Source organism: Hyalella azteca, unplaced genomic scaffold, assembly GCF_000764305.2.
Source record: "Hyalella azteca isolate HAZT.00-mixed unplaced genomic scaffold, Hazt_2.0.2 contig2768, whole genome shotgun sequence".
Classification (NCBI taxonomy): domain Eukaryota; kingdom Metazoa; phylum Arthropoda; class Malacostraca; order Amphipoda; family Hyalellidae; genus Hyalella; species Hyalella azteca.
The window spans coordinates 1,093-73,181 of NW_025933030.1; the positions used below are offsets into that span (position 1 = coordinate 1,093).

A 72,089-nucleotide genomic window follows, 5' to 3' on the forward strand; every position below is an offset into this window, starting at 1 on the left:
TAATGCAGACATGCTTTACAATTATATAATGCAGAACTCCCATTCTTTATATATTTCAGCAGAGAGTTCTAATATTTGCGATGCTTTTTATTAAGAACTGATCTAAAAAGTTAAGAATTGAGGTTTTTTAAGAAAAAAATATACCTACACATTTCAATCATACAATATCAAAGACAAAAAGCCTAAACCAACTGCTTATTAGCAGTTTGAGCATATTCATACAAATGATGTACCTATTCTTTATGGCATACTGGTACAGCATGATTAATCATTGATGGCTTGAAATAAAAATGAAGATTACATATTGATATGGTCAAAAATGATCATAACGTGTTTGGTTATGTTGACAATGCAACATAATAGAATGTTAAAAACATGAGAGCTAAAAGTAAGTGCTCATTAACTGAGGCAGAGATCTGCAGAGCTGAATGTTTTGAAGCAGTAAGCACCTCGTTCCTCTTTAAGCAGGTTTCCACCCAGGGCTGGAAAAGTCCTATTTTTTTCTGAAATATCAGGGCTCTAATATATAATTTCAGTAGGTATGAAATCTTATGGTTCTAATGTCATAAATTTTTGTTTGATTTAAAAAATTGCTGTTTGCATTTTGCAAACATGTTTAATAAAATTTTCAACTTCAGCAATCCGCAGTATATATACTTCAATGCTCAGGCCTCCCACGAAAATAACACAGAACATAATAACAAGTCAACTCAAATGTTTCCTCCTCCATGAAGATCACGTAGCTGTGGTCATGTCAGAGTGGCCATACAGCATTATCACTTGTTCAGTTGCCACTCAAGTGAAGACAAATGCTAGTGATTGTTTTTTGTATTGGACTTTGTAAATAACATATGACATTGTATGCATGTGACTTTGTAAATGACAAGTTTGCCAGTCAAATGGCTTTTCATGGTTGAGATATGGAAATCATGGCTCAAAGAAATGGAATCTTGGCTGGCAAACCCATGAAGTTATGGCTTGAAGAAATGGAAACACGTCTGGCAAACCCATGAAGCCACAGCTCAAAAAATCCAGTCATGGCTCGCCAATTAGATATATTCCATGCCTGCTTCCACCATTGTGGAAAATTGGGTAGAAGCCTCTTATGAATAAAACAAAAACACCCGGGTTTGTAGACCGCAGTCAATTTTAACTCTTCTTATGGCACTTGGCTAATTTATTTCATACAAAATGAGAAGAATGGCTCATTATTGGGCTTATAAAAATTTCATATGTAATCTGGTAAAAAAATTTAATTTTCATCATGGTATTTGATTTTCTTGCTTCTCAACAAAGAAACTTTAAATTCTGTTTAGTGATCCAAATGCTGGATAACTTTGGTAGGTAAAGTTTAAATATTTGGTCCTCATATATGCATTGGGATCATACATTTCTTGAATTACCAAAACATGAGCTTAGCTTGGAGTTGTATCCACTTTTTTTTTAAGATTTGATATTTATTTGCAAATAATTACAGACTTACAGTAAATATCATTTTGTCTCTGCTCAGCAAAATTGAACACCTGGATTTTTTTTTATCATTATACCTAAATCTAAATTGATAAAAGTTTACCTTAATTTGTGACTCACTATTTAAGTACGGTAATAAATATATAATTTTTTCACAGAAACATGGGATGCCCGAGTGTATTGGAGAAATGTCTAGCCTTCGGTGGCTCAGAGCAGATGCTACAGGCCTTGAGGAGCTTCCAAGCAGCATCTCATCACTCAGTAAATTGGTGAGAGAAATATTTCTCACCATCAATTTTTATGATGAGGTAGTTATACTAACTTCATTCAAACAAAATATTTTAGTCCATTCTGTTCATTTTTATTTTTGGAATAATTTTCTTCTATGTTATGTAGGTATGGATTTCAGTTTGGTGGTTTTTTCAATAATAATGTGCAACTTAATTTAATTTAAAAAATTTCATTTCATTTTAGCACCATCAGGGTTGATGACCTTGCAAGGTTTTCCAATTTTGTCAGGTTACTACTTGTGCATTTGGCCCACACAAGAATTTAATGTTTTCTTATTTGCAGGAACATCTTTCATTGAAGCACAACAACCTGATTGGCATTGATGATACAGTTACAGAGCTGCCTTGCCTCCGCACATTGAATGTGCGGCACAACAAAATCCAGCATGACACCATCAATGAGGATCTCTTTCAGGTTTGGAAGTTATAAATTTGCTCTCTCTGATAAAAATTACATAAAACTTTTCTGCAGTAAATTTTTGATTGACTTTAATTTCTCTTAATGTTTTTAATAGTAGATAAGTATGGTAATATAATTTGTTGTCATATTTCTCCAATTTAATGTTGCTGTTTCTTTCAGTTATCCGATTTGACAACGCTGGATCTCTCTGGCAACAGGCTGAGTGAAGTTCCCTGTGGCCTTGAAAATGCTAAAAGTCTCTTGGTTCTGAACATGTCTGACAACCAGTGAGTGGCAACTACGGTCGTGCTTACTTGAACATTATTTTTTTACCTTCAGTTAAGCATATTATGACTTACGAACAATTTTCACAATCAGCTGATGCCGTATTTTAAAAGCTACAAGTTTCAGACTGGTTAATTTTTACATTGTGGATGCTTAAATTGATTTTTACTGCATTTTGTTGTATATATATATTTTTTTAATTTTGCAACCAAAATTTTTATGTGTTTGGAATCTTATTATGCATATATCCTCAGGTTGGAAGAAATTCCTTCTCAAATTTTGGTGAACTGCACGGATTTGCTGTACCTGAACCTAGCTGACAACAAACTTGCTACATTTCCCCCTCAAGTTCGAAGATTAGTTCATCTGAAGACATTAATTCTGAACAACAACTGTCTCACTCACTTCCAGTTTAGGTAATTTTTTCAAAGCTGTTTAATGCATTTTAAATCCACCTCATGTTTTTTACTTCAGGTATGCATATTTTCAGGAGATGAACGTAATCTCATCCATGCGCTTTGAGGTTTTCAGAGTACATTATTTATTCAGTTTCTTAGTTATTTAGTTGCTGCCAAAGGATAGTAAATAAACTTCTCACTCAATAATTATGCAACCTGTGCTTGTGACAAGCACTTTAGGCCTATGACGTCTTTGAATCTCAACCCAAAACTAGCTTAAAGGGCTTTATACATCGAGAGGCTTAAAATAAATTATTTTCATTGTGCCTCTGCCATTCTCTAATTAACAATCCATCATTTTATGCATACCTTGAAATCATTCTTTACCATGCTTGAGAACTAAAAGTAGAACATTTGAAATTAAATAGTGGACGAGAAACAGCAGTTGATGCTCCGACAACTTTTTTAATAACAGATGGGGCATAACTGTGAAATTAATCTAGGTGATTGGATATTTCTCCTATCTGGTTGGTAACTGACTGTAAAGGATGAATTCATTAATTGGGATTCGAAAACTCAAGGTTGAAAGTTTTGAAAAACTTTGTTAATAGAATGTTGTTGAATTGGTCATAATGACACAGGAAAGTATGAAATGTGTGTGTCTTCTTTGCGTGTCTAGGTCTGCCAGCAAAAACTTGAATGCTTGCACTTTTCATGAAGCTTCTTTATTTATTATTGTAAATGTTACTCTACCAAAATGTTATTGTCTATTCATTTGAGAAGTTTTTACTTCCCATTTTTTGATCTAATACAAAACTGACTTGATTCTTTGAAGTATTTTCACAGTAAGGAAAATGGATATATTATGTTGCTGTGCTTGATTGTCTTTAATTTCTAGGCAATTTTCATTCCTCGTCTCCCTGCAAACCATGCACATGTCCAACACTGCACATGCGTTGTGCTTTATTGTTTTTAATATGCAGGCAACTACCATCTTTGGTCTCCCTGGAAACCCTGCACATGTCCAACACGCAGCGCAGTCCTGGTAACCTGCCAGCTACGTTGGAAGCGCTCGTAAATCTTGCTGACGTTGACTTGTCCTTCAATAACCTGAGCAAAGTACCTCAATGTCTCTACACGCTCAGGGGCTTGAGGAGGCTCAACCTCTCTGATAACAACATCACGGAACTCGCTCCTGAGATGGGTTAGTCCCGGAATTAAAATTCTTGCTAAAATTCTTGCTGAGATTCTTGTTGATTAAATTACATGGATATAAAAGACCTTTTTAACGTTAATAAACTGAGTGGACTAACTATAATAGAAAGTTTCGTTTATGTTTGTAAAATCTTTATTGTGCTCTTACGATATGGAAAACAGTGATTGGTATATATTTTTTGACCAAAGAAACTTCACATGTCTGCATAGTTACAATATTTTTTCTCAAACTTTGTATTGTTTGCAGAAACTTGGAGCAAACTGGAGGTGCTGAACATATGTCGCAACAAAGTGTCCGCTCTGCCATCTCAGCTGTGCAGACTTGAGCAGATCAAGCGCCTAATGCTGAATGAAAATCAACTGTCGTTTGAAGGACTACCTTCCGGGATCGGCAAGCTTGGTCGCCTTGAAGTGTTCTCTGCTGCGCACAATAAACTGGAAATGATTCCTGAGGGACTTTGCAGGTAGCTGTATCATGTAATCAATTCTTGCATTTTCTACCGAATGTTTGCATCGTCTATCTATTATATATTTGTTTGAATATTTAGTTTAAACTAAATTGATTTTCGTTTTTATGCACGCAATTTTCATTGCAAGAGTAATGACCCTCTCCCGACATAGGTAATTTTTATGATTAATAGAAACCCATTCCATTCTTCATAAGTTTCAATTTTTTATACCGTTTTCAAACCATTTACTGGTATAAACAGGCTCGGATTAAAAGTCAAAAAAGCTTTTTGAGCTCGGGTTACTATTTTATTTGGGTTGAGCTTACGTTACTTTTTTTTTCTTCATATTTATTTGGTTACTCTTAGGTGTCCGTCTGATCGTAAATGCTAAAAATGTGAGAAATTCTACTAACTTTCTGATTATCTCATTTGTTTCTAGGTGCCCCAACTTGAAGCGCCTGCATTTGAACTCGAACTGCCTTGTGACGCTGCCTGAAGCTATCCATTTCATCACGGAGTCACTGGACGAACTTTTGCTCGACAACAACCCTGACATGGTGTGGCCACCCAAGCCCCGAGGCCTGGCTAAGGGATCCGGCGCCCAGTTCTACAACATTGACTTTTCCCTGCAGGCTCAGCTCAGCAAAGCTGGAGCTCAGAATGCTGCTTCCCTAGCCGCCAATTCACCAAATTCTGGTGAGATACTCCTTTGTGTGCGTGTACTTAGTGTGTTGTTGAAGGTACATTGAATTTGTATTGCATTTTAATGCTTATCATAGATATTATAATTATGATTTACCGGTATTAAATATGCATCCTATGAATGCATTTATTGGTTTTCAGCTTTCTAGTTTAGATGATGTAGAAGGTGAGTCTTGCTGGTTAAAAAATTCATTAAAAATTTTCATAATTTTGAAGGCTTGCCCAAAGACCCGATCGCTCGCAAGAAGCGCCTTCGTCAGTTCAGGAAAGACCAACAGGATGATAAACAGGAAAAAATTCTTAAGGGAATGAAAGACATTGCCAAGGATGAAGAAAAACAAAAGCAAAAGGAGAAAATGACTGAAGAGAGAAGCAGCCAAGTATTGAGGTGAGGTACTCGTAAAGAGATTTACAGTCAGATGTACCTAGATTGTAGGGTAGGGAAACTTGAATATTTTAAATACTTTATTTTGATGTAAAAGATCAGCATTCTGTGTTCAATGTTCTTGTGAGATATAATAGTTACACTTTCTCATTAAGCGAGGAAAAATAAAATTTCGAAATTAGACCATGTTTTTTCACAATTTATCATGTGTAGTTATTTTCTCTGTAATGTTTCTCTGCTGATAGAATGATATTAACTGGGAGACCTAACCGTTCAGAAATATGAATCTACATGATTTTGTGGGCCTTCTTAACTGTAGAGTTTGTAATTGATTGATGTGCTTTGGAAGCTCACGACATACTTGCTTTTTTTAACAGGCAGAAACGCTGGGACGAGGCTTTGGAGAGACCTGCTCTGAACTATCACGAGTTTTTTGACGAAGACGTTGGTCAAATTCCTGGCTTGACAGTGTGGGAAATTGAGAATTTCCTTCCCAACCAAATGGAAGAAGCGACTCATGGCCAGTTCTATGAGGCTGATTGCTACATTGTGCTTAAAACAGAGCTCGATGACACGTCCAGTCTGGTGTGGCAGATCTACTTCTGGATTGGAGAGAAAACTACGGTGAGTTTGATGTCCTTCAATTTTAATGGTTTGTCTTAGAAGTATTTGCATGGCTATAAATGTGTGTTGCATGGATAACATTTGGATATGTGCGCAGAAGATACTCAAACCGGCTCCTTTCAGTGTCTTTTATGTTAAGGGACCTAGTAGGGTATGCTGAATATTTAATTTAAGACTATTTATAGGTGGAATTACTCGGCTGAGTTAAGGGAATGAATGCATGTCCATTTAAAGTACTTTCAAATTAAGTTTCATTAATTTGGTAGGTATTGGTTTGTTGAAATATGATCAATTAAAAAATTGTTTTCTACATTTCAGCTGGACAAAAAAGCGTGTGCCGCGATTCACGCCGTCAACCTGCGTAACTACCTTGGAGCTGAAGGCCGCACACACAGAGAAGAGCAGGGCGACGAGAGCAAGGAGTTCCTCGACATTTTCCAGCATCAAATCACGTATATTGAAGGAGGCAGGACGGCGTCAGGCTTCTTCACTGTCGAAGAAGTGGTTTGTGCTATACCTATATAGATTTCCAAACTTCTGGTCTTGAGGCCGTGATTACTAAATATCGGCGGGAGAGAAGGATCTGAGTTGGAGGATCTAACTAAAGACAGAAAAAAAATTTTTAATTTTAGATTTTCTTGTAAACACGATCAAAATTAAAATATGTTACAGAAAATTTATTGAATACCGGTATCGCTTGACATTCTCATATTTTAATAGTAATTGTTTTCGGGCAACGTGAACAGTTTCTTAGAAACTTCTTTACGTCTCGGGGTATTTTTATGTCAATATTGGCTCCTTACTGAATTAGAGCAAAGAAGCAAAGATTAAACTTGGTCTTGCAGTTTCAAAATAGATTCATCGTTTTACTAAAAAATTTGCTCATGTTTGAACCAGAATATTCTAGTTTATTGTTTGACTTATTTTTCTCATTTAGACAGGACTTCTTTCTAAATTTTTCCAATATTTGTTTGAAAAGAAGTTTAAATTTGCTTTATCTATTTCAGGACTATCCGGTGAGAATGTACTGCATTCATCCTAACAGTCAGTGCGTTCATTTCGAGACTGTGGCACTTGACATTTCATCATTGGATCCTCGTCACGTATTTCTTTTGGACGATGGCAAGGAACTTTACGTGTGGCAGGGCGAGAAAGTGAAGAAAACACTCGTGACTAAAACGCGTCTTGCCGCCGAAAAGATCAACAAAGATGAACGCAAAAACGAGGCTGAGATTCACATGTTAGTGCAAGGCAAGGAAAGCAATAAATGGGGTGACTTCTGGGCTATTCTTGGCATTGACCATGAAGATGAGACCACTCCTGAGGGCTTTGAGATTGTGGAACACATTGAAAACACAGAGCCATTACTGCCTCGTTTGTATCAGGTGGGACTGGGCATGGGCTACCTCGAACTTCCCCAAGTGGAAGTACCTGAAAAGAAGCTCGTCAAGAAGCTCCTCGTCACCAAAAACGTTTTTATTTTAGACTGCTACTGCGATGTCTTCGTTTGGATTGGACGCAAGTCAACGCGTTTGGTTCGGGCGGCGGCATTGAAACTGTCGCAGGAGCTCCTGAAAATGATTCAACGGCCGAGCCATGCGGCCACCACTCTCATCAAAGAAGGAAATGAGTCTATGGTTTTCAAAAGTAAATTTACTGCATGGAATGATGTCATTGACGTAGATTTCACTCGAACAGCTGACTCTGTACGAAAGACAGGTGCCAATCTAAAAGACTGGGCCTCCAAGCAAGAGACCAAGACTGACTTGAGCGCACTCTTTACTCCGCGACAGCAGCCCATATCTCTCGAAGAGGCTGTGCAATGCATGGAAGACTGGAATGACGACTTGGACTCGATGGATGCTTTTGTTTTGGAAGGGAAAAAGTTTGTCAAACTGCCTGAAAATGAGCTTGGACATTTCAGGTCTGGTGAATGCTACGTCTTCCTGTGTAGATATTGGGTCCCTGCTGACCAACCAGAAGAAAACAATACTGATTCTGAGTCTGGCAGTAAAAAGGAACAGCCAGAAGAACCAGAGGACGATTTCCAATGCATTGTGTATTTTTGGCAAGGACGAGATGCCTCTAATATGGGTTGGCTGACATTCACATTTAGCCTGCAAAAGAAATTTGAAATGCTTTTCGGAGATAAACTAGAAGTTGTTCGCATGCAGCAGCAACAGGAAGCTGTGAAATTCATGGCGCATTTTAAACGAAAATTCGTAATTCATACCGGAAATCGTAGACGATCTTCCCCCTTGAAACCTGTTAAAAAACGCCAGCCGACAACTGAAGGCGATGCGGATGAAAACACTGAAGCTGTTGAACCCGTTGAAGATGCTGAGACTAAACCTACAACCCCTCCTCCTCAACCAAAACCAGAACTGTTCCACATGCGTTCCAACGGTTCACCGCTCTTCACCCGCTGTATCCAAATCAAAGTTGATGCTTCCCTGTTGAATTCCTATTTCTGTTACATACTCAAAGTGCCATTTGGAGGAGAAGGAGATAGTGGCATCGTATACGTCTGGCTCGGGGAGAAGAGTGATCCCGAGGAAGCGCGTCTCACTGAAGAAATCGCCGATGAAATGTATGATCCCGAGAAGTATAGCCTACAAGTAAGTCATATGTATTTGTGCATTGAAAATTTTTTCGTTGTTTCATTATTCGATTCATATGTTTGATTTCACTTTTGATTTTCTGTGTACTATTAGAATGCTTAATATAATTAGAAAAATGTATACACACGGCTAATTTTCAAGCAAAGACTTCAATCTCAACTTGGTAACGTAGTAACTGATGGATTATTGATGACTTTCAATTCCTGATACTATCATGCTTCACTCAACAAAGAAGAACAAAACTAAGATTTTATCTTTCATCAGGTTGTACGCGAAGGTGAAGAGCCTGAAAACTTCTTCTGGGTGGGAATTGGAGGAAAAAAGCCTTACGATACCGAGGCCGACTACATGCAACACACCAGACTTTTCCGCTGCTCCAACGACAAGGGATATTTTGCCGTCTCTGAGAAATGTTCTGACTTCTGCCAGGTAACAAAATTAACGGAGTTGCTTGAAAAAATGAAATGTACTGGGGTTAAACAAAATAAGGGAAACACCAGAGAAATCCGCAAAATATATTTTAGTATGATGTAGGTCCACCTTTTGCGGCAATTACAGCCTCAATTCTCAGAGAAATTTATTTATACAAATTATGAATTGTTTCCAAATGGATTTTAACCCATTCTTCAGTTGAAACTCCCTTAAGCTCATTTAAAGACGATGACGGATGGAATCGACTTCCGACTTGCATCTTTAAAATCGACTATAAATGCTCGATAATATTCAGGTCTGGTGATTGTAGTGGGTAAAGCGATGCTCAACTTAATTAGAATGTTCCTCGTGCCATTTTTTAACAATTCCAGCTGTAGGGATCGGGGCATTATCATCTGCAAGATGGCGTTGCCCTCCGGAAACAGTGCTTGAACCATTGGATGAACTTGGTCCTCCAAAATTCCTAAATAGTCACGGCTGTTGATTGTTCTATTAAGAGAAATCATTGGTCCGCCGGATTTCTAAGAAATAGCACCCAAGATCATCACAAATCATGTTTTACGGTTGGGAGGAGGCAATTGGGTTTAAACGTAAACTCGGCCAGATGTTGGAAATAAGGTAAACGATGCTTCGTCAGAGAAAATAACATTTTTCCTTTGCTCTAGGCACCAATTCTGCAGGATTGTACAACACTTTAAACGATTCGAAACATTTGTATTTGAAAACAGAGGTTTTCTAATTGCAGCTATTCCATAGGATCCAGATCTGTGCAGCTCTCGGCGGACAGTCTTTATAGAAACCGGATACTGTAGGTGTCCATTGAGGTCTGCAGTAATTTCAACAGCCGTAGCGACGGCTTCTCTCAGATAATTTCGACTTTCGGCCTGACCTGTGCTTAGCTGAGGACGTTTTTCCTCCTTTCAAACGCAGTCAAGCATTTGGGAAGTTTCTGTCACACCTGACATACGGGCACCAACAATTTGGCTTCTTTGAAAGTTAGCGCGGTTTGCCATTTATTCGTTATAGGTTAGGTTATGGACACAAAAATTTACTAAAAATGTCTCTGCAAGGATAGAATATCAACTAGCAGCAACAATAAACATAAAATATGTCAAGTTATAATTGTTTATAAATTATAACATGTTCAAAAATTATGATATCAAAATGTCGGGTGTTTCCTTTATTTGGACCAACCCCTGTCTATGATTGTTATTTTTTTACTCCGGGAGAAGGGAGCTTGATAGTAGAAACACCAATAGCCAGTCCTACTGCAATGTAGTAACTTAATACTCGAAGACTGAGCGCTAGTAAACCGTATTACTATCATAAATGCTGAAGAATGCGGCGCTAATAAACCACACTACTAGTAATAAACCTAATACTATAATAATTTTCTTCTAATACTTCATTGTAAGATTTTTCATTGTGTCCTACGTGATAATGGTAATTAGTTAATAATAACACGTAGCGCACATTTCAATACCGCATAAAATAGATTGTTTTGAAGCCTGTTGACCTGACAGGTAGACCAGCTATTTTTAAAAACCGCGAACTGTTCCCGGATCTTCTGATGTTGCAGAGAGTTTATTTCTTCCGCAATATAATTTATTCACGATGCATTCCTTTCAGGATGATCTTGCTGACGATGACTCGATGATTTTGGACGACGGGGTGCATGTTTTCTTGTGGCTTGGTTCAAAAGCATCAGACGTCGAGATCAAACTTGCTCTCAAGAGCGCACAGGTAAGTTGCATTTTTCTTTTGAGATTTTATGCCCCCATTGTGTACTAGTGCATTTAGTTTCGAAACTTCTTTTAGCTACAAATTTCATTTATGCTCTATGAGAATCGTAATTCTTTACGTTGTTGTTTGATTTCTCTCTGAAATTTTTTCTATATCATAGATCGAAAAACTTTTGGTCCGTGGACACTAAACACTTATTTAGAACGTCACAGTTCACACCAAATAGTTACTAGAAAGTCTTTAGTTCACTGGAACCAATATCGTACTGTTCAAAATCCATTAGAGTCGCGTTTCATGGGATGTGTTGGCGTGCAGGTGTATGTACAAAACCTGCGCGTGAAGGAGGAGTCGCAACCTCGCAAGCTGCTCTGCACTTTCAAAGGAAAGGAAAGCAAGAAATTCACACGCTGCTTCCATGGCTGGAGCCATTTCCGTACGCATGCTGGCTCATGAGCGTCTACCCGATGACGCTGTGAAACAGCATACCTTCTTATTTTCTTGCTTAGACCATCTTCGTCCATTTTTTTCGGCCAAGATTTCTGTCATAAACGACGCTGAGAACTCTAGTCTCGTGGAGTTGACCTTAGATATTAGTGTTAGTTGTTAACAGGTTATGCTGGATTTGTTTTGAACAAAACATTAAGGTAGAATTATTTTTGTGGTTACAGTACTTGACTGTAAGTCAATTTTTGATCATCAATTTTCATGTTATACATACCCTACAAGCTCTTTCGTTGAAAAAAAAATAAAATTTTGACGACACCACTCATATTATATGGGTTTTCATGATAAATCTTTGAGTTCAAGTTTCTTGAGACTTTTTCTCGTCTAATTTTTTTTATTCATATTCCCGCGTATTAATTCTTGTACAAGTTAGGATAAGTACAGTAAAATGTCGGTGAAATTTGTCATCTAGTTTGGTGACAAACCTCCCTATTTATCTACAATTTTTGTGATTTTAAATCGAGCAATGGTGTTTGAACTTCTCATAATTAACGTTTTGAATGATTGGTTTTGCTTTTGACTTACACTGCTTACTTATTTGCGTTGAGCTTCAGCCTGCTTGTTCCTGAGAATTTTTTTGTTCTCTTGATTGAATCGATCAAAAATAATTTATTCTTCAGCTAGAATGCATGCAAGCACTGTCATCGCCCTGAACATTTCTCTAACTTTTAAGCTGTATCTTCAGACTGCTTGCAATGGTATTGAACAGAGGAATGTCATTTCAGTTTTTTCTTTAAATTCGCGTTAATGTTTTTGTGAAAAATTTCGTTCCAGTAAGTTAGATTTCTTGCCTTTCGTGTAACATTGCATTTAGGATATATTTAAGAACAATTATTAACACGGACGATGCAGTTTTATCAGGTGCCTGTAATCTTTTCCTCCGTATTCAACTATGTGCAATAAAATATAATGTTGTTACATGATTTAAGCTTTCTATTTATTTAGTCAAATCCGTTGAGTCGCCTGATTTCACACATGATGAGTTTCAAATCAATGATACAAAAATTCAGATCCATTCAGCGTTGCAAGTATCGTTGGTGTAATAGCTTGAAATCTTTTTCCTAAGGAATTTGCTGAACATTCTCAGATAACCAACAGTTACGTTCACATTAAATTAACTTCAATGTTTAACTACGGCTTTAAGATATTTGGAATAAGCGTGTACTTATAAGGAATTTGTTGTGCCTAACGTTTTACACCATGATATACATTTAATATTGATTAATCATTGCTTGAATGTCCCCCAACCAGCGATTCTGGATGAATTATATTATTTTATAAATTTTCTCATCTAGGAGAACCTAATTTTATGCCCATTTCTGCTTTCACTCTGCTTGCATACGCGGCACAAAAAAATTCCCACGAAGAATATGAAGAAAAAACTTCCCATTAATTGAACAATTAGCAAAGCATAAAAGCTGAATTCTCGTTGCTTGCATTAATACTGTTAAGCTGCAACAACTTCATGTCTACATTGTCATATGTAAATCATCCTAACAGTCCCCCCAAAAAATCATTACCAGAGTGAAGGAAGGAAACCGTTTGTATGAAAAAAAAAAAGCGTCTAGAAGAGTTAAAAAAGGCCCTCAATGAGATGGGGATACAAGAATAGCTAAAGAAAAAATCATGTGATATCACATCAATGCAGGGAAAACAAATTCGGTAATTGAAGACGAAATTCAATGACAGCAAAATAATTCATGGACCTGGGTTAGCCAATTTCATAGATTCATAGCAGCATCTTGGATCAATTAAAAGTTCGACATCGCCGCAGCACAGTGTTCATTGTCTGTCTTTACGAAGAGCAGAGATATCTAAATGAATTTAAAATTTTTAACAACTAAACTACAAAAAAATCCATTTTTGTTGGGGAAATGTTAGAAACCTCTTCCACAGTCGCCCCAATCCAAACAATAACTATCAATAAACCTTTATGGCGCTTCAAAAAGGTTTATGTTTAAAACTTTCTTTATTATATCCAATGCAGTATGCATTGGAAATAATTTGGCCGGTTTTCATCGATCTTGTGTCTTTGCCACTGAATCCTGATCCTGATTTACTGTATTTACCCGCTGTCAATGAATGTACTCGCAAATGACCTCCGCAAAATAATTCTCTTTTACCATATCAGTGTTAATTAAAAGAGATTAAAGACAAGACGCAATATTTGAACACATGTACACAAAGCAGGTTGTCTGAAAATGAAGAGGCTATAAAAAAAACGATGACATCACACTCCTCTTTATACAGTTTGTTCAAGTCTGAACAGAGCTTCCTTCACTGAACGATCGATTACTAATTATCTACCGATCATGTTATACTTAAAAATTGAATAAAATAAAAATTACAAATTTGATGCTCACTTGCTTCTTTGCTCGCTTGCACACTATAAACATGATCAATCCATAGGAAATTTGTGAGCATGGCAACATGATGCCAAACTGCAGCACATTTGACATTCGCGTCACTATTTTTTCGGGCCAAACATTTTTGGGTCAACTATTGCACATTTGATGACCAGAAACTCGTCATCACAAATAAATTTCATCGTTTATGCCAGCAAAATGTTAAACTGACTTCTCACACTAGGTCAGTGAAAAATGAACAAGCATGGAAAATAGAAACAGAACCAACATTAAGGACATCAGAGAGTTATTTCGTCGAGAAAATTGTTATCGTCAGGTTTGAGGGCCATGAAGAAGGACGTCTCTCCACTAACGTTTCTGCAGCATAACCGTCGTTTCTGAGTGGTGTAGAGAATTTCGGTGTATAAAATATTGCCAAAAATCATAAAAACATTTTTTTGGAGCAATGAGATTCTTGACAACCAATCTACCCCATTATCATTTGACCAGAAACTAATGCCAATTAAGTTGCTTGATGAAACTCTACTTCGTGGCAAGTTGTTGCGGCAGTGTCAGTAGTGCGAGACAGAAGAGACGAGAGTTCGTCTGATCGCAGTCCACACAACGTAAAGGATTTCACACGTATACATTTTTATCCCTTAAATTATCATACCCAGATAATTCGTGGAACTAATTGTTTCGTTAGTCATGGTAGGAAAGATGTAGGAAATATACAACTAAAGATCTGGGCGGGAGGGAAGAAGCCTTGGGGGTGGTAGGCCCTGACTAATGACAGTACTATGACATGCAAGTCGTGTTGAACGGAACAGGACTAATAAAATTCACACCTTGTGCCTACATGGATATTAATTTTTCATGGTCATAAAGCCGTACAGTGGGCAGGAGTACGACAGTCCCCTTTTTTCCGTCAAAAGGAAGTGCGTTCACATGTTATAAAGAAAAATAATAATAATAATGATGAAACACACAAGGAGCGCAAAGCAAGCAAACTAACTACCTTAGACATGTAACGTAAAAATGTACAATTATTAATCCCAAACAAATTCAGAAGCCGCGTCGTCATAAACAATTGAATAATTACAAACACAAGAAACCATAACTTTTCAGATGATCTAACTTACCAGTGACACTTTAATAAATTATGAAGAAATAGGAGCAATAAATAATTTCGAACCAAGTTCTGCATTTTATAATTTAATTTTTAGGGATATCCTAACGCACGCTGCACAAGCTGAAGCAATTTCTCTGAATTCGCCATCACTTTCAGCAACATCAAAAACACAATTAACAACGGGTTGTTCGTGTTGATTTCAGAGCCGATGTGTTGATTTCAAAGTGCGAAATCTACATCCAGATACTCAATTAACTTTTTACAGTCTATGTTGCTTGACACTCAACGACAGTATATCATAAAAAAAGTAAAATGACAAGTCAAAGAAAATTGAAAAAAACAGCAGCTGGTTAGCGTGGCGAGGTAAGGAATAAACATAAATCAGCAGCTATGTACAATATTTCCATGAAATAACTATGATTAAAACTAAGGCTAAACCGACGCGATCTTAGCGGTTATCTAAACAATAACAAACAAATAAACGCAACAAATTCAATGAACATGCAGAATGACTAATGAACCTCAGAATATAATGTAAGGTTCTAAAGAAATTTGTACAGTGATGCCTTCAAGACAAAAAAAAGCTTCGTAAAGTCAAATCATCTTTAAATTTGAAATAAATTACACCAAACAATAACGTTGTGAACAGAAAGTCAAAAAATAAAGGTACGAATATTAGTACAAAAAGAAGCAAACAATGCCCGCAGCATAAGCGAGGCATATAGAAAATATAATATAAAACTACAAACAACGCTTTTGACCGATACTAGAGTACGTTTTGTAATGGATACGCTTTCTTTCTATTGAGATCTAGAAACCAATCTTTGAATAGCACTGACTTTAAATAGAAAGGTGAGCTGAAATCTTGCATTCCATAATTTATACGCTGCTTGGTATCGTACTTCTAGTAAGTAAAAAAATGTATTAAACGTCATGAAGCACTAGAACCGCTCCAACTCTCACACTTGGTAAGATTGAAAGTATAAAGGGATTGTTTCTACCGACAAAAACATCACACGCTCATACAGCATTCACCCAATGCACATGAGGCTGGAAAAGCAGGGCATATTGCACACAATATGTACAGACCACATCAACAACGTTCGGTCCTGCGGGTTCTCTTTACATAGAGACATACATTTTTTTCAGAGTATGCTTGTTACTTTCGGCAATCGTGCGGCGAACAAGCCTAAGCTCGAGTTGATTATGAATAACATAGTGCTCAAGTTCAACTTAGAACATCACATTAACGTGTCGAGACGCTTCAAATTAAACATTGATTGTCATGAAATAGACGGTAACAACTGATTTATTTATAAATTTTAATTACAGAGCAAGATTTGATTGCAGCAAGAATCTACGTTGATATTAAAGCATGCGTTATTGACTTGGCAGATGGAAGCCTCCTGATTTCTCCAGTAACAAAGAAGCGCAGGAATATAATTTTAATATTCGCAGTGTGTTCATGAGCAGCGAAAAATAACAAAGTTTTTGGAATATGAGTTCAAATTTTCCTAGATTCGAGTTTTTAAAAGTGTTCAATGAGTGTAAATTGAACGCTATTTGTATGGAAATGTAAAATTTTGAGAACTTACGAGCAGAAAAACGAAATGAAATAAAGGTTTTCAGCGTTTTTTTGAGGCAAGAAACAAAATTAAAGAGTACTGAAAGAACACTTTAACCCTAAATGCATCAGTTCGTTTAAATTAATATGCCAATAAGTTTGTTTGTACCTTTATTGATTATTTTTCAAAGCTCCTGCCCTTATTAGAAGCGTGCTGCAACCACGGACAAAACTGATGAAAGTTATGAATTCATAATTCCATCTATGATGATAGTGAACTATCCAGGTTCATGCTGATCGGCATCTTAACGTTTCTATTCTTCCACTCCCTGGTAACGATTAAAAAAGACTCAGAGAAGTTCATAAGTTCTAAACTCCGCTCATTGGCGGCGTTTGCTAGATATGCTAAAGCTACAAGCGTTATTACTCAACTAGCAACGGCAACGTTATATCGGAGGAGTACATATACTATAGAAATTAATCTAAGTTGAATTTCTCTTTCCTCCCCTAAAAAGGCTAGTAAACGCACAAATTATATAATTAATGGGTACGGGAAGGTTTCAAGAAGTATGTGGTGGTATTTACATCAAATACAAACACGCTGTCACGATGGGGCAAGAATCAAACGAGTCAAAATTACCCTGAAGAATTTACCCGTTTCCGGGCGATGCATAAATTTTGTAAATATAAGTTGAGCATAGGGATTATTATTGTACTGGGTGAAGACTGAGATGTCAGGAGTAACCAAGGAATAACAATGAAGGTAACGGAAGCTAAAAAACTTAATGCAGAAAAATATCACCATTTAAATTAAAAAGTTTAGTTGTCGGGTGGCACGAAGATGAATATCATCATTCAAATTAAAAATTTTTGCTATGGTCGATAAACAAATATAACTAGTTGCTCAACAATGAGGTTGAGAGAGGTATTTGAAGATGATATTTTATCAGAGGAGAGTATTTTTGCTCACGCCATTCCTTGGCCCTGGACTATAGTTACGAATTTCCTGGACTATAGTTTCGAGTGGAACGCAGCAAAACACCCAATATATAAAGCATATTTTTCATAAGTGTATATGCACAGGAAAAATCCATGATGGTGCATGAATATTGTTTGATTCTTGCCCCAAAAGAGCGATATCCTGAGAAGCAATATTGAGTTAATGAGCAGCAACGGACGTTAAGGAACATCACAGCGAGGCTTCTTAAGCACCGGCTCAACTGTGGAAGTGAGAGTTCCTCGAGCTTCATTATCTTCAGAAATTTGCATCTGTTTCGTCTGCATGAAAGGAGGCTTGAAAGTTGTCTCCTGCTGTTGGTGAGTCACGACTGTTACCGTGCCGTTATTACTGCTGTTACTGTTGATGCCGTTATTGGAGCTGATAGCCGTAGCGTAGACCATGTGTGATGGCGTCCCTTGTTGAGGTTGGCCACACGAGACAATCCCGAGCATGACAGGTTTTTGAGGCTTGCAGCTGTTGCCGTTGCTGTTGACAGCACCACTGCTGTTGTTGACGGTACCGCTGTTGCTACTTCCAATGGTGTTCGCGCTTATCACTCTCCTCATCTCACCATTGACGGAAACGTAGCTCCTGAAATTAAATTATCGGTAAGAGGCATGAACATTAATATTGGTAAAAATTCAAAGTCAGCAATGAAAATCAAAGGAAAATTGCAACAGAAAATTGGTTACAGCAATGCAGTTTCTTGCTCTTTTCATTCAATCGACAATAATTTGTCCACATTGTATCAACAATCAAATGCAAAAAATAGTAACCCGCAAAAAATGAAAAAGGTCACCATCTAGACTGAACACAGGATTTAAATTACTGGGATAAATATATCACAGAAACAATGTACAAAAGAGGTAGAAATATATTTGAATTTCGTTATTCAAATGATCAACATGTTTATCTTCAGATTTAAAATTAGCATGCACAGCACACTTTCTGTCTCACCCATACTTGCTCAACCCAGACGGCAGGAGAACTTGGGTTGGTGTCTGGTCAGAAGTCGTCTGCTGGATAACAACTTGTTGCCCGCCGCTGGTATCCACTTTAGTCATCCCGCTAATAGTCCTGACCATACCTCCAGCACAACCGGCATCAGTGATGCCACCCACGGTCTTCACGATGCCGGTTGACGTGTCCATGAGGCCGCCCAAGGTTTTGACCACGCCGCCCTCGATGATCCCACCTACGGTCTTCACGACACCGCCGTCTACGATGCTGCACCCCTCAATGGTTTTAACGACAGTCCCAACGTTGTTAGCTCCACTGGTCGTGGCGAGTATATATTTGCCTCCTGTAAAATTGAGAAATAATTCAAGAAGATAAAATGTGGGACTAAAACGCTTAAAAAAATTACCTAATGAATTCCCAAGGAGTTAAAATCTTTTGACGTTCAACGATAGAGCGTCTGACGTTCAATGATTGAACGTCTAACTTTGAACAATTGAACGTCTAACGTTCAATCGTTATCACTTATTAAATAAAACAAGAACTCTTAAGGTCACTTAGGTTCTTTGAAGTTGTAAGATTGAGCAACAAAATACGAACGATAGATAGTACGCCAATGATCAATGCCTGGCGAAGAAATAACGAAAAATGTCAACGAGACGAAACCTTGAGAAGTGATGTGGCGCACAGGAGACGCAGCAGCGATGACGTCACAATGCGCATCGCCTAAGTCATCGTCGCGGTAGTGGAGCGTAGCGGTGCCGCCCTCGTGATACAGTGACGAGTTCGAAGAGTCGGAGAAATGAACCCCGGATGACGAAGTGGACGTGTTTTCGGAAGTGAAATGATGCGACTCGGCTTGGTAAGAGTGAGAGTCTCCCTGGTAGTGGTGGGAGTCGTGAGAGTAGTGCTCTGATGGAGAGGGGGAGCCCTCTCGAGAGAGGGAGTCGGGAGTCACCAATCCACTCATCCCAACATGAGAGGGAGAAGTTGGTGCTGAGCGACTGGGGAAAACGATCTCAATTAACACCCAACAACAAATAAACAAGGACAAACAAATTCTGTAATGCAAATTTAATCAACTAGGCACACGGAAGACACATAGAAACACACACATAGGCTTGACAGAGAAAGCCAATTGCAATGAGAACAGCATCGGGAGGAAAATGGCAATTCTATCTAACAAGAAAAAACACAACATGTGCTGACGGAATAAGTGTAAGAGTTATTACAGCAGGGTACTTGGTAATAACTATTATCAATATTATTCAATCGCTAGCAAAAATCAAATCATGTGAAACGCAACGCATTTATTTAAAAACAAGTTAGATTATTGATATGAAACCTTAAGGCCCGCGGCAGATGATGAAAATAACACTATATCCGAGCAGAGGAACCAATCTGGTATGAAGCTAATTACCAGATAATTTAATCAGATTAATTAATAACCATCAAACCTGATTTAATTGGTAGAAAATGAAGCATTCAAAGAATCAAAACAGCCGCAAAAAACTAGGAAGGATAAAATAATTAGTAGATATGTTAGAAAATGGAGCATTAAAGAATCAAAACGGCCGCACAAAAACTAGGAAGGATAAAATAATTAGTAGATATGTTAGAAAATGAAGCATTCAAAGAATCAAAACGGCCGCACAAAAACTAGGAAGGATAAAATAATTGGTAGATATGTCAGAAAATGGATCATTAAAAGAATCAAAACAGCCGTCCCATAACCCGACCTAAAGAATAATCATACCTAGCAGATATGTGAGAAAATGGAGCCTTGAAAATAGGCACGCCACGTTGCCGGCGCCGTTTAAAGGCCTGGTCTACGAGCTTCACTTCGCTGGGCGGATCAATGCGCCAGAAGCTGCCCTTTCCTGGCTCCTCTTGAGAGCGCGGGACTTTCACGAAGTATCGGTTCAGCGATAAGTTGTGACGGATAGAATTCTGTTTGGTAGAAGCAATTAATGCAAGCTGGTGCCTACATAGGACGAAGAAATGTGGATTTGAAAAAAATTCTCCCATCCCTTAAAGCCCAAAATTTAATGTAAAGTATATGCCATGTGGGAGTAACAAAATAATGTCATTAGTCTAGTTTGCAGATTTATATAAAATAATTTTTTTATTAGAGCGCAAACTTTCAATTATATTATTTTAAAACTAATGCCAACTTCAATAGTTCTTATTAATACTTTTGCATGCAAGATTGCATTGAACTTTGCATCTTTCATGCGGACTAAAATATTTTGTTCAAACACAAATAGGAGCCACGTTTACTCATTATAATCCTGATTTCATCTAGGGCACTTGGGGTACGTTAAATATAATAACAAGAACGCAGCTTCCTTATCAGAGACTTGTTTGCAAGGGGAACACTCATACCTGCCAGCCTTTATCAGCAGTACGGTAGTAAGGATAGTTCTTAGTGATGTAGGAATATATGCCGCTGAGTGTGAGCTGCTTGTCCAAAGCTGAAGATATGGCCTGGACAATCAGCTGGGCGTATGAGTACGGAGGCTTCGAGTCATCCTGCACATAAAATTAAATCTCGATAATGCGATCTGTTTACTACGGAATCGAGAAGAAAAATTAGGATCATGGAATAAGGAACTAATATTCATCGTATTAACTTACTATAAGAATGCTTTGACTATTATTTAAATCAGTGACTTGCTTGTGATAGTATTTTTATGCAGTTAATCTACATAAATGTCTCACCCCAAGGGAATGGCTATCCTACACTTTTGAGGCAAGAAAGAGCCTATACAGAGATAATCCTATGAGTTGGTCAAATGGAATAGATGACTCACCTTAGCTCCAGGTGGGCTATTAGGCTGATCAGGAGGATGTGGCGATGTGAAGTAACCGCTTTCCTCTGCACCGACCGACAGAAGGCCTCCGCTGGCACTGCTGGAAGCGTGAATGCCGTTGTGGGATCCACCAAGACCACCGCTCTCTGAGGCGTCCAACACAATACCTGAGCCTGTCACGCCATCATCGGCGTATTGAGCCGTCATTGCTGCTGGTGATGAGTCAAAGATGATACCAGAGGCGTCGATGTAGGTCTCCGGCGCGTTCTGAAACACACGTTTGTAAATTGTACGGCCAAATTAAGAATAATGAACACTAAAACATTCAACAATCATGAATATCCAATATTTTCGAGAATTCAAAAACTGTTAGCTGTCAAAAATATTTATTGTAAGAAGCTATTACTGTATTGTTTACAAAGAGACCTATGATAAAAAATGGGATTTGCATTAGAATTGCGGTGGATTATAAAAAATAAGTTCTGAAAGATTATCTTGACTGGTGACTTAATATCTACCTGAACTTGCCAAAATTTATCAGATTACCGTTGTGTGCATGTTCTAACGGGCCTTTAACATTAAATGCATGCAACATTACCTTTTGGATCAGCTTAACATTTGTATACATTCTACTGACGCTCACGATTATAAACCTTAGCTGGTTTGCCAGCATTTCTTTTGCCTTCACTACGAATTCAATTTGCATATTCGCTACAATACACAAGCTTCATAGACTTTGGTTGCTGCTTGTCTAACTATTTAGGCATCTTTAGCCGATATGAAACTAATGAGCGGCGTCTAAGGGTGCTTAGGTAGGTAACCTCTATCTCTATGATGATAACAGGCCATAAACGATCACTTTTAGACATCAAGACATTTCTATGCTAACTAGCTATAAATGACAACAGTCAGCATTCAAGACACATCTCAATGGATTTATGAGTTTGTTTCATCGAAGAAGCGCCTTTTTATTCCAACGCCATGTCCCAGGTGGGGTACAAATGTAAGCCAGTAACAGATCTCAATGAGTGCTAGCTAGCCATAAACAATAAAGGTCACATGTTGAAAAAAATGTTGGTTAAGGGTTGGTTTCGTTGGGTGAACGTTTTTCAATGGCAGATGCCTGGTGGGGCAAGACTGTAAGCCAGTAACAGATCTCAATGGGTGCTAAGTAGCCATAAACAATAAAAGTCACTTGTTGAAAAAAATGTTGATTAAATGTTGGTTTCGTTGGGTGAACGTTTTTCAATGTCAGATGACTGGTAGGGTAAATCTGTAAGCCTATAACAGACCTTAATGGAGGAGCTGGAAACTTAACCAATAGTGACTTAACTTAACTTAACTTACTGCTAATTAACTTAACCCTATAACAGACCTTAATGGAGGAGCTGGCAACTTAACCAATAGTGACTTAAATTAAATTAACTTAACTTACTGCTAATTAACTTAACCCTATAACAGACCTTAATGGAGGAGCTGGCAACCATCAATGTCGCCGGTCCCCCAGACGCAAGGATAGTCGCGCTGCCGCCGTCCCCCGCCATGCCGGAGTTCAGGGTTACGTATTCCTCGCCCGGTGCTAGGGTCACTGGAAATTTATTCTCAGGTTAGGGAATTAAAAAAAAACGGAAAAAATATAACTCAGTACTCACAGCAGTGAGTGACAGAGAGGGCATTTTCTCAAAAATTAACGAAAACGGGAAGTCACGGACAGACAGACGGACATGACGAACACAATAGGGTTTTTTTCCATAAATGAGAAAATGCGCTAAGAACATTAGCTGTTTAGAAATAAATTCTAAATTTAGAGGGTGAATAGCACTTGGAAATAGATTAAATTTTTACCAATTTTCATGTTATTGTAAAAATGCAGAAATTACAGTAGAAATTGATTGTTAAAAATTAATAGAAGGTTTTGCTCTGCGTTACGCAGATGGAGCAATGCTACCGTATATAATTCTTTCAGTATGTTTGCTGATGCTGAATATGATAAGTTTTCGAATATTAATTCTTTCGAAAATATTTGGGACGTTGCAATAAGGCCGGTTCAAGCAAAACTAATTTGTCAGAAATTTAGTGAGCTGGAAAAAAAAAACTTTACTTTGTAATACAAATAAATTGTTAAAAAAGATAATTTTTATTACAAAATCAATAACTCTGAAACCAACTCCCCATTAAATTGAACACCCAGAGTTAAACCCTACTTTTAATTTCCGTGTTTCTGAGAGCAGCCACAGCCGCGGGTGGTCCGCCATGTCGGACAGTGAACTGCTGCTTAGTGCCGTCCGCACTCGAGGAGCCCTCAATGCCGCTTGCCGATAGCATCACCGCGCCTGTCACGCGACATTTTTTTTCAATTTGGTAAGAAAAAGTTATCACTTCATGCTTCTAAAATTGATCAAATAAATAATTTAAGGAGATCAATGTCATATTTTCTAAGCTATCAAAAAATATGTAAAAAATACTTCTTATGAATATATTAAAATTAAAATTAAAAGGTTTCGCCCGCCTTAGATCTGCTTCGTTCTGTAGCAGCATGAACATTCTGCATTCATGCATATACAACTAGTTGCCATCTTAGATCCGTAAGTTAAGATTCATCCCACTGCAAAGGGCAGCATTCTTTTGTACTTTATCCTGCAGCATTATTGATGACCACAACTGCCCAGTGCGTAAAAACTATATATTTTGAACTCATGTTTTCTTCTTGGCCTATACTTTCAAAAAAAGTTAAGAGATCGTAAGTTCATCAGCCAATCATTGACGGTCTTTCAAGCAAAATCCACCAATCATAGATAAGAAAATAGAGCGTAAGTACTTACGTTCACTTAGCGAGTTTTGAAAGTATAGCCCCTGATCTATAAGAAAATAACTTTCCACCTGCAGAAGAAAGCAACCCACCTGCAGCAGGTGTAGGTGCTGGAGGTTGTAAGCCTAAGCGTCGTCCCAGGGCTGCTCCGCTGACGTGGCTGATGCCGCTGCTGCCATGGTACGAACGCGGCGACGTCGGACAAGAGTTCGCGGCGCTGTAACAAGCGTGACATGAGAGTTGGCGGTGCTGTAACAAGTGTGACATGAGAGTTGGCGGCGCTGTAACAAGCGTGACATGAGAGTAGGCGGCGCTGTAACAAGCGTGACATGAGAGGAGGCAGTGCTGTAACAAGCGTGACATGTGAGGAGGCGGCGCTGTAACAAGCGTGACATGAGAGGAGGCAGTGCTGTAACAAGCGTGACATGAGAGGAGGCGGCGCTGTAACAAGCGTGACATGAGAGGAGGCGGCGCTGTAACCAGCGTGACATGAGAGTTGGCAGCGCTGTAACAAGCGTGACATGAGAGGAGGCAGTGCTGTAACAAGCGTGACATGTGAGGAGGCAGCGCTGTAACAAGCGTGACATGAGAGTAGGCAGCGCTGTAACAAGTGTGACATGTGAGGAGGCGGCGCTGTAACAAGCGTGACATGAGAGGAGGCGGCGCTGTAACAAGCGTGACATGAGCTGGCGGCGCTGTAACCAGCGTGACATGAGAGTAGGCAGCGCTGTAACAAGCATTAGTGATGACTAGTGAATGAAAAAAAAGACGATGCATGCAATTAAAGAAATCCTCTTGGCCTGTACGTATTTAATGCAGATATTTTATACATGCATCAACAAACTCAAGATGGAAGCCTAGAAGATTGCATGGCAACTGTAAAAATAGGCTAAATGCATAAGCTTCAGACATAACAAATTATACACTACTATATGCTAATGCAGTAAGAAATAAATAATATACGAGACCTGAACCGCTGGATAAAGGAACGAGCTGGTTTACTCTGAGTCAAGATGGTTAAAAAAAAGGTTGCCGCAGCCATCTATTTGTTTTTAGCTGCGAGCTCGCAGCATACATGACGTGTCAGAAATTTCGTTGGACTTCGGTAATTTTTGAAATTTTTTGTGTGCGTTTTTTTTTGAGGACTGACAATGTGATATATAAAATCGCTATTTGATCGCGCTTACACAATACATGTTGATATATGGCAAAATGGTGAGGGTGAGAATGAATTTACTTTTTGAAATTAAATTTTCAAATTTCGTATGCGTAAATTATATTTAAAAACATCACTTTTAATTTGAACATAAAACTGAGATCAAAATTTGAGTTTCATTTTGAATACCTGTTGGAACGGGTTTTTTCAAGGTAGGTCAGATTAAAAATTTAAAAACAGGATAGGCATGTTGGGATTCCCAAATTTTAGGTAGGTACTATCCCGGACCCGGACAACCCTGGGTTAAGAAAAGCTGCTAGTAAGAAATGTTGTAGCACTATTAATATCATTGGAAAACTATGGTGTAACTCGAATGTTACACCACAGTGCGAGGTAGCAGTGAGAGAACCGGATGAAGATCGTTTTTCTGGTGAATATGAAAATTGCTGTTTACTTATTTTCTACATCTGAGCGGTGAGAGGGAAGAATTATCGTTATAGTAAATACGTCTATGCCTATAACACACATCGCTAGTCATTTGGTAACCTTGGCGGGACGATAGCGCCAAAACAAACCATGATCACGCGCAGTCTGTGATTGAGTAAACACAGAGATAAGGCCAACAGCAACTACTCGATAAACTTCCATATCATAGTTTGAAACGGTCAAGATAAGACAACCTTCAAGGTATCGCACAAAAATCAACGCTGTTCTCAGAAAACTTTATAAACATTTCAATCGCTGTTATTCTACGTAGAAAAGATACGATCTTGCATAATATTCAATCAGGCAATCAGGAGATCGTACAGAAGATATACAATCGTCGGACGGGATACGAATTCGTTACAACAGGAAACACTATTTAGTTTTAAAAATCATTCTCTATAGTTTGCTTGCGATATATCGCGAGGTCAAAGTAGGTTTCCGTTCTCATGGTGAATATTTCTAAAAGTAACTTGAAACGCATTAATTTACAATAATCAATAAAATAAATTCAACTATTACCTCGAACACTTTCAAGTACGCGCGGTTTTTAACATGCATTGAAGGCAGGCAAACAAGACGGGGTTTCAAGAACAAAATAATTGATTTACAAACAAATTTCACGAAGATAATAAAGTCAAGTCGTGAATGAGCATAACTGCAATTAGACATTTATTTTAAATATGAATACCGAATTAAATAGTTTCGCTGCGAAAACAAATGAATCTCTACGGAAGTGAAAAGGTACACAAACGAATTCCTCACTCGATTGGAGACAAAGTAATTGAAATTGCACCTTGCATCAAGGCAAGAAGCGGCAGCTAACAACAGTGGCATGCCGATGTGAGTGCGAGCTTTGTTTACATTAGTGACGTCACAAGCGTCAGCGGTTCACCCCTTGCCACTACACTTGGTATGCTTGATATCACCACTAGAATAGAATAGAAGTGTCGGCATTGAAGAAATGGGCCCATGGCCTGTTGCCGATTCTTGAATTTTTCTTGACTTGATTCACAAGGGATCCGGCCTTTGGAACCCGATCTTTCCATAGCTGACGATTGATTGAGATAGCTGCTGGACTTATTGCCTGCTCCGTAATTTGCTAGGCCACTGCTCCCTTATTTAGCTAGTTAGTTTCCCGAACTGTGCACGTGTAATTATTCTCTTTTTGGCTTACACTAAGAACGGTCTATAACGAAGTTACAGTTCGTTTTACCAACCTAGGTCACGCAGTTATTTTCTCCTTAGTTTCGGAATCAATCTGCGTCACACAGGTCGTTTTCTCGTCAGTTTCCTGAACTGTCTACATCACACAGTTCATTTTCTCGTTAGTTCTCGAATTTATCTACGTCACACATTCAATTTTTTCGTCAGTTCCCGAATTTATCTACGTCACACAGTTCATTTTCTCGTTAGTTTCCGAATTTATCTACGTCACACAGTTCATTTTCTCATTACCTAGTTCCCGAATTTATCTACGTCACACAGTTCATTTTCTNTTGTTAGTTCCCGAATTTATCTACGTCACACAGTTCAGTTTCTTGTTAGTTCCCGAATTTATCTACGTCACACAGTTCAGTTTCTTGTTAGTTCCAGAATTTATCTACGTCACACAGTTCATTTTCTTGCTAGTTCTCAAATGTATATACGCCACGCAGTTCCTTTTTTCGTTACTTCCCGAATCCAGCTACGTCCCACGTTTCTTCATCTTATTAGTTTACAGAATAGGTTTAGTTAAACAGTACTCTTTCACATAAATTTCATAACTCTTCTAACATCACAGTCCTTCCTTGTTAATTTCACCAGTTGTTCATTTCACCAGTTGTTCCTCAGTTGCGTCATAAATTCCTTTTTTTCATTAATTTCCTTATTTATCCACATAGAACAGTTTTCTTTCCAGTTAGCAAGGAAATTGATTTATGAATAATAGAATGCCTAAATATAACAAAAAGAGCTACGCATGTAGAAGTAACCCCAAAAAACATTAAAAATTAATCCATTATGACCTAGAAATAGAATATTTTCATATATATATATACATCAAGTACCAAAATGATGTGAAAGATGAAGAGAGGCTTGCAGTCTATATCAAGAAGCACAATTGTAGCTGCAGCCTGACCAATGCAGCAAGTTCAAGCATTAGCCTAAATTAGCACAACACAAATAATGTGTAGAGGAATAAACATTCAGAGTTAATAAAATTTTCCTGGAAACTCCTGGGGTAATAAAAATTTTTTTTAACACATATGTAAATATGTTAAAATTTCTACTTTTAGCCTGCAAAATGTTAAAAGTGTTAAGGTGATTGGTGCTTCTTGCAAGTTTAGTGCATTTTTTAGTTCAAGTTTGGGATTTGCTTGATATTTTCCAATTTGAACTTTTCTAGAATATTTGTTTGATAATTTAATAGTACTCAAATTCTATCATGGAACAATCAACTATTTATAACATAATTTATGTCATTAAACAATAAATTTTATAACACAAATAAAAATGCTTAAAAACAAGGTTATTCAACTTCAGGTCGGGGTTGCAAACTCATATGTGATGAAAATACTTTGAACGTGTTAAGTCAGTGCATACATATTGGAACCAAAATGGAAAAATATCTTACCTTATAGTTCCAGTGGGAGAGGGGAATGGAGACGTGAGGTTAGCATCATCTTGTTCTGGTATGGAGATGCGCAGCGGCTGTAGCTTACGCTTCGGAGGGGATGCAAGCCGAGCAGGTGGTGGATCAAACTCATCAACTAGAGACTGAAATTGAATCTTGATGTTGGTGCTGGGGAATCTCATGGTGCATCTGAAACAAAAGTTCATGATGGATCTTAATGTTGGATGCTGGAGAGTCTAATGATGCATCAAATAAAAGTTCGTGATGAATCTTGATGTTTGTTTTGAGAAATTTTATAGTGCATCTGAAACAACAGTTCATGATGAATCTTGATGTTTGTGCTGGGGAATCTCATGGTGCATCTGAAACATGAATTAAATCTAAATAAATATATGGGTAAATTTCGATGATCATGCTCATAAATTTCATTTTGCAACTGACACATATGTTCAGTATGAACCTATATTTTGCCTGCTGAATCTTTGGTGCATCTGATGGATAATGAATCATTTTAGGAATTACTAAAATGGTAGAAAATCAAGGTTATTATAATTAGTTTTTGAATTTCTAGAATCAAATTTTATGATTTTGCGGTAAAAAACATTATAAATCAATAAAAAAAATAATACTTCAATCAACTTTAATTTTATGTATGGTTAATTTTTAGCACATTTTCTCATTTATGAAAAATAGCGCTATTGTGCTCATCATGTCCGTCCGTCCGTGACTTCACATTTTAATCGATAAGAAAATGTGCACTCCGTCAATCACTGCAACATTGTTGAATTTACATTTTTTAGGAGAATGTTAGATTGGGTTTAAGATTCATAATAAGCGACTCATGCCTAGTTTACTGTTGATTCCAGTTCTCCCATTAAATGAAGCAAAAGCATACAGGAGTGAACTCAAAAAAATAAAAACCTGTTAACAAAAATTGATGGTAATGGGATAAGTTTCAAGGCCATTGTTGAATTTACATTAAAAATTGAACAGAACTTGTAATAATTTAGAGGTTCATCTTAGTATTGAATGATGAGGGAAGTTACCAGTATTGTTATGAACCCTTTTGTGGGCAAGCATTGAAATGTGCAAAAATTTAAAATTTGTAATCCATTACAAGGAAGTATAAACCCTTCTAAAATCTGTTTAATCAGATAGATTATTTGAAATTTTGCATATTGAAGGAGTAAATCACAGTTGAAGAATTTAGTAAATACAGTCACTATGAAGTATGAACGCAAACAGAAATGTGTGTAATTTAAATGCAAATGTTAAGGATAACTATCCAACTTCAATTTACTACTATTTCATCAAATTAATGTAATTAATTAAATAGATATTGCTACTTCCATCTTTTAAAAATATGCAGAAAGAAATACAATTTTGCATTCTGGGTCAATAATTTCATTTAAATACTCAGATTTTATTTCTTGGGGATGGTAAGGGATGATGCTACATGCAGAATGATGGTCAGATAATTAAAGATTGGCAGAAGCATGGTAACATAGCAGAAAACACAAACTGGAGGCTGTTGTAGGTCTTTTTACAAGGAACTTTCAAGTGACCACTTATAGTAACTAGCCCACCAAAGGGTTAGATCAGGAAGCGTACTGGTATTTAGAAAAAAAATTCCATAAATTTTCCATGACCTGATTCTGGTAATCTTTGAATGTTAACTGAAAAGAGAGTAGTTGGCGCAGCAGAACCAAACTTTGCCAGAACATGTACAAGATGTGTGTCAAACCTATGCATCCACTTGTATATTTATTTGATCTTACAATTTTATTATAAATCCCTTTTTCTCTGCTGGTTCCAAATGGAACCACTCAGCATTAATGGGTTAACACATGCAGCACAGAAAAACAATTTCTTTTTTTCTTCATTTATTTGCAAATTTCATGACTTTCCATAACCTGAAATGAAATCCCATGACATTCCAGGCATGGAAAATGAATAATCAAATGTCACGATTTTCCAGGTTTTCCATGACCAGTATGCACCCTTAAGCATACAAAAAAAAAAAAAAACAGATACAAATTGCCAAAATGCAAGGGCTGAAATTTAAGGGAATATTCTAACTTTTAAAATGGTACAAGATACCATGCAAGCAGGTGACTTGCATGATTTTTAGTATTCACCTATTTGTAATACAAAAAGTCACAGAGTAAATACATGAAGCTAAAGAAATTATCAATAGTAACTATTTAACAGTAACAAAAAATTATATTAAACCAAAAGAAGCCACTAAGTCACCAATATCCAGAGTTAGGCAATTGTGTTGTAAAAATACCAACTGGAAAATCAGTCCAAAGCCACCCATGAATGAGGCAAAACATGCCCCTTTGCCTTGAATTGGAATTTTCCTACTTGTTTCTCAAATCTTGCAGCCCCAATATGACAAATTTCTAACACATTTGTAATTTTGCATCCCATTTGTGCACTTTTGTTATGAGGTAGGTAGGAAGTAATTCATCTAGCACTAGCAGGAATCTCATGGTTCCTAGATGGTGGGAAAGCTCTATTTGCAGCCCTAGGGTAAATTTTTTCCAAGCTAGGCAAACAGTTTGCCTCAACAATTTCACCTATTCCCATGGCCCTTGCCTAATTGAGACTAATTCCTTCTATAAATAGTAAGTAAAATATCAAATTTCTGACTAATTTTTAAAAATCATGTTTTGACAGTGACACATAATTTTTAGACAATTTTATCCAATATTCCAAATTGGATCAATCATCAAGATCAGATTTGTAGGCCAAAAAAGTATTCAGTTTTATTTATGATTTATTATCAAAACTACACAATCACCAGAATTAACAAAGCAAAAATTCTTCCCAAAAATACATGTAGAGAGGTATTTAAAGGTAAATATGATGGCAGATATAATAAAGATATTAAATTTTATGCCAATGTTGTGCCAAAGGCCTTCTGATAGTTGCTTGATCTCTGTACAGTGTAGCCTGTAGGCTAGTCTGGAAAAGTCCTATTTTTGTCTGAAATATCGCGGCTCTAATATCATATAATTTCAGTAGGTATGAAATCTCGCGGCTCGAATGTCATAAATTTTTGTTTGATTAAAAAATCGCGGTTTGCACTTAAATCACGGCTCGTAGAAATGGAATCACGGCTGGCAAATCCATAAAACCACGGCTCGAAAAATTCAGTCGCGGCTCGCCAAGTAGATATATTCCATACTAGCCTGTAGGTACATTGGAATTTAGATAGATGTGATTTCAAATTAATAAGTATTAAGTAATAAGCAATAATAAAGCAGCCAAATTTTTCTGAATATTAACATTTATGTCATTTAATAAATTTGAATCCACTCAAACTTTGTCTCAATTTAATTTAAAGAAACATCAATCTGAAAAAATTATGAGATGGAAATTGTTGAGAAACAGGTTTGACCCACTGTGAAATGAAATAATTTTAGAATTCATCATTTCACAAATTCATGTCCCAAAATAACTTGATACATTCAAATTATTAAGCCTTAAGGTCTAGCTACTCATATTTGTTATTTGTATAATAAGTAGTTAGTAGTTAGCACTACTTGGTCAAGTTGGTACTTGGTAGAATTAGAATGACTAATCACTTCATAGTCCTTTCATGAGAAGAACAGAGGCTTAATATATTATTATTATATTATACATAGAGCTGTGAATACTTACTGTCTAGGGAGGAGGAAAGGTGGTGCTCCTTTTCTTTGGAATACACCATCAACAAAGACTCCATTCTTTCCATTGCATTGCATGTAAAAGTAAGGTGTGTCAAAATAAATCTCAATATGCTTTCGAGATATAAAACTGTTATGTCCCATATTTACATCCACATCGCCTTTACTAGAATTTCGGCCGATAACGACACGACTCTGTCGAATCATGTATTCAAATTCTTTTCCTTCTAATCTTGCAATGGCAGTGCTGCCCTTGCTATCTGGAGACCACGGAACAACCGATGGGGAGGCAGGAGCAGATTTCTGAAGGGCTAGAAGTGCCCAAGCATGTTGATGGGGCCCCTTCGAAGGAGCTGACATTTGTGCGCCTACGAAAACTTCTATGACAGCTACAACCGGCGAAATTCCATAAATACGGCGCTAAGATTTACAACACCGATCCACCCGCGTGCGTAACACAACACAGGACACTGTCTCGTAGCGCTAATGTTAGAAAGCCCTCAAACTTCTATTTGCAGATAGCAACAATTGCAGCGCTGCTGACGTGGTGTTGGCAAATAAGTAATGGGTGATTTTGAATCAAATTTGAATAGTATCGAAAATTCGATAAGCAATGAAAATTTTCATTTCAAACGGTTCAATAATTGATATCACATATACGCATTTTAAGTGGTCATGTGTAAATTTTCCAAATAAGTCTCTTTTTTAGGAATAAATACAAAAGGACTTACTAGAATCAGAAGGAAATGCCTTATTATCTGCAAAATACCACATAAATATATTAAAATAAATTGAAAGATGGGTATAATTTGAAATTATCGATGTTGTACCTAACAGCCGCTAGAGGACTCTTTATACTCAACATTCTACCGTTATAAAAATCATTGACATCAGTAAAGACAAACAATATTAGTGCTATTTTATTTTTTATTTCATTATCTACATGAAAAATATTATCGTTGGTTGACACATAGGACATTGTATGGTCGATAAACAACCAATTTGAGTCTTTCTTTGAAGCAACACTCTGTAACGTTACCCAGAATGCACAGGCTGTAGTAACAAATACTTCCTCCGTTATTGTTTTTTGTTTACATTTCTTGTTTGTAAACAGAAGGAGCGATGGCTGATGTCACACAGATTTGAACCGGCATTTAGACTATTATTCATTACATGATTATAGAGTGAAGTTATTCAGAGATAACCTCCATTACTTAATAATATATTAAATCCAACAACAATACGATAATTCCGAATCACTAATGGCAATATATATTCTAATAATAAAACACATAGTTATAAATAAACACACAAATTTAGGTAATGTGTTACCGCAGGTAATTCGCAATTACTAATAAAGGGAACGTTTGGAAGCTTTCGAATTTAATTTATTGCGTTGTGAAGAGTAACGTGTAATACCCACTGTCATGTTGAACGGTGAAAAATATATATTTTGATAATAAATTTATATGCTTTTTCACTAAGATTTGATTACTAGTAATGAACATCCATTCAAACATGATGGGAAAATAACTAACATTTAAGAACTTTAGTTGAGAGAAAACGATATTTTCTGGCTGGACTGCATGATGTGTTTGTATCACTTGGGCAAATGGATGAGTTGACTTACTAACTTTTGCTCAAACAGTCGAACTCATATCTTAGAAACACTCGCCATCGAATTTGGAGAAAATAAGCCTAAGGTTGACTTTCTTCAAATTTAGCAATGTTTAGTGGTTTAGCAAAAGGCCAGTCTAGCCAATAAAAGTACAGTTCGTGATAGCGGTGTCAGCGTTGCAGATTAGGCAATGTTGTTGTTGTTGAGACCAATAGACCGTTGCAATGTTGAGACTGTTGCAATAACCATATGTGTGAATCAGCGTTGCGGATTAGGCCGTCAGGCCTGTCACCGATTCTGATCTTAGCAGAATAGAATCGGCGAATCTTCGCAGCTTGTTGCAGGTTTCGAACGCGCAACTAACTGCAACAATATCCAATGTGCTTAACCGCCCTGCCTGGTCGTCAAATTTGACCAGAAATGTTGCAGGTAGATGGGATCGAACCCGCAACTTCACTGCTTCAATCCTGGTACTCAAGTGTCAGAGCGGTATTGAATTAGGAATTCGACATACAGTTACATAAAAAAAGTAAATTTTGTACGACTAACTGGAACAATTGATCCTAAAATAGTTAGAGCGGTTAGCAGAAATTGATGCGTTCGTCGATAGGTAAACGTTTATTAGAACTTATTTGCCTAAATCCTATTAATACACTCATGGTGAATTGATCGATAATAGCAAGATCACCGTTTTATAACAAATTTCTCAACAACTGATGTGGTATGAATCTTAGAAACATAGGTCATATCAATTTAGCATACTAATTGCACTTTTCCTGGGGGCATCAAGAGACAAATTAAGTTTTAGCACAAAAAGCGTCGAAGATAAAGAATTCTAGGGATGATGCCGTAACTTGACGTGGTTATCTTACTGATTTCGCGCATGCGTAGGTCAGCCGTCAGTGATCTTTTGACTAGTAAATAAGTAAAATCTAACTCATGGTAGGCTCCTCGATGAATTGGTGTTACTGCTAATAAAGAAACAGAATCTATACATCGTACATAATTAAAAGGCGACTGAATCATTATCAAATTCGAGAGAAATTCCTTATCAGATTTAATTTGCATCTCAGGAGACGGTTGACGTATCAAGATAAGTATTCAATTTACAATCGATGCCAGATTTGCCCATGGTCATTTGAACGATGTTGTACAAAAATCTAAATACTCAAAGGGATTCGTTTCTAAGAAACCCTATACAGATTTTAAATAATCTGATGTCAAGTATATACGTACGTTTGTGTAAACGTGTATTATCTGTCATACACTGTGCACGTGTTGTCTCGTTTGCACTAAGCATAGTGAAGACTGCTGCATGTGCCACAAGATTGAAGGTGTCAGATACATCATGTCCAATGTCCATGCATTCTTGAGCTCAGACAAGCGACTCTTTGTTGAGACCCTGTTTAATTTCTTTGATTATTTGAATTCAATCTGAGTTGAGAAAACTCGTCTCGCAAAAAGGCGAAAAATCATAGAATCCTGCTGTGTGGCGAAATATTTTGTAACAGAACTAGCGTGTCCGCGAAAAGTTGCTAAATTTGTATTGCGATTCAACAATAATTTTCGTTCAATGTCGATTATTCGATAGGAATTAAAAGATTCGGAACATTGAAAATTCAGAAGAAATTACTATTTATCCCTTTCATCAAGTTAGGGTAATGGCATTGTCATCATGTGATTCATGTCCCTCGAAAATATTTGGAAATATGTATTTGGAAATACCGCTTTGAAGCTGATGTGTCGCTATTTAAAAGCAGTCGATGAAACCCGTACGAGTTTGTGAATATATGCTGCGTTAGAAAGTGAACATAAAAATTGTCCTTACCACCTACAAGAAGGGGCATTAGTTATTAAAATTGGGGGATCAAATTTTATATTAAACAAGAATTTCCACTGCATTTTTATATCGCGTACTCATTTTGCTGGCAACGGAGACAACGATTCAGTCTTAACTCTCTACCGCCTGACATGAGTAACGGGAGCAATATTTCACAAGCCTACTTCCTAAAAAGGATACTTTCTAGTAATAATATTAATAATAATAACTGTTTCGGCGATTAGTAGGCCGTAGGCCTGTCACCGATTCTCAACATCGCAGAATATTCACAGCATTTAGCGGTCTCGAACTCGCATCTCACTGCTACAATAGCGCGGCCTCCTCGCCGATTCTGACCAGAAACTGGCGCACAGAGCTGGGATCGAACCCGTGACTCTCTTCAATCTTGGTACTCTGAACTTTAACCACTGAGCGCAAAATGAATTGCACTGATGATTGCCGCCACGTACGATAACTTTGAAAGGTTCTCTGTTGCGTACAAACGTCCTCAGATTGCTACACTCAATAGTTTACGTATAATTTGATGTTCATTGAGAGTGACATGCGGCGGTACTAGGTTAAACTCCCAATCTTATGCTACCGGTCACCGGCAATGTTCGTGCAGAGTTCAAAATGAATGATCTTTTTGAAACAAGAATTTAGACAAAAGTACAATTGAATAAATTCACAGGTTTATTGGAGGAATTTTGGGCCAATTAATGGTCAGCATCGTTAAAGGTTTTTTTAGCCATAACAACGATAATGGTCAATATGGCAACGATAAATAACATGAATTGAACTGCTTAAATAGTCACTAATTCCTTAGACAAATGTTTTTAACACCAGCTTCTTTGCAACATGGAAAAGGATGATCCTTGTATGCATGCGTACGAATAGCATTCGTCTGCTCTATTGACGTGCAGAACTGTTATCATTTCGTCTAGTTTTAATCGATTAACCTAAGCAAGGTTATGTAAATCCGAATTTTTTCCTTTCGTTATTTGGTTTGATTTTTATGCCCTTCATAGGCCGATGAGTAAATAGCCATTTTTTTTGTATACGAACGTTGTTCTGAATGATCTTTCTCATTGCCAAGTCGGGCAATGCTTAATCTCGCCTGCATAGCTAGACGGCGCCGTTGAAGAGGCGTCGGTATTTATTAGGTACATTTTCCTCGTTAACGGCTGGACTTGATGGACTGAAATAGGCTAAATGTATTTAACCTCGTATGTAATGTTGTCATCTTTATCTCCTTCCAAATGTGTTATTTGTTATTTTCCCTTGAACTATTGAGATAGTATTCATTTAAATCTGCCAAATTGGAGCAAATGACTGCAGCAAACGTTCCAAAACTTGAATATGTTGCCATTTAGGCTTGCGCCCACTGCCTCGGCTGTCAAGTTTACAACAGGCTTTTCACTTGTATATTTATATGTATCCGCTTGTTTTTCTATATAGAGAATTATAAGTGATTTGAATATATTATAAGTTCTTGGATTCATCAGTACAAGTTTTGAGTGTTACTGATCAATAAGTGGCCTTTCGAGACCAGCTGGGCTCAAAGTCTCTAACTATCAGAAATAGTTAAGAGTCGTAACTCTTTCAGCCAATCACTGACGGATCTCCAAGCTAAACCCACAAAACGCGTCCGGTAAAACGGTTGCTATTTGTTCTTAAGCTGCTACGTGCACTTATGCCGCTATGCTAAACCCACAAAACGGGTTCCAGAAAACTGTCGCTATGTGTTCTTAAGCCGCTATACGAGTACCTATTCCGCTATACAGGGTGTCCCCAAAAAAACGATACCCAACTTTGAATGGCTGTAACTCGAAAAGTAATAGAGTTAAAAAATTTTGGAAGGTCAGGATTTGTTTCCTATGTTTTTCTGCATCTCTCCACCAAAAATTAGACAGATCGATGTAGCCATAAGCGTTTGATAGAACTTTCAGTGACATGTGCTAAAATCGTGCTTGCGCAAACTTTTAGCTTGCAAGATCATTTTGCATACTCATTACGTTGTCTTGACATGTTTTCTTTTCGCTGTTTGATTTTTAGCGCATTTTCTCATTTATGAAAAAATGCACTATTGTGCTCGCCATGTCCGTCTGTCCGTCCGTCCGTCCGTCCGTCTGTCCGTCTGTCTGTCCGTCTGTCTGTCCGTCCGTGACTTCATGTTTTCGTCTGCGACAAAAGGCGCTCTCTGTCACTCACTGCAGTGAGTACTGAGTTCCATTTTTTGAATCTTTAGTGAGACAAAAACATGGTAATCTCTGGTCTTTAACAAAACTTGCTTATACCGCTATATGTACATAAGCAAGCATTGATAGCACCTCCCTAGGATCAGTGCTTGTAAACAGTGCCTGCTGTTATCAAGGCTAATCAGAGAGCTGTGGCGGCGTATCCACGATGAGACGTCTTCTTCACTAGTCTACCACTGACCTTCACTGTGGTTGTTGGCATCTCTCTTGGGCATCAACCCCGGAGTCAAATATAAAATCGTACGTTATTTTCATTCGTAGAAATAATCGGTATGAAATCATGTACGTTGTGATAGTGAAGGTACGCATTCACGATCTCACTTCTCATTAATTTGAAACGTTTCCCAATTGAAGTGCCTTTTTACGAGTATTTGGTGTTACTTTGAGAAGTGTGCCTTATCTTGTGCTGCAGACTGTAGAGATCATTAGAGCTCTGTATTTATTTTAACAGTTGTTGTTTCCCTGACATTTTTCGGCGGAGTTACGGCCCCATTACTTGCTGCTGCCTTAACGTAAATGCTAGAGGAATTTTCAACATTTAAGTCAAATGTTTTTATTGCTCATTACACGCAGAGGGGTACGAACATTAAACAATGCAAATGGAGATAATGTATTTAGTTCGTGCGGTAAAAAATAAATTTGGATGAGTTATCGATGGAAGGGTGTTAGTGAACGGATTGAGCTTTAAACCGTAGAAACTGAACAATAGTTGAGTAGGTACATAAAATGGAGATGTAATCTGATGTAACGAAGATGTAACAAAATGCATTGGCGTAATAACGATAGACTTTGTCCTAATGATGGCGATATGCAGTGTTGTAATACCTACCCATTAATGCTGTGTCGTAATGACCATATATGCTTTGTCGTAATAACCATATATGTTGTCTCGTAATAACAACATAAGCTGGGTCGTAATGAATGCAAAATAATGCCACCAAGAGACTGGATGACTGTCAAGACTAAGAAGGAACAAAAGTTTTATTAATCATCAAAGATGATTTATTTGAATTACCATAATAATGAAATGTATGATTACGGTATGCGTCACACAAATGTTCCAACTCATTTTGTGGGAAAATGTAGAAGGAACCTGCTTTACTTGCCGCGTTATATGCAGATGGCGTGCGAATTGCTTTATTGACAGGGGTGACCCAGTGGTTACAGTCAAGAGTAACAAGGATTGGAGCAGTAAGTTATGGGTTCGATCCCAGCTACGTGGGGCAACTCTGATCAGAATCGGCGAGGATGCCGGGCGGTTAGGCAGAGCAAAATTGGAGCAGTGAGTTGCGCGTTCGAGACCTGCAACAAGCTTTCAAAATTCCACCATGTAAAGAATCGGTGACAGGTCTAAAGGCCTAAACGGAGGCATTAACACAAATAACCGTTTTTATTATTGGACAAACAAGGACAAATTATACGAATATTTCAATTTCATTTGTACTTTAACTAAGAAGTTCAAATAAAACTGTAACATGATGTCATTTTATCTTACAGACGTGCACTCGATCAGAAACATGATAAGAGACTAGTAATTCTAATCATTGATGGTTTACTGTATAATAGATGAATATCGGAACAGCTTTCAACGCTGGAACGTTGACTCCTTTGACAGCTATCACTCAGATTGCTAAGATGTCGGCTTACGCAGCCAGTGTTTCGGAACGGAAGAGCGGGAAGAACAAGAAATCGCGGCACACAAACGTTTGCAGGAGCAAAAACATCAACGGAGTTCTAGCGTCAGAAATTCCTTCCGTGACAGGTTTCCGTTTGCGTAACAGGTTATGGAGGTTAATTTTGTCGGTTTTTGAAGCTTATTTGACGATCGCGTTTGCAGTGTTAGTGTCTATTTATGTACTCGGAAGAAGATTGGTTACTTCGAAAACGGCTAAAAGAAGAAGACGGAATCCTTATACTCGTACTGAAGGAAAATCGAAATCTGGATCGTGCAATGACCTCAGCTTGGACTCTTCATCCACTCCGGACGACGAGTTGGACAAAATCAGGCCTCCGAAATGTTTGGAAGATCCTGCTTTCGGTAGCCACAAGTTTATTAAAATTCAGGTACAGTTTCCAAACTTTCAGCAGAATCTGATCTTATTTTCAAAATGAACATCAATTTAGAATAAATCTCCTGTTGAATGGTTCGTATCGCTATAATAATCGATTGTTCGTACCTATTATATAAATATATTATCGGTACTTGAAGATCATCAATGATTCCAACCGTTCCAGGCTGAAGATCATACGTGATTTTCAATCGTTTTTCTAGTTTTTCAATTGGTATCGATATAAAAAAGGGTTTGAAATTCAATTCTTTGTTTAGGAATTTTACGAAATTTCTAGAAAGGAGGTCGTACATTATTTAAATTATTGATTATTATTGAATTTTTAAATTAGTATCGATATAAATTTATGTTTAAAATTCAACTGTTTGTTTGGGAATTTTTACGAAATTTGTAGGACGTATGTCTTGGACTATTTAAATTATGAATGCGAGAAATATTGAAGAATCAAAGTCAAATCTTAACGATGACTCATTGATGGTTGCCAGTTTCAAGTTCGTTATCTCACAGGGCGTTAAGCTGCACTACGTGGAGGCGGGTGCTGGTAGAGGGCGGCCCACCCTGCTGCTGGTGCATGGCGTCTGCGACTTCTGGTTCTCCTGGCGGCGCTTGATACCTGCACTCGCCAAGAGGTTCAGGTGCAGAGTAGAACCATTGCTGGGAGGTTCAGGTGCAGAGTAGAACCTTTGCTGGTTCATACTTCAATACTTACAAGGTTCTGAAGGTTCAGCTACCAATATGAACACCAGATGAAAGGTTCATAGTATATCTCCATGTTGTCAAATTTCCATCTTATTTCATTGAAAGCTTTTCGTACAAAACTTCGAATATTGTGTTATAAAATACAAAGAAACGTTGGTAGTAATGTAAGCCTGAAACGGCCAGACCTGTCCTAAACTGAACAATTTTTGTGATATCATTAATGTGGTACCATTTTTCGATACCGCAATTTTTTGTGGCATCGTAAAAGCTTATTCGTTATAATGGAACAATCGAATCCTACAAATCGCAATTCTGAATATTATTCTACAGTTTTTATTGACAAGCGAGGAGTAAAGAGCAATAGTATAACGAGTCGTGACTTATGCGCCATTGCTGGTAGTTGTATAATTGAAATCAGTGGTCTTTCAATTTACTAACGAGGACGATGGTGCGCTGACAGGGTGATCAGCTTGGACATGCGTGGATGTGGAGATTCTGAGAAGCCTGTGCTGAGGTCGAGCTACTCAACGCGACTCATAGTGGACGACGTGGCGAGCTTTATACGCACCCTGGGGGACCCCGGGCACGGTATGTTGCTGGGTATGGGTATGTTGTTGGGTATGGGTATGTTGCTGGGCATGGGTATGCTGCTGGGCATGGGTATGTTGCTGGGCATGGGTATGTTGCTGGGCATGGGTATGTTGCTGGGCATGGGTATGTTGCTGGGCATGGGTATGTTGCTGGGCACGGTTTGGTGCTGGGCACGGTATGTTGCTGGGCATGGGTATGTTGCTGGGCATGGGTATGTTGCTGGGCACGCTTTTTGTGCATGGGGTGATAGCCCATCTTATGTTATATGGTCATTGGAAAGGAGTTATCGTATATACTCGTATTGTTGCTGATATTTAAGTTGGGTTTAATTATCAAAGCCACGGGCACGGGTATGTTCTATGTACGGGTATGTTCTATTTTTAATGGAGAAGCATTGGGGAATAGGATAGTGTTCTCCATGCAATCTTCTTCGAAATGGTCGTTTTAGAAATGATTCGATTCCATACTTTCGGAGCAAGAAATCTCTTATATTAATTGAACAGTTTTTCCGCTGAGATACCGTTCGACTTCAAGCGTATTATATTGCTCCGAGCGTAATATTATAATATAATATGACTCAATATAATATATTATTATATTAATAATAAGGTATTATAGTATTTATTTTATTATGTTATATAATAGCATATATAATATACAACAAACAACATTATTATATTATATTTATGGACATTATTAATAATAATCTGCATATTATAATTATATAAATATATTATATTTGGTCCCCAGATGGGCTCGCTGGAGTTTCCTTCATTGGTGCGGGGTGGGGAGGTCAGATAGGCTGGCGGTTGGCGCAGGCCTACCCCGGACTTGTGAGGAAGATGGTCCTCATCCACTCCCCTCATCCCACTGTCTTGGGGAGCTACTACTCCCCGTCTCCGAGGAATTACTACAAACTTTGGTGAGTGAACAAGCTGGAAGTAATTAATTCTAATAATTCTAAGTTCGAATTATTATTTAGTACAAACTTCGGAGTGTGGACATGCTCTAGATAACTGTTTATACGTTCTGATTATTTAAACTTCTTCATGAATGTGGGTCGTATGTATGTTATAATTATTTAAAATGCCTTTGAGCACACTCAAACTAGATTATATTGGCAGCATTTATTTCGAGTCATATGTTATCAAGATTACATTGTATATTAATTCATTTATAGTTTTGACGTTGTGTAATTTTTTTGGTCATTTACAAGCGCCAAAGTATGTACGTAAAAGAAAAAATCCTGCAGCAAACCTCACGTATATGCTCACCGCATTTTTCTACCAGAGTTATTTTAGATTAGCCAAGCTTCTCGATGAGCATTGTTGTCTCGGCTGTAAGAAATTAATGGCATAAATATTATTAAATTTTATTTTCCCCAGGCCAATAATGGTGGCCCGGGCTCCGGCAGTAGCAGAGTGGGTGGCGTGCGAGGAGAACCTGGGTCTCGTATCCAGGCTACTCAAGCCGCTACATGTCGCCAAGTGCATCTCGCCTGAGGAGGAGGAAGCTTACTTCTACAACTTCTCCAGGAGCGGTGTGTAGTGGGCATGAGTTGAAGTAACGTTGAGAAACTGTTGAAATAACGTTAATTAAACGTTGATTAAACGTTAATTAAATGTTATTGCAATGCCATTTGCCTGGAGGACGAGTTATGGGACAGGTGTGTAGTGGGCATGAGTGACTGCACCCATCATGCATCCTAGCGTCGAAGTAACGTTGAGATACTGTTAAAGTAACGTTATTTAAACGTTTATTAAACGTCAATTGAACGTTGTTTCAACGTCATTTGCCAGGAGGATGAGTAATGGGACAGGTGCGTGGCGGGCTTGAGTGACTGAAATACGGTAGAGGCCGCTGGAATAACAACATATACTGTTAAAATAACGTTGAATACACGTTGTTTTAGTGTCATTTACGTTAGACAACGTTATTTCAACGTAATTTGTTATTTGAGTAATGAAGGAAGAGAGACACAACGTCTCCAGTACCGTTGAGTGGCGTGCGTGCATGGATATTGTCGGAAGAACGAGGTAAATTTTCGTGAAACAGTGGACGTAAAAAGCCTTCAATACTGTGATTTTTTCTATAGTATTTCGATCGGGATCAAATTGATTCATGATGATAATAGTAATCTCCGACAAATGACAATAGGTATTATAGCAAAACAAACCTTACTAGACTAACTCATGACGCGTATGTGACGCATGACGATGCAAGTTTGTTGCAACAGAGGACCTGACGGGGGCGCTGCACCATGTTCGTAACTGGGACCTCTGGGGCGGGAGGGACGGTTTTGATTGCTCAGCGGTTTTGAGCACTCCGACACTTCTGCTTATGGGCGACTCCGACCCTTACGTTCCTCTAGAAGCTGGCTACAAGTCTGCAGGTAACTCGTGCTGCGACTGTATGTCAGCTATAAGTCTGCAGGTAACTCGTGCTGCGACTGTATGTCAGCTATAAGTCTGCAGGTAACCCGTGCTGCGACTGTATGTCAGCTACAAGTCTGCAGGTAACCCGTGCTGCGACTGTATGGGTACGCACACAGTGAAAGCAGGTTTGCCCGCGCGGGCAACCTGCTCCAACCTGCCACAAGAATGAACATAGGATAATAATGTAATTGTTCACAGTGAAAACCTGTACGAGTAGGCTTCTGTATTCTATGGTTTCATGCGCCAGCCTGAGCAGGTAACCAGCACGCTGGCAACCTGCTTTCACTGTGTGCGTACCCTATGTCAGCTACAAGTCTGCAGGTAACCCGTGCTGCGAGTACTTCCATGATATTTTTATATTTATTTAAAAGTTTTCGTTATGGTGAAATTAAACTAGCATTTTGAGGATTTCGCGGAAAATTTTCAAACGAAATTTAACTTGAAGTATTCATTCCCCCTCTCCCCGCGCGACGCTAGAGTTCGTGGAGCGCATCAAGACTCGGGTGCTGGTAGGGGCCGGTGCGTGGGCCCCAGTTACACACCACGGGGCCGTGCTTGAGGAACTCGCCGTCTTCTTCAACGAGCCTAGAATATTAGACGCTAATTCCGTCTCCACCGACGACGACGACTGGGACGACAAGCCCGACGAGGATGAAGAAATAAACTTTAGCTCCCGCAGCTCCATAGTCGGTAGGATGATGGGAGCTGGTCTCTCTGTGGTGTCCCGATGGAACGGCGCGAGAAATCAGGACCAAGTTTGACATCAGTGGGCGTGTAAGTAAGGAAAATATTGTTTTGTAAACACTTGTTTAATTACAATCTGAAGCAAGAATTGCTGAATTTGAGATTAGAAATACAGGGAAGTTGCTCTTCTCAGCGATGTTTAGGAGAGTTAGAAGATATTAATTTTAGTTCCACATTCAATATGCTTTCGCGGCAGGTGAGCTAGGTTACATCATTGAGAGTAGGCTAATTTCAATCAACAAAATTCATTTCAAGGGGCAGAAATAATTTCCAGATCGTATTTTTTTTTTGAATGAATTACTTCCAGCACAACTAGGCTTTTTTAAAGTTAAAGCAATTACGGTGTTAAATATAGTGAGTTGAAGAAACCCGTTGAACTTGAATAACACTAAAAAATCCAGAGTCATACATCTTTACCCTTAATTTTACTGCGCAAATAAGATTGCCCTTCATATAATGTATCGAGATCGATCAAAAATTTTTTCTCGCTGCGTTGTCCAATGCATAACCAAAATGGTAATTCGGGGCCACATAGAGCACGGTGGTGAAAACTTTCGTTTTAAGGTCAATGAGAATTGACATAAGACATAATAAAACAGATCTATTAATCCCGAATATACTGTAACCTGACCAACACAGAATAATGGGTACTTCAGAATAAGCTTCTTTTCCTGATAGGAGCTCTTGGTTCTGCTAGCACACTCGTCATCGTGGAGGATCCATGCACACAACTTTTTTCCTCGCAAGCATTTTAAGTGTTCAATGAGGATAATAGTTTTGATGATATTAATAATAATAATTGAATTACTATTATGGTGTTCTTGCTTTTTTTGTGAGATGGATGATGTAACAGTAGTAACTTTTTCGTAGGATTTGCCTAATTGTAATTTTGCGATGGAAAAGAGGAAATTGAAATAAGATTGTTTACTGAATCGCCAGTTAACGGACTTCATGCTGGAATGTTTTTAAATCTGATAAACCAAATACATGCCGAAATTTTAGGCCATTTTAATTTTTGCCACAAATAATCTGATTTTACTCGCTACAAACGATGAAATGAAATTGAAGCCAGGTAAAGTTTTCAGTTGGATTGTCAGTTTTTGCACAACTGAACAACACTAATTTTAGGAAGTTTTGTTATTGAACAGCTTTATATTGGAGTCGTACATTGAACTGTAAATTAGCACTACCATACACTTGAATGGAAATTTTATTCTCTTCAGCAAATATAAGCTGTGCTGTTTTTTTTATTGTGTGTGTCGTGCGAAGACAGCTCGGTAAACTCGCAATATAAATTCTTGAACTGAGCGAATGATAGTTTTATGGAGACGAGTAGACAAGCGTTTGGTGCACTGTGATCATTTTTGTTATTCGTTCTAGTGAATTGTTGATGGATATTTGTAAATGTTTTTTTCTTATGTTTGTTTCATGGACTCGAAAAATATATTTCTGTATCGTCGAGCTCTGCTATATTTTACCTAAAATGTCGAGGTCGGCTGGGCTCTCTGAACCACCAATACGTAGATTTGTGTGGAATTTTTTGCCGAAATAGTCACTTGATGATGAGATTAAATATGACGAAAGCATTTAGTAATAAATAGTAAGGAAGCCTCGAGTACGTATAGTGCTATATTGACACGTTTATTGAGATGAACTTGATTGATGAAACCAATGGCCAGTGGATGCCTGAAAATCAACGGGTGAAGTTATATGGTCTGTGGATGCAAGAAATCAACGTGATAAGCGCATTATAAGTCGGACTTGTGGTCGTACATATCCCGTGAACGGAACATTAAAAATAAATTAAATGAATGCATTAAAAATGGGGGCTGGCATTTGTCCGACGTCATGTTTGAAACTGAGACTAAATTTCAGGTAACGTCTTTTTCAATAAGATTTATATTGTAATTATATTTTTATTAGTTCTTTTTCAACGAGTTTTCAAATGAGGAAGTTACCGTGAATCCCCCTGCATAATAAATTAATAATACTATAGTGTGGTGATGCAACCTTAATAATATTCTCTTGAAGATATATCCGCATTAGAGATTTTTCCTTAAACGTAGTATTGATTCTAATAAATTCATTTTTTGCGCTTATAGCGCTTTCGCGATGTTAATGGCTCGATGTGAACAATTTATTTAGTGTGTTGGCTTGATAAGGTAATCAATTACTGATGGTAGGCCTTCAATATGGCCAAGTGAAAGGCCAGTTGGAATGCAGCAGCACATCTTCGGTGTCAGGTCTCGCTTCTAAGACGACAAGGAAAAATAAAGTGGTTGGCCTTGTGCAAACGAGCAGACAAGGACGACGCTTGGGACGCAGCGTTACTAGATTTCTGTTTGCCTGGAAGAAAATGTCGATACTACGGAATAATTACGTTGAGTAATTTTATTCGTTCCTATCCTTTATTGTGTCTATTTATTTTTCGCTTGCTAGTAATCTTATGTGTTACGTGCCCTCAAAGTTCCTTTGAACGAGACGCCACGATAAATGCTTCGTAGAATAATAATATTGTAATAATAATATTTACCAGCGTTCGATCAAACCTGCATACAAATTTTGGTAACATGTGCGTTTGTGCCACCTGAACAGACAACGGCTAATAATCACCAAAAATATTATGAATTTCACTTGAATTTAGCACACAAAAGTTATCGTTTCCAACAACGCTATTGTTTCCAAAATTTAGTTAACATTACGGGGTCCGCACTTATACGCGTATTGAGATGGAAATCGTCATTTTATTGTATATCTGTAATTGCAAAATTTATTATAAGTTGGGGCTTTGTCCTCATGTTATTGCTATTGCAAATTAGCTTTCAGACCTCGAGCGGAATGTCCGAAGATGGTGAGGCTCGGAATTTTTGTATTTTAAATCGTTACATGCAACGAGTCTTTGTGTGTACGGGTTGAGGGCAAGCAATAGAAAACTTAGGATATTAAAATGAGTTATAAAGAGAGAAAAGCTCTTCTTAACTGCATTAAATGTCCCAAGAACTAAACAAACGTCGGCGCCAAAACTCTAACAACGCAAAAAAAAAACTTGAAAAAACTTCACTTCAACACTCATAGAACGTCTGTTTCGTTGATACAAAAAAGACTTGTGTAAATGCAAAGAAAACTCGTGTATTTCAAGTTATGGTAGGTCTGTTTACGTAGCGTGGAATATATCATTCATCAAGACTTAAAACAGTACAAGTAATGCAGTTCGTTATACAAATAATACAAAATTGATTTAAATTAACTGAATAGATGTATACAAATTTCATCAGTGTACTCATTAAACCAATCTTAGCTCAGTTTTATTAATAATTTCGAAGGAGGTCTGTTTCAAACGCATAAGGAAAACAAAGTATCTTTAATAAGTTTGTTGTATGCCTATAAACATGACCTACATAACGGTAAACGAGTTGCGTGGTATGAACTCATTATAGCTGTGATGTTCTAATTAAGTAAATGGAATTAATGATATCGGTATGATAGGCATGACACCTCCGAGGCGAGCGGCCACATTCCATTGACTCGTCGCTTATTTTGCTATTTATTAAACGCTCATATCATGTGCATTAAAATACTGATGGTCTGCCCTGCTATTATTGAACAACAGAGAAACGTATAACATAAAAATTTTTCATTTAATGTATTTCAAAACGCACTACAAAGCTTTGACGGCTTTATGAAATATTAGATATGTACTGGAGTATTTCTGCATGTATCAAACATTAAGATAATATAAAATATATCGAATATATTTCCCTAACACTCAACGAAGTATCGATGTCATTATTTAATTACATAGTTAATAACAAAGTAAGAGGAACTGATACATACATACATTTTCGCTTCTTTTACGGTTTCCTGGCTATATGAGCAGAGTTATGGTTCAAGCTTAGGTTATTTTTATATAAAAAATGTATGAGTAATTAAATATACACGTATAAAAAATTTGGTTTCCTTGATTAATATAACCAGCTCCATCATCGATCTAAAAGCACGCTTAATAACTTTTAATTTAAACTGTGTATAGAAACGAAGTTATTTTTTATTATCTTAGTACAAATGAATCCTCGGCGGTTGAATTGTAGATATTCGTGCTCATGGAACTGATGATAGAATTCGTTCTCCAGATGAATTCATTACTAAATTCTGAGTCAGCGTGATATTTTTTGCGCGATTACATTCTTTTGACAAATTGTTAGCCATAGGGGAAAATATATATTTTTTAATAATAACTGACGTTGGTTTTAAAGTGTCCACTGTTCACTATTGTATTATTTCGATGATTTACCATCTTTCATTGCAATACTTGTACCAAAATGTACAATTGGCGATGGAATATCCATTGCCATTCACCGTGTTTGAGCATCATCATTAATAATGTTAGAATGTTGGACAAACCCTTTGACTCAAAAAGTTCACTTTTTAAGCTAAACTTGTTTTCAAATTTGAATTAATTGTTTATTCAGTATAGAAATGCAAGTTTATTTTATGAGTCTGAGGGTTTTCCTAATGCTTCTGCTAAAGCGAGTCGTAAGTTGGTTCAACAGCCGAGATTGTTCACTTTATTAATGAAGAAAATTAAATAAAAAGTGTAAACAATATGCCATTCACTGCATAAGAATTAGAAAAAATATGTGGGTTATTCTGAGAAACTTATGCGTTGTAGAGTATATGATTTTCAAGGATATGCAACCATACGGCTGGAATAGAATGGTCAACTAGCTGTCAGCTTGTGAAATGTAAGACTGTGAGCTGCCGCTGCGATTGAGTTTAATCCTTCGTATACGTAACTTCTCTCACAACAAACTAACCCTCGACTCCTGGTTAACTGAAGCCAAGGGTATGTTTGGCACTAGCCATTCGTACTAGTCATTTAGTGCTTAATAAACAAAAACGTTCTTTCAGAAGAAGGCAAGTTTGTATAGACTTAAATAAAGTATGGCGTACATCTCGGTTCAAAGAAATAACTCGAGGCTCTGCAATCAACATTCCTCAATTACACCAGCAGTGGCCCGCACTCTGACTCTAGAAATTTCTTTGTCGTCTAATCTTAGAGATTTATTGTCGCATTTGCATGGCTTGGTTAGCCTGATGAGCTTAAGCCAGTGACCCGAGGCGTCCATCTTTGAATGAGACCTCGAATAAAGTCGGGACGGGAATCTAAGCCAGCGAGAGATTCAGACGATTCTGAATCATACATACACGCATTTTAAACTAAGATGTTTTTGTTATATTATGCTTAGATCAGATGCTTTTTAGTCATTTAAATAAAATGTATATAATAAATTACTAAAGATTTTGTACATTTTTCTATTTCGATAAACCTGACGATTTTTATTCCTGTATTTAATTGAAAATCTACTAAGCCCGGCTTCCGAGTCTCATTTGATAATTTGGTTCAATTGAACTTCCACGTTATATAATTTGACTTACTATATACTTAAATTCCCTGCGAGATTAAGGGTTGAGGAACCGGACGTGCCGTGGAGCTTCTGGGTGAAAGGCAAGTCAGGCAGAGGAATTACTCAGGCAAACTTGCAGGGTTCTGAATAATGACACATTTTTCTGTGTGTATTCAGGAAATTATTGTTAATTAGCTCATATGGTATTTTTGTTTTGAATTTTGGCTCAACCCTGATCTTTGCTTAACTGTATGAGTAATATTTGTATTCGGTTCTCGACTATAAAATTCGGCTCTCATTTTTATTCGGTTCCCATTTTTGTCCGGTTCTCATTTTTGTCTTTCGATATAAAATTCGTACACAAGCATATTTAATCGCTATTAACTCTTAAAAAAAATTTCAGACAGAAATTCTAAGCCTCTGCTGACGCTTGCAATATTACTGTCGCTGCAGTGAAAGTTCTTCGGCCTAAAGGACAAACGGGACAGCGGTCAGGAGTTCAACTTACACCTCATTTCTCATGGGATTTTTTTGTGCAAAAAATGTAAATTTCAAGCCCGGTTCATGGTAGCGATTAATTGCCAGAATAAAATTTATTCAATTACTCAGAATTGCTACATAACTAAAAAATTATGCGGCAAACGCTGCTTGACATGAGTTAAATTTATTGCTCGTTTGATTATCGTTAGCTGAAAATACTTATAATCATTAAACATGAATTGGAAAATCTGTATATGTATGACTGGATGAACCAATATTTCAAATGACGCTTTATGCTTTGTTCAAAATGAAATGAACAATGATGGGCCTCCATCTTTCATGAATGATCATGAATGCATGAGTTCATTTACCTTTCATTGTTCATTGTAAAAGAATTTCGCTGGTAATATGCATTCATTCATTTATCTCAATGTCGTTTGGGACAGAAACGCTGATTCTAGCCACGAAACCTGCACTGTTATTTGTCAAAAGAGCCGAGCAACGCTGAAATAACATTGATTAAACATTGTTTCAACAAAATCAAATCGTAATCAACGTTGTATCAACGAAATCGATTCGTAATCAACGTTGTATCAACGAAATCAATTAGTAATTAACGTTGTTTTAACGAAATAAAATCGTAATCAACGTTGCTTCAACGAAATCAATTCGTTATTAACGTTGTTTTGACGAAATAAAATCGTAATCAACGTTCTTTCAACGAGATCAAATCGTAATCAACGTTGTTTCAGCGAAATCAAATCGTAATCAACATTGTTTCACTGAAATCAATTTGTAATTAACGTTGTTTCAACGAAATAAAATCGTAATCAACGTTGTTTCAACGAAATCAAATCGCAATCAACATTGTTTCAACAAAATCAATTCGTTTCAACGTTTTTTCAACGTCACTTGCCTCAAGGCAAGTCGTCGCTGGACACGCTCTTGCGGAGACCATCGTGAAAGTCCAGCAGGCTACTGATGTTGTGTATAGTTGTACAGGAATGCCCGCTCCTCGCAGGACAACAATGAAAGTGAACACCTGCAGCCAAACACATTCAAACTTTTCCCATGCAGCCTATCACTTCCCATACGTACTTTCTCTGCTGCCGCCATCTCACGCTAACCGAAAAATCGCATTTCGGTGGCCGGCTGGCAAGAAAAAAAAACACCGTTTCTCCGTTTTTTCACTGTTTTTGTGCAATTCAACACAAGAAACCGTACCACATTAAAAAATGGCGAAACCGTTCATTTTCAAGCGGCGGTCGGCCACTAGAACACCGGACACACCGTTTTTTCAAGGTTATTTCTAACAGCGGCAGTGTCCAGTAATCATGTGTGCTCTAACATCTTCACATTTTCCACTCGGTTCATGTCGCAGCAATCCCCCCAAAAATATAACTCAGTACTCACTGCACTGAGTGACAGAAAGCGCATTTTATCGTCGACGAAAACGTGAAGTTTTGGACAGACAAACAGACAGATAAACAGACGGACAGACAGACGGACATGACGAGCACAATAGCGCCTTTTTTCATAAATGAGAAAATGCGATAAAAAGCAATCCTCGCAAAAAAACGGAATCCTCAAATGTTTCACATTAATTAATCGTACAATCAGTTAATCGACTTCAATCTTATAATTAAACGGTGACCGATATCTATCAATCTTGATTTGAATCAATTTATCAATCTTAAATCTTCTAATTGAACGGTTATAATTCGACCGATTTATCACAGCTTGAGTTCGTTTCACTGCCTGATAAATTAAACCAAGTAATTTTATGATCCATCACGACTTGTCACATGTTCAAATAAAATTAAAATTCTGACGTCGTTTTCAATCATGGCCAGCGCTGTTTTGTCTGTATACTTTGTATTGCCTATATATACTTTCTCTTGGTTCCGTTTATATCTTGTGTTTACTAGCCGCTAACAAAACAAATTTTATATTAAGGCAGAAAGTGGCAATGGGAATTGATGTCCATAATCGTTCTCTATAATGAATAGCCAGCAAGTGATGTATTATCTCACTTTAGAAGCATTTCAATAGGCTTAATTAGGTACAAGAATTGTCTGTATTCGGCATAAATTACGGAAATTTGTTTCATATACCATTAGTTTAAGTCGCAAATTTAAGAATAATTTAATAGCAAACAGAAAGTGAAGTAAATTTCCTTTACTTCAATCTTTTATTTAACAGGATTCAAGCTTGTGTATGCATCCAATCGTTACTTTTTTGCCTAAAATCAATACAGCAGTGAAGCTAGACTCATTAAAATAACGCTTGAAATACGTTACTGTTTGTGTTTTTGGCTCAGTAAAAAATGTCAAAGATGCTTAATTCTAGTCTTCGAGCTCACAACTTTTTTTGAGATGTCGAAAGATGGAAGCTGAAAGCAATTTATGAGATTTTCGGCAATATTTTAGGTTCCTGATATTTGTGAGAAAATAGACAACATTGCTTTTTTCTTTATTGATAGCAATATTTTGAGCCACAAAAACCATACTTCATAAATCGCGAGAAATCCATAATAAATTTGGAAAATGTACTCATGTGCCAAAAAATTTTCTTAACATTATGCATCACATTTATAATAGGTAAAACAGTACATCTAAACTTTATTCGCTATTATTAATGAGGTCATCAGCGACTTAAGAAATGACCAGTGAATTTTTGCCATGATGGCTAAAAGTAACAATAAGAAATGACCATTAATATAAAGTAAAAATGTTCCTCATACAATTGCTACCATTATGAGATAAAATATATAGCAGTAGATGATTAATAGCCTTTAATGTGCACCTGGAAGCTAGTTCATAATTAATATTTTTTACTCTTAATGTGTTATTCTGATTGGAATATTGCAGAGCCTCATTAGCACGCATCTAATGAGATCGCTCGTATAAGATCATTAACTGCACGACGCTGAAATCAAGATTATTTTTGCTGGGGATGATCTCAAAAAAAAGTTTCCTTATCAAATGGCATTGATAAATAGGTTTGGAATACAGAAGATTAGCCCAATACATAAATGGCATTATTATATGGTTCTGGAATACAAAGGAAACTATCTTACAATTCGTCAATTAGAGCAAAGAGAAGTAAATAACGTATTAAATTTATTTCGATGAATAGACTTTAAAGTTTATGATAAAATTTCGATCTCTGCCTAATTTTTTTTTTCTTAGTGAATTTTATTTTACTATTATATGTGTGACTGTCAGCTGTCGATAAAAAGAATTTCAAACGAAAAAAATAACGACACATTCAACTATTTAGCTAATTAGTTTTTATGAACGTAATCGTGCAATGATGATAATCAAACGCTATTAAATACAATTAAGAGACTGCATCGTAAGACGAAAGAATCGCAGTACTACGATTCAAAGTCTCATTGAATTAAATTTACGCTTGCTTAGCCACATTATGGCTTTTGCTGCGACTCTTGTTAACAGAAGCTAAAATAACAGCTATATGCATTAATTATAGTATATAACTGCAGCAGTGGTGCAGAGCAACGGCAGCGTGCAGCAGCACTCAGCAATATCAGAAGTGAACAGCAGCAGCACCCAGCAGCAGCGGAAGTGTGTATCAGCAGCACTCTGCAGTACAAATCTACAGTAGTGCTTAACAACAGCACTCAGCAGCAGCAGCAGCAGCGGCAGCAGCAGCAGTATACATATAGCATCGCATGCAGCAACAATACACAGCAATATACAAGAGCAGCTGCAGTACACAGCAGCAGGCAGCAATACACAGCAGTACAATTAACACAGCAGCAGTACACAGCAGCAGGCAGCAATACACAGCAGTACAATTCACACAGCAGCAGTACACAGCAGCAGGCAGCAATACACAGCAGTACAATTCACACAGCTGCAGTACACAGCAGCAGGCAGCAATACACAGCAGTACAATTCACACAGCTGCAGTACACAGCAGCAGCGATAGGTCTAGGTCAGCGCAGACTCACTTGCAGGCGGGCGGCTGCGGCGTGCACATCGTGGTCGCTGTGTGGTGTTGTGCGGTAGTTTGCAGTCGGCTGAGCGTGCGGTTCCACATAGAAAACTTTGTTATGAAAATAAATGAATTTAATGATCGAAATCATATTAGAAACTAAGCTATTCGTGCGTAAAATACACTGAGTCTCGTTTTGTCTAAAGCAAGTACGCATTTTGAAAAACAGTAAAGATGATTTTAAAGGCAAACATATTGTCACTGATAAATGATTGAAGATATGATTTTGAAATTTAAGTGTGCGATCGTTAAGAAGTGAGAACTTTTACCACCGACATTTCATATCTTTAAGTGAAATTCTACACTGCTGATGACAAAAGGGTGTCATATAGGTGAAAAGTGTCTCAGGAATTACTGAATGCAAATTCATGTCGCCTGATCTAACATAAAATCCAATTGACTCATTCTATCTAAATGGCCAAGTCTTTTCTATTAATTCTGAATTTATTTTTTAATTTAAAACATTGTGTCCTTAATTAGAATAATGGTATTTCATTCAACTAACATTGAATTTGTCCTGTAATCATCGGGTTCATAACAACAAACTACCCCTTTTTCTCCATGTTATTCTTCATCATTGCATTTTTCGCGGTAATTCTAACATTTTTCTTCACGAGTACTATAATTCTGACAGTAATAATCTCATTTCTAACGGCAATGACCATATTTGTTATTTTAATATGTATTAATAATTATTTTTTGCATTCAAGTATCATAGGTCAGGCGTACTGTAAATTATCTTTAACACTAACAAGGTATTTTGCACTCAACATATGTATATTTTCAAAAATTACTAAACATATAATTATTTTTCTGCGTTTTTTTAATTTTTATGTTCAGTACAAACCTTTCTCGTGCCAAAATAATACTAAAACTTCCTGTTCAATAATACAAGCGCAAAGATTCGTGCTTCACGCATCGAGTTTCGCGCTTCAGTCACCGAGCTTCGCTTCAAAGGCAACCCTCGTTTAATCACGGAAAAAGTTTCACGATCCCGAAGGTCAACTTGTTGCTGTCGGCATGACCGCCTGACGTCGACATGATCGAGCTAGAATGCGGCGTTGCTGTCGGCATGACCGCCTGACGTCGACATGATCGAGCTGTAACGTGTCGTTGCTGATAGCGTCGATGTCTTGTGTTTTTATTTATATATAAATGACTCACCTCGCACGAAATTTATTGAACTGAACAAGGTTACGCAGCCAGCTAATTAAAAAAATATGGTTTTTCATGCCACGTGAAATAATTTTAAATTTATAAAAAATAGCGTCAATAAACGCTGCACAAACCTCAGCCTCAATTCCAAATACTGCCTCTTGTACATAAAATCGAAGCACAATTTTATGAGCCAAATAGTCTCTAAAAAGTTTTAAAGGTTTTCCTGTTGAAATAATGTTAATTTCTTAAATTAATTACAACAATTTCTGTCTTGAATGATGATTGATTTTTACCAATGGATTTATTTCAACGAGTGTGTTGTACGGAAAGCCGGAGCTTTTTAACACAATGTGACAACAGCAGTCAGTTCTAAACACCAATTCTAATCAGTGTTCTTTCTGACGTTTTACACTGGCGTCAGCTGATTTTCTATAAGTCGGTATTTGTCGGTCATTGATATTTGTTGCAATGTACTTGTACTTACTGTGCAATGTTGCATCTTCCATCAAGTTAACTACAAGCTGCCAACGGAGTCGAAATCCGCATATTCATGTACATACTTCAATTGGCATACGCCCCACATGCCTTTGTCAAAGTAATAATTGTTTTGAAAGTTATATGGTACGAAGCTGACTCCCACGAGGTCAACATTGATTATGTATAGCATTCTAGTTGATATATATGAAATTTCCTGTTGACGTTAATAGCATTAATTATCGTTCTCAACTACGTGTGCACGTCTGGCACGGATACATCAGCAAGACACGTTCCAAATCAAGTCATTCGCACCTAGCCTTGACTTCATGAAGTTTTGATCATATATCAGTCGCCGTGAAACGAAAAATGGAAATAAACATGCAAAAAGATCGAGATAAATCGTGTATGGAGTCAGCCCTTGAGCATAGTGTTACGCGGCCATCGTTGTTTCCAAACCCAGTCACTGCGCCTGAAAAATGTGCTTCTTAGGTCATGATTATTATAGGGTGAATGTATGGTAATTATTTTTTATGACAATAAATTTAGAGAAATTAGCACAGATGATCACATGTGTTCTACCGGGCGTAGCCAAAATGAGTTCAGATTTCACACGAAATAAAATAAATTACGAAACATTACTGGTTTTTCAGTGCAACAGAATAAAGGGCTTGTTTATTGTCATAAAATCTTTAAATAAATCTTTTTACTCCTGGCGAGACTTTGTCGCCCAGCCCGTGCCATAATCATGGTTCAATTTGTTCTATAATTATGGTTCATATAATTAAGATTCAAGACTAACCTCGTCGCAGTATCGATTAATGTCAAATGTAAGGGAAAAAATTCCCCAATATAATATTAGGTCTGAATATTAATTCGCTATAATTACTGGTATTAAAATAACTGAGATGATTAGGCATCGATGTACTGCCATTCTTGACTAAACGAAATTAGTTATAGATAATACCATTGAAACTGTACGAATCTATTACGAGTATGTGAAGTATCCGGCTTAGAGGATAATGTAGTACGACATCTGTAAGCAGAACGCAATGTTCGGATTGTTATTATCCTAATGAGAGTTATTGGACACGCTTCACTGGCATCCCTAATTAACTCCAAGTATAGTTAATGTGTAATTAAAGCCCTTCAGTGGGCCTACTAATAACCTACAAGTATCTTCAAGGTGCAATTAGAGTTGCCGAAAGGTTCCCTGGTGGTCTCAGGAATGCTACATCGAACCTTGATGATTTTTCAACAATGGAATTAGGAAGACAATTTAATGAAGCTTCACCAGCGTTAAAGTTAACGGGGTAACTCGGATATTTATTATTCGTGTTTGAATTACTATCATAACTTTTAGGTGCGCGCCAATCTACTGCCTGAAAAGTAAAATGTTTACTCCCACAAAGCTACTGAGTAATAAATAATAATGCTGCCTGTTCCAAGTATTTTTTTACAGTAGTAAAATATTCAGTGTCAAGTAATATTTCGAAGAAAAAGTTTTTTTCGTTACCAGGAAGAAAGTTTTTTAATTCGTTGGTATATGTTAAACCTCCCTGAAACCAGGGCGAGTAGGCTATACGAATGATATTGTAACGTAGATGTAGAATATTAGTTCCTTACATAATAAATGCTATGCAAATGTAATAATATTTCTAATATTAAATATCATTTCTAATATTATTGCGTCATGCGACGCGCGTAGGAAGCACGCGCCGTTTTATAAGGTGGCCTTTCACCGCATTGTCGGCCTGCTATGTCCATGTTGATCACGCTTGTCATGCTGATAACGCCTGTCATGCTGTTGTACATGCTGATCGCGCATATGTCATGCTGATGTGCAGGCTGATTACGCTTGTCATGCGTATTTCCATAATGATCACGCATGTCATGTTCATGTCCATGTTGATAACGCTTGCCATGTTCATGTCCATGTTGATAACGCTTGTCATGTTCATGTCCATGTTGATAACGCTTGTCATATTCATGTCCATGCTGATTAGGCTTGACATCTCCATGTCCATGCTGATCATGTATGATATCATACCAATTTTTTATACTTTCCTTAACCATAAAGCATATTCCTTAATTTAGACTCTCAAAAACGCATCATGATTATGTTGCGTTCAATTTTTATATGTCTCTTATATAAGAAAGATATGTCTTTGTTCATGCATGGAGGTACATGAAAGTATTGTTCATTGTTCATTACAAACATTTTTTACTTATTTGCGCAGAGTTTATAGTCACGATTCACATCCTTCTCAAAATTGTGTACGCTCATCTTCGAAGCTCTAAAAAAATTCATAAATATTGATTAAGCTAAAATAAATAAGTAAACTGTGAACAGTGACTGGTATACTGACATATCATATATCAGAAAAAAAATTCGATTTGCCATTGAAAAATAGAAACTGAAAATTTCAGTGAAGGGTGCGAAAATCGATCTGGTGTTTTCACACAAACCTTTTGATAGTTTTCTACTCTCCACAACGACATGTTTCTTCACGAACGACAAAAATCAACGAGTTCATCACAAAAACACTCGGTGATGTTGATAACGTGGGTGGTGGCGACTGGAACGCTGCTAGCGTTGGTGAACTGCGAGCTGGTCGACGAGAGTTTAACGAGATACGTGCTTGCCGACCAGCTACGAGGTAAGAAACCTTGACGAAACTACACTCAGATACGTTTTTATGCGTTAATAAGTTTATACGCCAGTGTTGAAATCCTTTTTAATGCAACAAGTTCTTGAGTGTTGTGGTTTACGACGAGTTGCAAGGTAGGTGGTGATACTAGTACTGGTAATTTTTTTTTAATTAAAGCGCTCGTGAAATCTATACAATGAACATAGACACACAATTTGTATGAATTTTAAGATTGTAAGTGAATAAGAAACTTATGTAAGATGCGTTCGTTTAAATATTTTCGAAAAAGGTTTACTGGTAACAATTCCTCACATAAAATGTACTACTCTTAAGGCTACAAGGTAGGAAAGTTTTGAATAATCTCTTAGAACAACCGAACTTCTAACCAATAGCACGAGATTACCATCGAATGAGGGTAAAGGTTGCGACAAACATGTAATCATTTATGTTTATTTTAATCAAGTGTAAAGCGAAGAGCGTGGCAGTAAACTCATTCCTTTAGCTATCAATGAAAACCTTGCTAATTTTGCCTGTTATTATGTGACACACTGCGTATGGGAGCGGAAAAATTCAAGCCTTCCCATAATTCGTGACACAACACACAACGCCCTCTGGCGGTCAAGGCCCGGAGATGAGAACATCGTGTTCTTTCTTAATCATGCGGTACGCCCAAGCAAACTCTGCGAGTATTATGGGAATCACATTTACGGATGACAGTTGCTTGGGACAAGCGCTAGCGAAGATCGGGATCTGGAGCTAAGTTTGCACTAAGCATGTGACAGTGTTGCAGTGAGCTCTTCACTAGAAAAATTTATTAAAAATCACTTCTAATGATTCCTGTGCTGGAAGTTGCCATAAGTTTGTATGGAACTGAACAGTGAAATGAACATTATTTCATTATCATTGTCTATAAAATAACCGTGAGGAACATTTATTACTTATAACGGTGGCACAAATGTGAACCTCGAATAAAAGGTCAAATGCGAATTAGACTGAATTTGATAAAATTCCAATTCGCATTCGAGCGGCCTCTAACTGGAAGCTAAAATTCCGCTACCAAAACATGAATCCGATATCTGAGCATCTACAGGTTTGATTAATGTCTGCATGAAAATCAAGATGAGAAATAAATCGTTACACTACGATCGATCTCCCGTCCATATGACTGTCGTGGTCCCTGCACCCTTAGCTTTCGCCATGTGGGGCATTTGGTCGAGGGGCGTTTACTGATCGAGCATATGATGGATGAGAAGTCCGCCCGTTTTAATAAGCACAAGTCTGCTGCTCACTGCGGTGCTTTAGGTGACAGACTTAGCGCTGTTATAAGCACAAGTCTGCTGCTCACTGCGGTGCGTCAGGTGACAGACTTAGCGCTGTTATAAGCACAAGTCTGCTGCTCGCTGCGGTGCGTGAGGTGACAGACTTAGCGCACGGTGCGCGAGGTGACAGACTTAGCGCTGTTATAAGCACAAGTCTGCTGCTCACTGCGGTGCGTGAGGTGACAGACTTAGCGCTGTTATAAGCACTAGACTGCTGCTCACTGCGGTGCGTGAGGTGACAGACTTAGCGCTGTTAAGAGAAGTACAGATTTTCAGGGTCGTTATTGATGTGTTGATGATAGTTTCCAAAAAATTTCGAGAATGGACAGAGCTGTCGGAATCGAGGAAACAATTATCTTGCATCAATTTTGTAAATATATTATCTGATGACACGTATTAATTAAAAACTTTGTTAATATGTAACATTTGCTTAGAATTTGTGTTCAAATGATCAGTGCGGATGAATTTTCAAAGTTTTTTCTTCGATCTTACCAAGTGTGCAAATATAGCAACCTGCAGGAAACGATTTTTCTTGAATAAAAAAGTTGCTCAATGCAGATTTCCACTTTAATCGTCCGCCATTACTGACATTAACGATAAAGACTAAAAAATATTATCGGCGTTTTTGGTGTTCAGAAATGCCATTTTTCAAAAGGAATTTATGTGTTGACTGTTGACAATCCTGAGTGTACAGGAATTTCTCGTAGTGCATATTTATAAATATTGTGTATATTGAAATATAAGGAAATCTTAGACATAACCGACATAATTTTTGATCGAACATTACGAACCGGAAATTAATATACTCTAGTTTGAAGGCCAATTAAAAAAATTATAATTTTTTTCAAATCCTGTGAGAAGAGCACAGACAAATTACTGTCTCAAATGTCAAGTTTTTGTTTCATACTAGAAAAAACGTATTTTTCTCACCCGAAATTACTTAGGATTTTCTTGAAAGACTTCCTTGTTGTCGCAGCGTATAGTCATGACACGAATGAGTGCCTTTAATATTATATAAGAAACAATAATTATGTGATAAATTTTTTCAAAACACGCTCACTTCACGTAGTTCGGATACGCTCATTTTACAGGCCAAAGTGGGTCAGGATGACCCATGCATGGGTAAATAACCCTCGTTATTAGGACAAAGTCTCATTGATTTCTCTGAGTGTATGCTTGCTCCTCGTTTGGCTGATGCTGCATACAACAATTCTTAACACGAATATGAATACATTAATCCAATGGACTCTATTAATACCGAATCATGAACTTTCCGAAAGATTTATGCGAATAAAAAAATAGGGCATGTTGAAACAATTTCGAAGTGCTGGTAAAATAAATTTAATATGATACTACCTAGCGTAATTTATTCCAAGACCATATAACCTATTATAGACTCGCTAGTGTTCCTTCCGTTAGTACAAAACCATTCAATAGTTCCAAGTAACCTTCGCTGTTCGACATCACCTAAGTCGTCCTTTGTTTCTGAGAGATACAAAAACGAAAACTAGGACTTGTATGGAGCCAGACAAAAGATCCTACAAATCATCAGGAAGACCATTTCCTTTTATCTGTGCATTACTGGGACTTGAGTGATTTACAAGCTTCAGTCTGTATATGGTTTGGAAAGTAAATCTTGTTAAGCTTTGATTCTTTTCTTCCTTTCACCTTCGATCTGTGCAAAAAATCGGGCTTTCAATGCGGTGCATTCAACCTCGAATTTTTTTCTCCAATCCAGGGCTCGATCATTTAAATTTTCTTGTAAGTGGAAAAAGATAGAATTTGTTTACAAAATAAAGTTTGTCAGAGAACGTAATAAATTGGTGTAAGAGAGAATGAAGGCTATCTTCCGCTTGTAAAGTTTATTTCTAGACAAGTATTTAAATTTTTTTTACAGATAATAGGATATTAAAAAATTAATTATTTAGATCTAAGCTGACTTTCTAATATAAAAATTCTCCAAATTGATTGACATAAAATTCACTATGATTAACATAGATTTCAAACTCTAATAAACTGTTATCGGTAAAGTATTCTTACACAACTAAATATGTTACTTTCTTCCCGACAGTTATTTTCAACTAAACATTAATTACACTTTAGCAGACCCCGAATCTTCAAAACATTTTGTGACTGTAACATATACCTAGATAACTGGCAACCTTTCTTGCTCCACTCAGTAAAACATTAATAACAAATCATTAATAACAAATTATATTATATATAATAAAAAATTATTCACATGTGCATAGCAAATGCTTTACAACTAAAGAAACGAAAAATACGAATGAATGAATTTTGAAATTTACGTAATGCAATCCAATAGAAATATTATTGAAATTATTTTTAGGTATCCATGATACAATTTCGCCTATCCGCTGCAATTGATCGGTAAAAATAATTGGTCCGGCTGAACGCAGTCCACTTATGACTAAATAAGAATAAATGCTTTCCAAATAAGAAAACATTATTAAATATTAAGATTATTGAATAAGTAAAATAAAACGTATGTACGAGGATGAAATGAATAGCTTCCGCATGCTTCGTCATTACGGATGCCTGAGCTTATAAATCTCAATCACAAGCCCTTGACCGAGAAATTAGGGTCGGGTGGCCGTTTGATAATGCCTATTTCTTAATTGAGTGTCGAGTGACCGTTAAATAGTGCCTATTTTGTGGGTGTCCATTCGCCGTTTAATAACATCTATTTTTATGAGTGTCGGGTGACCGTTTAATACTATCTGTTTTTATGAGTGTCGGGTGACCGTTTAATACTACCTATTTTTATGAGTGTCGGGTAGTTTAATATTGCCTATTTTTAAGAGTGTCGGGTGACCGTTTAATACTACCTATTTTTATGAGTGTCGGGTGACCGTTTAATATTGCCTATTTTTATGAGTGTCGAGTGACCGTTTAATAATGCCTATTTTAAATGAGCGTTGCTTGACTGTTTGATATTGAAACCAGCGAACATGTTTTGTAGTCAGGATCGCAATCAAGATACGAGCTACGAGCTTCAGGGCTGTGTGGAGATCGGTGCAAGTTTTACTTTGGAACGCACGATGATATGGTGAGTTAAAATGGTGAAGTCCAAAGACGAGCTTTTCAATGTTCGATAAGTAATTCATAGTATAACCATCAGAGTACAAGATTTTTTATAAAAGCTCAGGCAAAATAGCGTCACTTACAACACCTGAAAGAAGATTGCTGCCCCATTATTCATCTGATCTTAAGGGAATCTGGTATTTAACGAGTGACCCAGGTCATATAAGATCTCAAACTAGACTTACAAGCATTGAGTTCGCTCCCAATACTTACAACTTTACAGCTTTGCACTTGTAGCCTCGCAGCTTTATTCATGCTGGACGTTCCGCATGAGAGAATTTAGCCTGATATTCGAGCCGTCTGGCCTTCAGATGCAGCCTAGGTCTAAAACAAGCCTATAGTGCGCCCAAACACTATTCGCCGAGCTCTCATTACGGGACACTAAATCAAGAACTTAAGCTGAGATCGAGAATCTTTTCATTAATGACTTGTCTTTCACCGACCGCTTCCTTGCTGGTCCACTCCTGAAAATAGCGACTTAAGTCCGATATTGAGTTCAGTTAACTACTCACTGCCTATTATAAAAAACAAGGAATCGGCTTGGAAACTAGAAACGGGTGAAATTTAGAAACAATGTTAATTCAATTATGTAATTTAAAATTTTGAGAATATTTTACACCAAAAATTACTGAACAAAAAATAATTTGTGATTATTTGAATGTGTATGTGTGTGATTATTTGAATGTGTATATTGCATCCTCTCGTGTAGTTGTTCATTTTTAACCCCGTGGAACTTCCGCTTCATCAATTTCATGAGACCATAAGGATATTAGAGTGCTACATAGATAGCAACCATCTGTCAGGTATTTGTCAATTATTAAATGTATACTATTTCAACGGGTAATCTGCAGTTCTTTTGGGAATATTTGTTTTTATTAGTGCAAAAATACATTACTTACATAGATGTAGTCATTTTTAGTGAATTATTAATTGCAAGTCTTGAAACAGGATTTTTGCAACGCCATTCACACTTTAGTCCTCCATGATATAACGCAGGTGGCCGTGAGACCTCCATGAAATAACACAGTTGAGTTGAATTTGAAACTTCCATAAGTTACGATGCCATAAATATATCGAAATGCGATGGCTTCTAGGCTCCAAAATCTTTTTATTCACAGCGAAAAGCGGCTCGCTTGAATAACAAAGGGCAGAAGATTACAGGGCTGTGGATGTAGAATTCTTTTGCCTCTCAAAGCCTTCTTTCGCTCATGTAGACACACACATTCATCCTCGAAATAATTTTGATATTCCCTCCACAATTTTCAAATTAATCGGGAGGTAAAATGGCAACATAATATCAATTACCGATGATGGATGATTTTACAATGACGCAGAGTCGCATGTCCAAAACAAGAGAAGATGTTATCGAGCCAAGCATCAATTAGATCTATCAAAGGCCATTATTTTCAGCGGCTGAAAAAGGGTGATTTCCGTTGCAAGTTTTGGACAAAGCGAGGCAGCAAATCTCATGTTGTTTGGTCTTAACTTGCATGGACGCCCGCGTCGGACTGTCATTAGGTGTTTTAGTGTGCAGCACTTAAGACGTAATATCTGGGCCTATACTTTCAGAAAAAGTTAAAAGATCGTAAGTTCATCAGCCAATCATTGACGGCCTTTCGAGCAAAAACCACCAATCACAGACAAGAAAATAGTGCGTAAGTACTTACGTTCACTTAGCAAGTTTTGAAAGTATGGCCCCTGCTTTATTGCAATAGAGGATCTTGTTTGCTGCCTATCGTTAAATTCGAGCGTACACTACAGCGGGGATTGCCATGTATTTAACTTTTTTTTGCTTTAGAATTGTACCGTAGTCGATTGAATGGGATTAGTTAAGGATCTTCAAGTCATACTGAATACCTTAAATTGATCACAATTACAGTGTTGAGATCAGGAACAAAAATATCTGTGTCTACTAGAGTTGCATACAATGTCAGATGTAATATAATATAATATAATATAATATAATATAATATAATATAATATAATATAATATAATATAATATAATATAATATAATATAATATAATATAATATAATATAATATAATATAATCGTCATAATGTACGACTTATTGCTTGAACAACAACCACAACTGTTGTGATAAAAAGGAGTTTTGCTCGTAGTTGCATGTCAGATGAAAGTCTCTCAAAATAACGTTTAATTATCTGTGCTCTAAATCTTTGATTCACCGTTACATAATTACTAATTAAACATATTGCTGCAATAAATAATTATAATCGTAATACCTGATATCGACCAACGGTAATCCACGAGACGATACTCTTCTTGCAATTTGAACATTTGACGTCGACGTTGAACTTTGCCCTTACATAACTCACGGTTATATCAAGGGTGCGCGAGGGAGCGTCTCTATATCCCTAAAGGAGCGCACCAACAAGTAAGGACTCTGTCCTTATTGGTTCTTCAGCCTTTCACTTCTAACTGCACCCTGAGATCTCAGCATACTTTCGTGAAATGCCCTTAATTTCCTTTATACGAGTGGGATCGTACACTCCTAAAATGTCTTTGATTTCCTTTAAGAGAGGGATCGTGTCTTCCTTAAATGTCTTCAATTTCCTTGAAGAGTGGAATCGTATCCTCATTAAATGCACTTAATATCTTTGAAAAAAGGGATATTACACTCCTTAAATGCCCTTAACTTCCTGTAGAGATTTAATTTCTACGTCAAATCTCACAACATTAGGTAACACCTGTATAACTGAATACGTTCTTCTTAACGTAATCGGTTTAGGACATAGATTAAATTGCCGAACGAAAAAACTAATGGAAACTAAAATCATCTTGCGCAGTTTATCGATACTGACGCAAGCCCATACAGGAAATTGACGCTCATTAGTGGCGGGAAAAATGTCCACAAAAAATTATCTGAAACCTAAATGATGTTCGTGCGCGCATGTGGCGTTCGGTGACGTGGACCGAAAAAACATTACTGCGGTATTGAGAGGGATATTAGCGTACGATAATTATAATTTAATTTAAATTATTGTTTTGTAAGCGATATCAGTGTGCAAAAGACATCCTCTTAACGCAACAAGCTTTCGTGTACGATAATTATAATTTAATTTAAATTATTGTTTTGTAAGCGATATCAGTGTGCAAAAGACATCCCCGTAACGCAACCCAGCTTCCGTGTACGATAATTATAAGTTAATTTAAATTATTGTATTGTAAGCGACATCTGTGTGCAAAAAGACATCCCCTTAACGCAACAAGCTTTCGTGTACGATAATAACAATTTAATTTGAATTATTGTATTGTAAGCGATATCAGCAGATACAAGACTTGTTCATCCCACAATAAAACATAATATTATACATGGATCGCATTTTACATATTTAAGGATTTAGACTAACGTTTAGGGTCTTTGTTGCAAGGCAGGAATAATAGTAGTTTAGTATGAATAAAAACAGCAACAAGTTTAGTGTGAAAAAATGTTTGCAGCTGTGAATTTCGTGAATATCGAAGATTCTTAATATCATCTAATACTTTATTCACTTGATGTTTAAATGGAGTGAATGTGGATAATGCCAAATTTTATGCACCTGTTAATATGTGCTACGTTTCAAAGATATGTTTGTGACGTTTAGAGTCAAAATATTTTACTAGGCCTGCATAGAAGAATTAAGCTTTCATAAGTGAACTGCTTGATTCCCTCAAATCGAAGCTGCTCGATTCTGTTTTTTACTTTCAAAATACTTGTAAAAAAGTTTTCTAATTACACATAGGAACTGAATGCCACGATGCCATTTAGACCGCACCGCCACCGGCCTTGATCTGCTGAGAACAATCTTCCCAATCAAACTTTTTGCTCGCTTTTTCTTTTAAATAAAAACGATGCCTCAAAATTTGATCACTGCATTTTTCCCCTTCAGGTAAATAGTTGATAAATCTATCAATTTTATTATTCTAAAAAAATTTTTGAATTCATTGTTCGAAAAATTACAGTTACGAAAATTCGTTTATAGTTGGTATGGTGAACATTCGTTACAAAACCGTACTTTTAGATTAAGCATGAAATGGCTATCCCTAATGTTTTACTGAATAAGACGAAAATAACCCATTCTTACTTTTGTATTGATATGTATAAAACAGGAATAATAATCAAAGAAACCACGCAATTTCGTTTTCAGTGAAATTTTTCAGCTAGACGAAGTGCCAATTCTGGCACTATAGGTTAGGTCCTTCAAATAGAATCACGCATTGTGATCATGAGGCGCATTTCGTTATCGTGATATTCGTAATTCTGCATTATCCTACAATTAGTCCTGCAATTAAAACACTTTCAGCCTAAAAATTTTGGTTACTTGCGGTTGCAGTCTCGCATGGCCATGCAGAGATCTTAGGCACATGACTTGTTAAAAATTAAACGTTTTTTCGAAAGTGTATTAATTTTATTATTATTATTATTATTATTATTATATTACAAATATTATTATTATTAGTATTATTTACTAACTGATTTTGTCAAATTTCAAACAGTTCACATTCTCTTCACTTTTACTTCTGGGCATTCAACGCCAAAAACACTACTTAGTCTATTAGGACGGTACCGCGTAGCTGCACTTACGTATAAGTCTGCCATAGAGATCACTGATAGCATCTGCTATATAGCGCATGCTAATTGCTAAGCTCCCTTGGACGACTTTTTCTAAAGAGATTCTCTTATTCAAGCCAATATATGCCGGTCTTTGAGCTAAATATACGCATTCCTGAGAGAAATATTTGTCCTTATAAATGCTAATACTACTTTATTATTGATTTTAATGTCCCTTTTATTAATAAAGGTGTTCAATTAGCATGTCTGCAGCACTAATTGGGGGAGCATCAAATGTATTGGAGGCAATTCAATGAATCCTATAGATGCCGATTGTCGAACGAAGTGACGGCGAACTACCAGCTAATTTTTCCGAATAATCAAGCATGTGTTCTGAACAATGAGGTTACCCGCTCTGTAATAATCAGGGGGTTAAACTAGAACTTTATTAATTGATAGAGAGAGAAATTATACCAGATTACATTAAAATTATAATTAATTGAATGTTTTTGATTATATTTCTAAATAAAACGTTTATTATTAGTATTATTATTACATTCCGGATTTATATATTACATACATTATAATTAATGGAATATTTTTGATTATATTTCTAAATAAAATGTTTATTATTATTATTATTACATTCCGGACGATTTTTCAACACCATTTCGATGTAAGTAACAAGATAATGAGAGGGCTGGAAGAACTTAAAGTAGCCTACACAAATAAATAAATGTAGTTGGAGATTGTAAATTGAGATCATTTATTTTTGGTTAGTAAAGAGTTTATCTTAGAAACTCGGTAAAACTCATGAATTCTAATTGATAGAAGCTATAAAAAAGCTAATATTTCTGACATGACCCGTAAATATGTCTAATCATGTCACAGATGACTCATAACATATAAATATATACAGAAAATGAACTGAATAATAAAAAAGATGAATTACGAGCCAGTTAACAAGGTCACTTCAAAATCCCACTTTCAAAATACCTAATAACATAATTCGAATATAATTGGTAATTCAGCATAAATTTTAAGACTCGAGGCAGTAAAAGTTTTTGTTCAGGGTTTGCTTGAGTTTTTTACAATACCTGGCGTGTTTTGATCAAGTTTTTATAAGGGCTTATTAGGGCGCTAAGTCGAGAATTAATCCGAACAGTTATTTTCTCTCGAAATAAAATTAAAACTTCGTAAAATAATCTGGATTAGCTGCATATTTCTCTATCATTAATACGGGGGGGTTGAAGGTTAACCATATTATCAATGCCAGCTGTTTGATCGAAATTATTTGCGATGGAAGAAGAGTTAGTTAAATGGTGAACGTATTGCATTTAAAATTGACATTGCCTTTTTCCCGTTATAAAATGTAGTAGTGAAAGAAAAAAATGTGATCAATGAATTTATAAGCAATAAAAACACTACGTCTCAGTTACGTCTTATGTAATCAGGAATAGGTACTGATAAAAATTGGTTCTTGCAAAGGGATTGATGTTGACTGATGAATTAATATACTGTACGTTTAATTATTGATACGTTATGATTATTGATATACGTTAGTTATTGATACGTTATGAGTAAACGATACGTGCCGAGGAATTTATTCGTGCTGAGCAATTGATGTGTGATGATGAATTGATGCCTATACTGAAGTTCCGGCTGTGGAATTAACAAAGTTTGATGAACTTCTATTGCTTGATACTTGCAATAGAATTAATCTCTGGCGAATAATTCCCGCCTGAATTTAATGAATGATGAATTTAATGGAGTATATGCCAGCTTCCGTGAGTATCGTAATGAAATGGTGATGCTTTAGTAAATAAAACTTACTATAAAGCTGTAGAAAATAATTTATAAAACATGAAATAAAATTTTCAAATTTCAAGAGCTTTGTCAATGTCACAATTGGACTGACGACATACTTTGTAAAAGAACTTAAGTGAGTCCAATAGGCAATTCTTATATTTTTAAGCAAGTTAAGCTTTAAGTTTTTTCTATTAAGTTTTAGGTCCAAGTATTTATCTGCCTTTAGTGGGTAAGAGAAAAAAATCCTGTAGTTTCATGGTAAAAACGCAATGAACTTAAGTAAGGCATGAACTTTCATTCGAGAAAAATTAAATCGAACAGACAAAATTCTTCATACATGTTGTGTGTTGGCGCGACTGTGTTCGTTTGGCCAATAAAGACGTGACATAACCCGTTTACAAAACCCAGCAAATAAATGGTAAACACATTTCCTGAAAAAAAAAAACAAAAAAATGTATTCGAAAATATCACCGAAGTGCATCTTGCTGCAATTCCAATTTTGTGAGCAATAATCTCTAAATGGTGCAGGCAACAGCCAGCAAAGTCATTCGCCGTATACACGTTGTCGATGTTATCGTTAGAGTTGGACAGGCGCTGTAAATCCGACTTCGTTAGACCAGCAAGGCGGAACGCAAACTTTTAATCCAAACGCGTCGGACGCATTCTTGCCTCAATTCTCTTTGTGAGCCTTTGCCATGGCATAGTCTGTGTTAGTCTTGGCCATAGTTTCTTCGCAATGGCGTGGTTTTTGTGTATTTTCCACGGCTCATTTACCATGACGTGGTTTTTGAGTCTTTGCCTTGACATAGTTTTTGTTAGTCTTTGCTTTGGATTATTTGCAATGGCGTGGTTTTTGCTGGTCTTTGCTTTGGCATAGTTTTTCTGTGTGTTTTTGCCAAGGCGTCTATGCCATGACGCTGTCTTAATGAGCATTTCCTTGGCATGGACTTTGCGAGTCTTTGTCATTACGTGGTCTTTGAGAGTCTACGCGGTCTTGAACTGCAGTCGCAATCTCGACGTTGCTAATTAAGATGCTGAACTCACATAGTTGAAAAAAAAACCTGGAATGAATAGCCAACTCAGAACTTTTGTTTGGATTGAGCTGTTAAGGAGATAATATCTTGAAACTACACATTGCACCTTTACTTAGAAAAAAATACTTGTACGGACTCTTTATTAAGTAAAATTTCAAGCACCTATGCGATGATGGGAGTATATGAAATTTAAAATCGTAAACGGACTAGAAGATTTTTTGAAAGAAATTGAAAAAGATTAGAAATTATATTTAGTTTTAATAAAGAATTTGTGGCTCAGATAATCATCTTCATCTCCTCTATGGCCGACAGTAAAATACTGACAAAGGAAAATGCAAAGTAAACATTTGGATGGCGACTCTGCAGCTAATTAAGGAATTATGGTCTTGTATGAATATTCATCGCGCTGTTGAGTGAGTGTTGTGAATTTGAATTGGCCTACGTATTGCTAATTGTATACCATTTGAAGCGGGACCTTTCACACAGTGATATTTAAAGCACCGTTTCCCTTAAATTATTGGAACAACGATAGAATGATATTTAATGTTTTCATTTATACCTTTCAACTGTTTGGTAACATGCTATTTCTTCATATTTTTTGCGGGAAAATCATGAAAAAATACGCCATATGCGTCAAGGATGTAAAACGAAAAAAACCCAAGGATGTGAAATGAAGCTTTAAATTAGATTTTAGTGAGGTTACTATTCATGTCACGATGATTAATTTGAAACATGATCACTATTCGTTAGAAGTGATCGCTTGGTGTGCGCGTCTGTTTAAAGCGTATTGAAATCAATAGAATGTATAAAGTATTGGAATAAATAGAATGAATAACGCATTGGAATAAATAGAATGTATAAAGCATTGGAATAAATAGAATGTATAAAGCATTGGAATAAATAGAATGTATAAAGCATTGGAATAAATAGAATGTATAACGCATTGGAATCAATTGAAAGTATAAAGACTGCAATATTTACTGATTATGCGCTTATACTCATCATACTGAATATGCTATATACTGATTTCTGTACACATTCGGTTGAAAATTTCGTGGGAAATTTTCAAGTTTTTCTCTTTCTAATGCATGGTCACCAAATGTTTTCAACACTTTAATCACGACTGCGTTAATTATTACGTCTATTTCAAGTAATATCTATTGTACATCTGGAAACGGTTCACGTTGGCATCCATAATTTTTTTCTGAATTCCAAAATTACAGTAAGGTCTCAAACATTTAAAGCTAAGCTGCTCAAAACTATCTTCTAAATTCGCGGAAATATCTTCAGACTCCAACGAATTTCTCCACAAAAAAAAAAAAAAAAACGATGAAGTTCTTCCATTCACGCAGACACAATTGATACCAATAAGTCAGTGTAATAACCTTGTGCCTTTTACAACTCTTGACGTCTCAATGGTTATATTGCGCGCGGGCGATTTTTTTTAACGCTCTGTATATTGTCTACACCAATATAATTCAGTAATAACAGAGTACAGCTTGACTGTACAGCTTGACTGTAAAGCTTGACTGTGCAGCTTACCTGTGAAGCTTGAGTGTACAGTGCACAGCAATAAGAAGCGTCGTCGGAGCCCGACTGTACAATACACTGTACAGTGCACAGTGCACAGAAAGAAGAAGCTTTGCAGCGTACAATAATCGTGCGCCAGAAGAGCTAATTATGGTCGCCGTACTCGTCTGTTGTGGATGAATAACTCTCAGGTCGGCGCGTAACCGATAATTTAATGCAGAGATTTATTCATAGAAGATTGGGGCCTGAATT

General features: G+C 37.0%; 3 protein-coding genes across 4 annotated transcripts; 2 read left to right on the forward strand and 1 right to left on the reverse strand.

Annotated features, from left to right (window-relative positions):
• Positions 1-1,628: 1,628 nt before the first annotated feature.
• On the forward strand, positions 1,629-12,441 carry LOC108676718 (protein flightless-1; the record flags this gene model as incomplete). The annotated part of the gene is given in 14 exon segments (XM_018164850.1): positions 1,629-1,739; positions 2,044-2,175; positions 2,341-2,447; positions 2,700-2,861; positions 3,827-4,047; positions 4,306-4,522; positions 4,947-5,203; positions 5,426-5,597; positions 5,972-6,218; positions 6,537-6,722; positions 7,226-8,836; positions 9,104-9,268; positions 10,901-11,014; positions 11,330-12,441. Coding segments are annotated over 14 exon segments (3,840 nt in total), but the record flags the coding sequence as incomplete, so codon positions are not given.
• Positions 12,442-13,679: 1,238 nt separating this feature from the next.
• LOC108676728 lies at positions 13,680-32,537 on the reverse strand. 2 transcript variants are annotated; one of them, XM_018164869.2, is made up of 11 exons: positions 32,061-32,537; positions 28,392-28,580; positions 24,231-24,355; positions 23,534-23,662; positions 22,793-22,917; positions 21,330-21,596; positions 20,902-21,048; positions 20,273-20,466; positions 19,183-19,520; positions 18,523-18,862; positions 13,680-18,150 (listed from the first exon to the last, which is right to left on the reverse strand). In XM_018164869.2, exons 1-11 carry the CDS (start codon positions 32,423-32,425, stop codon positions 17,739-17,741), a joined length of 2,631 nt encoding a protein of 876 aa, XP_018020358.1. In that variant the 5' UTR covers positions 32,426-32,537; the 3' UTR covers positions 13,680-17,738. The 2 variants fall into 2 exon arrangements, with proteins under 2 accessions (XP_018020358.1, XP_018020350.1); XM_018164861.2 differs by having other exon boundaries at positions 18,517-18,862.
• A 5,415-nt stretch (positions 32,538-37,952) lies between these two features.
• On the forward strand, positions 37,953-44,468 carry LOC108676763 (epoxide hydrolase 4-like). Its single transcript, XM_018164903.2, has 8 exons — positions 37,953-38,000; positions 39,258-39,824; positions 40,337-40,464; positions 40,989-41,116; positions 41,870-42,041; positions 42,505-42,659; positions 43,356-43,511; positions 44,032-44,468. The coding sequence occupies exons 2-8, from the start codon at positions 39,327-39,329 to the stop codon at positions 44,313-44,315; spliced, it is 1,521 nt and encodes a 506-aa protein (XP_018020392.1). The 5' UTR covers positions 37,953-38,000; positions 39,258-39,326; the 3' UTR covers positions 44,316-44,468.
• Positions 44,469-72,089: the final 27,621 nt, after the last annotated feature.

Coding starts and splice junctions, on each gene's coding strand:
- LOC108676763 (XM_018164903.2), top strand. CDS start 39,327: ATGAATATCGGAACAGCTTTCAACGCTGGAACGTTGACTCCTTTGACA. Junction 39,825..40,336: donor ACAAGTTTATTAAAATTCAG/GTACAGTTTCCA, acceptor GTTATCTCACAG/GGCGTTAAGCTGCACTACGT. Junction 40,465..40,988: donor GCACTCGCCAAGAGGTTCAG/GTGCAGAGTAGA, acceptor GTGCGCTGACAG/GGTGATCAGCTTGGACATGC.
- LOC108676728 (XM_018164861.2), bottom strand. CDS start 32,425: ATGTCAGCTCCTTCGAAGGGGCCCCATCAACATGCTTGGGCACTTCTA. Junction 24,356..28,391: donor TCTCCCACTGGAACTATAAG/GTAAGATATTTT, acceptor CGCTTGTTACAG/CGCCGCGAACTCTTGTCCGA. Junction 22,918..23,533: donor CAGAAACACGGAAATTAAAA/GTAGGGTTTAAC, acceptor ATAAATTTCCAG/TGACCCTAGCACCGGGCGAG.